Source organism: Cricetulus griseus, chromosome 2 (assembly GCF_003668045.3).
Source record: "Cricetulus griseus strain 17A/GY chromosome 2, alternate assembly CriGri-PICRH-1.0, whole genome shotgun sequence".
Classification (NCBI taxonomy): domain Eukaryota; kingdom Metazoa; phylum Chordata; class Mammalia; order Rodentia; family Cricetidae; genus Cricetulus; species Cricetulus griseus.
In genome coordinates, this window is record NC_048595.1 from 439,955,497 (window position 1) to 440,027,585 (window position 72,089).

At 45.5% G+C, this 72,089-nt stretch overlaps 2 protein-coding genes across 2 annotated transcripts in view; both read left to right on the top strand.

Moving 5' to 3' along the window:
- The window catches only part of Trpm8 (transient receptor potential cation channel subfamily M member 8), a 69,606-nt gene extending 65,500 nt beyond the window's left edge, over nucleotides 1-4,106 (top strand). The window contains exon 24 of the mRNA XM_027395990.1: nucleotides 1,843-4,106. The gene's annotated coding sequence lies outside the window, so the exon portion shown is untranslated. The remainder of the gene's footprint in view (nucleotides 1-1,842) is intronic.
- A 15,914-nt stretch (nucleotides 4,107-20,020) lies between these two features.
- On the top strand, nucleotides 20,021-31,653 carry Spp2 (secreted phosphoprotein 2). Its single transcript, XM_035439265.1, has 7 exons — nucleotides 20,021-20,221; nucleotides 20,314-20,438; nucleotides 24,099-24,218; nucleotides 25,327-25,434; nucleotides 27,619-27,673; nucleotides 29,226-29,276; nucleotides 31,558-31,653. Exons 1-7 carry the CDS (start codon nucleotides 20,155-20,157, stop codon nucleotides 31,641-31,643), a joined length of 612 nt encoding a protein of 203 aa, XP_035295156.1. The 5' UTR covers nucleotides 20,021-20,154; the 3' UTR covers nucleotides 31,644-31,653.
- The last annotated feature ends 40,436 nt before the right edge of the window (nucleotides 31,654-72,089 follow it).

The window sequence follows — 72,089 nt, forward strand, 5'->3', positions numbered from 1 at the left end:
AAATAATCACATAAGATTAAAACCCACACTAGCATACCCACCCAGAAAGCTCTGATCTCCTCTCCCTTTCAGCTATTTGACTGTGAGATGGGCAAACAGACTGGCCTCTGACCCACCTGCCCTTCGCTTAGCTTTCACCTTTGCTAATATGCTCAGAGTTAATGGAAGGGTGAATAAAACTACTTCCAAGGGTGTGGCATTTACTCTTGTATGTGTGCCCCGTCTGCTTGCATGAGCACACAGTGTGTGTGTGCATATGAGAAAGAAAGACAGAATGGAAAGAGAATCTAAGAAAACAAGTGTCAAAGCCAGGTGTGGCAGTGGCACTTGTCATCCCATCATTGGGGATGAATCAGAAATGGCTGAATCTCTGTGTTTGCTGGCCAATCAAATCAGAGAGCTGTAGGGTGTGAGAGACATTGTCTCAAAAAAAAAAAAAAAAGGTGGACAGCATCTGAGGAACAACACCTGAGGCTGTCCTCTAACTTCCACATTCATAGGCCCCCCACACTAACACACAAATATACACACTGACACGCACCAACATACACTAACACATATACTGATACACCAACACACACTAATACAGTAACACCCACTGATACACACGCTAACACACTGATACACATATTGAGACATACCAACATACATGAACACACACACTAACACATACACTGATACACTGACATACTAAAACACACAATAACACCCCTAACATGCACTGACAAACATGATAGCACGCGAACACACATACTAACATGATACGCATGTTTACACGGAATAACAAATACTATCAAACACACTGACACACATAAGCATATACACATACACATACACTGACATACACACACAAAAGAAAATATATGTTCTATGAGTTCATGAGTTCCAGTGACATCTTTAGAAACAAGTTTGTCAAATGGCATTTTTGCATACATTTTACATCTGGGTGAGTTCTTTCTTGATATTCATACCCTTAAGAAAAAGTTTTACTGGTTGCCAATTCTGAACATCTCAGACTCTAGTCCTTAAGTGTCTCTAGGTGCTTCTTTCTCAGAGGGCTCAGGGTCATTACCTTTCCCTGGGACGGCATGACAGGGCAGAGAAAGTCAACCTCGGGAGAGTGAGAGCTGGTACAGGCTGGGGTTGGGCAAGCAGACAGGTGTTGAGCACTTCTCCCATCCTCACCCCATGTCAGGACTGGTCCAATCCCTTGTGCCTGTTTTTTCTTTCTCCTACACTATGGCTGGAAGTAAGACTCCCAAGCAAGACTCCTGCCATTTTCTTTCTCTACTTTTCTACCTCAGGAGTAGGCAGCCTCTCTCAGCACCTCGGGGAGGTGAGAGGGGGAGGCCTGGGCTTGGAGATGGCCTGTTTTCTGGAGAGCAGGCTCCTGGCTGCATTGTTCCACTTTCTTTTTGAAAAAGAAAGCTTTTGACGATCCTTTTCAGTCATTTGAAAATTGCATTTTGATTAATGTTCTGGTTTTCAACTTGATTATTCTGAATTTTTGATTTTATGGCACAATTGCTGAGCAAATAAAATCCTTATTGGTTCTGGGAGACTTAACTCAGATGGGATACGTTGGGTCTTGTTCAGTGAACCTCACACAGCTTATTCTGTCTGACTCCCACACAAGCACAGCTAGTGTCACAAACTAGCCCCACACAAGCACAGCTAGTGTCACAAACTAGCCCCACACAAGCACAGCTAGGGTCCCAAGCTAACCTCTTGGTTGTGGTGGGCGTGCTCACACCTCTTCCCAGCCTACTTTGAAGCAAGCCTCTGCCGTCAGAGAGTGGAGATGAGAAACTTTATTCTGAGTTCACATCTTTGTTTTCGCAGGTAAAATCAGCCATCTGCATTGGGAGGCTCATGGGACACTGATGGACGGTACTGCCATTGACCTCTGAAGGAGACTTTTCCAGGTTCCCAAGCACGTAGCTGATGATCACCCTCAAGGGCAGACGTCAGGGAGCAAAGTGTGCGGAGGACTTTGCACATGAAGAGAACTATGAGGGATCACGTGTTCCTCTGTGAGGGTGCCTGCACTTTCTGAATCTCAGAGCCTTGTCCTGATGTCTAGTGTTTGTGACCTTCTTTGTCCCTTGAACTTTCCCACCTTTCCCATGTATCTCCCATGACATGATCCCGGCCCTGAGTTTATACCTAACTGTTGTTATTTCCCACTTTCTTCTTTTCTGCGCTGTATGATGAATTCATTGACATATTGTTAAAAAGTCCTACTCCTGCCCCCAATCAGGCCAGATTCTAAAATACCCTAGGGCAACTTCTCCTTTCTCACAGTCAAAGGAGGGTCACCGAGGCAGTGGCTTTCTCTCGGGTTCACCATGACTCCTGCTGAAGGGGTCACCCGCTGTTACCAGTGTGACAAGTTACCCAGAAGAAGCCCTTGAGAGGCGTTCTTGCTCCTTTTGTTTCACTGGCTGTTCCCCTCCCCTACTCTCTATTTCCCCATTGAAAATAGCAAATGGATATTACAGGGAAGTGGAAGGCATAAACGTATGGAAACAATCTCCCACTCCCTCGAGTAACATGCTTTTCTGTGTTTGCTCAAGTCTGGCTTTTTCCATGCATGGTACACTCCACTTTTAAAAAAATCTTACAAAATGTCATCATCGGCATATACAGTTTTGTATAGGGCTTTTCATCAACTATTTCATCAAAGATGTTGTCTTCACAGTCTTCACAAGCATTATCAGTAATTCATTAATATTCAAACCTCTAGCAATTTCCATAATGTAGGTCATTGGTAGCTGACCCCACCTGGCCATCAAAATGGACATCTCTGAGTCTTCTTTCTGCATTAAGAACATCAAGAAATCTCCTATCCATGCACTAGATTCTTTGGAGTATCTGTTGCTTACCAAACCACTTACAAGGCTTTTTCTCACCAGTGTATAGCAAAATAGGAATTACTGACTTACACATAAAGCATAAGATACGTGGATCTCTCTGTATTAAGACATGATATTATATTTAACCCTTACTTTAGGAGAAGCCAGTGTTCTTGTTTAGGCATTGTGGAGTATTCGGGCACCGGTACAGACTTCCGGTGGTTATCTCGGTGAGCACTCCACTCCTAGCTGTCTTGAACTGGTGGTATCTGTGCTAAACGATGTGCTAGGGTAACATAAGGCGCTTTAGCACTTGTAATTAGCTTTTCAGCTTTTTCATAGACTGTTCACTCAGCCACTGAAGGAGGGACCCTCAGCAGGAAGCCATTAAATGGATATTTAGATAGACTGAAGCATTAACCCAGATAGATGTATTTATTTTTATTTTGGTCTGGCTGGCTATTCATGCCCTGCATAATGCTAGCAGAGACTGGAGGAATAAAGGATGCCTGTTACTTAAACCCACCCTGGCCTCACAGAGCTCTATCACTCATCAGAATTTCAGAAGCAGAGAGTAGATGGGACAAATTTGCATAATGAGAATGGCCAATGGATGGAGGGAGAGCATTCCACTTCCATTTCGCCCTGATGATCAAGTGCTTGCTGTGGCTGACAGCATCGGGAGGAAGGTTCATCTTCCCCTTAGGGATTTTTCAAAAACTAAAATCTGTGACAGCACACAGACTGTGTGGACAGAAGTCCCAGGCCCTTGCCTTCAACTCAAGTAAGGAACCTGAATAAAAGAAGTAATGAAATTTAAAATTCCATGTAAGACCAAGTTAGCCTAGTCTACCTGCTCATCCCCACTTAATGAACGTGTCCATGTGTTCATAGTTCATGCTGTGTCTCAACTGGCTTAAGAAAACAGTCTTTGCACACACTATGCTCCTGTTGGCCCTAAAGAGGAATTAGACAATGCTCAGAGTTTTTTCTCATTCAGTGTGGAACAATTGAGCTTTCCAAGGGGTCTCTCCACATGGTTACTCTGCAGGTTACTCTCATGTGGCATCATTGTTCCTACTGTATCTCATGGATATCACATGTGTTGGCTATTTGTCAAATCAAAGGTGCTAGCTACATCCTTCGGTCTGGTACTAACCATCTGTAGACTTGTGCACAAACTCCAGAGAATCCTGCAATGTGGCTTCAACCTGTGTGTGAGAGCATTAAACCATGTTGGAATTCTCCTGACTATGTGTGTGTCATTCTAGTGAGAGTAAAAAATAAAAGTCATTCACCGGGTTATGGTCATTCCTAGGGGGATTTGGTTCGGAGTTTCCTGGTGGATAACTGGACTACTCTGGTTGCAAGCAGAAGGAAGTGTGCTGTGGCTGTACTCTGCATATCACATTTAGATTCTGTGGTCCACTGTTCAGTAAGCGTATTAACTACTTTTCTGTGATAAGCCACCATGATCAAAAGCAACTTGTAGACGAGTTTATTTGGGTCTATAGTTTTAGAGGAATAAGAATCCATCTTGGTGGCAGGCAGTGGGCAGCAGGCATGGTGACAAGAGCAGAAAGCAGAGAGCTCACATCTCGAACCATGCACACAAATCAGAGAGAGCTGGCTAGAAGTGGCAAGGAAATTTTAATGCCAAGACTGGCCTGTACTTTCTCCATAAGAACCACACCTCCTGAACCAAGCCAAACAGCATCACCAGCTGGGGATCAACTTTCAAAACCACCACAGTAGATTTGCTTAGGCACCTGAAAACGGGGTATTAATGAGTTCACTAGACCCAAGATAAATCATAAATGGGTGTGTTATTGAGGAACAACTTACAAAGAAAAATAGTAAAGAACGGCTGCGGCATTCCTGCTCCAGAAGATGCGGTCTCTGCCCTTCTGATGCAATCCGAGACCCAAGAGAGAGACAGAGCCCATATGAAGCCACGCCCAAGGGGGTGTGGCCACTAACGAAAATTTACTGGCAAGGCAAGATGCTACTCCAGGCACCCATCTGTATCCTAAGGGTCTCCAGCTTCATCGACCCAGAGGTACCTCATTGTGTTAACCATGTTTTATGAGGATACAGGAGTTTAAATGTAGGCTTGTCAGTAGGCTGGCAGATTACCCAGGGCTAACATGGAGTCTTTCATCCACAATAGAGCCACCTGTGCCCAGTATGGGACTAGCGTTGCTTGATATAGTTGTGTCCCTGTTCCTGAGTCTTTCTGCTCCAAAGGCACAGATTTTTTTCCAGGAAGAATCAAGGAAATGCGTCTTTGCCCACCTGCTTCTTTGTGGTCCACAGGAGACTGAGCATGTGGTTGTCATGGAGATGGTTGCTACCTACAGCCTCTCTTAAAAACAAGCTGCTCAGAAGTCAGGCCCTTGGTCTGTGCTGGAACTGGGCATCCTTCTTTACTCTCTGCTCCGAGCATGGGGACATGGCCCTTTATTCTCTTGAAGACAAAAATTTCAGTGATTGGTGGCCTACCCCATTTTTCTGAGAAGACACCTCTGAAGTTCAGCTTGGCCCAGCTGGACTGTGCACAGAACATAGTGCATTTGATTAGTTTGCATTTTTCCCCACAGTAGTCTTGTTTATCAAGTTCCCCCCACTCCTCATACATGGATGTGTTGTTAAATGTCTCCTGTGAACACTTCATTGGGAAGAAAGTGACTTAAAATAATTGGGAGAAATTATTGGCAGGCTCTGCATTCTACCATTTTATAATCTTCTCAGGTGGAAGGAGTGAATCTAAGAGAGTCAACACCACCAAAAGATGGAATACTAACTTAATGTAGGGGTGGGTTCGAACCCAGAGGAACCCAGAATGAGGGTGGGAGGATGGAGAGCTCTCTCAGGGTGTACCCTGGCTGTAGCAATGAGATTGGCTTCCTCTGAACTCCCCTCAAGAAGAGCATCTGGTGTTTTCCGTGTAGAAATGCCTCAAGAAACAGAAGGGGGTGGGGACAGGGTGTGTGGTGGATGCTGGGTAGTGACTTCTAGGCACTAGACAGTGGGGAGCATTTGGCGTCACTGTGGAATATTGTGAATGCAGGGAGAGGAGAGAGCAGCTGGAAAGGAATAAGAGGAAGGAGTTGAGGGGAGTATGTTTAGGACTCCTCAAATTTGTGTGGCAGTGCAAATATTTTTTAAAGATGTATTCAGATCTGGGTTGACTGAAAACTCAGGTTAGAACACTTGTCCAATATCCTTAAGGTCCCGGGTTTGACCCCTAGCACTGCAGTCATATATTCATACACTCAGGACACACATAATATAAAATAATCAGATCAGGAGGTCACACAGAAACTTCTAGAACATGGGACACATTATGCCAGGCTTCGAGGGTCTGTGTCTCCATCATGTTGAGAGACATATTCCTGGGATTCGGGGTGGAACCTCCCTTCTCCTTTCTCCAGCCCTCAGTGGCTCCTCACTGTCCTGCCCTGTGTCCTCATACAGAGTGTTGGGGGACTCAGTAGCCCTGCCTTATCTTTGTAGGCTCGTTGTGTGACAACTCATGGCTATCTCATGCCAAGGCAGCTGTCTGAGTATAAATGTCATGTAGTGGCCCAAGAGCCCTCTCCCCCTGTGCTTAGCAGCATGTCTTCCCAGCAGGAACTGACCACTGGCTGCCCAAGCACCCCATCCCCCAGGGAGAAGATCAAACTACTAGTGTTGAGCTTATTGCTCTTCGATATTTTTCACGTCCTATGTTTCACACCTTGGTGGATCTTGTGGAAGAAACTGTAGACATTCTCTTAGTGATGATGGGACAAGTTGCCTTCACTGTGAGCTTCTGTGCTTGAGGAGACCGTGAAAATGTTATGTCTTGATTCGCTTGTCTGTAGAATGGCCTCCTTCCCTCAGAGGGATGAGAGCATTTGATGGGTTACTAGGAGGTTCTGGGGTCTTGGCATGGCACTTTGTCATTGCTCCTGTCAGCAGTCCTTACTGCCACCTTCTCTGATATTCCTCTTACCTAAAGTCTCTTCACTCTTTTTCCCTGTGGTAAACTCTCATGCTTCTGTCAGAGCCCAACTTGAAAGTCACTGCCTCCGGACAGCCTACCTTGAGAACCTCTGCTCCCTGAGCAGCCTCTGGCATTTCTGTCCTGTGGAGCCTCCGTGACTCCTTCACTCAGGTATACCTGTGGGTCACTCATGTTAGATGAAAACTTCAGCGCCTCTGACAGACCTATAACCTATTCCTTATCTGCCATCCTCTGTTCAGAATGGCCCCTGGTGGGGCTGTGGAGTTCTTGAGGGAGATACATTCCAGCTGGTTTATTTCATTCATTCTGTATGGACACTGCAGGTGCCCACTGAGGGCTGTGTGGTTGAATGGCACCATTCTTCACCATGTCCTGAAGTGCCCTCCAGGTTCTTGTTCTTTCTCTTTTCTTGCCTGGTTGAAACATTTCTCAGCCCTAGTTAAGCATACCTATTTCCTCATGTTCCTACCCCACCAATTTTTCCTCACACAAGGATGGAAGCCCGTCTATGGATTTGATGATAACCTTGGCAACCTGTCTGTAAGGTACTGCGGTCACTGTGGAGAAGCTGTGGCAGGATTCTCTAGAGCCAGGGAAAGGTGTCTGTAGAATGGTATTTATGAGGAGGCTAGGAAGTCCCACAATCCACTATATTTGGTGATTTGTAGTTTCACTCCAAGTCTTGTCTTATAAACCAGGGCTGAGAGAGCTCAAGTCCCAGTCCAGGGGCCAGGAAAGGTCTATAGTGCAGCTCACTAGTCAAAGAGGGGGTGCAACCTTTCTCCCCATTCCTGGTATGAATGAGTCTTCTGAGGATAGACAAAACCTTCCACCCTAGGAAAGGAAATGTCTCTACTGATTACAGAAATGTGTATACTAATCCTATCCTGCAATACACTCCCAGACACTCAGAAACAGCACCCAGTCAACTGGAAACAGAAAAATCACCATTGCAGGTCTCTTTCCCATCTGGATCAAGAGTTTTTACAAGATAAACACCTGGGCTTTTTCATTTATATATTAATCCATATGTTTGACACATAAGTTGTATACATCACTGTGGTTGGATACAGTAAAGAGCTGTCTACCATAGCTGCCATCCAGTCACGAGAGAGGATGAAGATTTAGTAAAAAGGGATGTGGGAGGCTCCCAGCTAGCCCTGAGGAAGAAGGCAGGGAGACATCCAGGACCCATGACGGGCAGAATGGAATTTATTGACAAGGAAGGGTTAAAGAACAGAGAATGCAGGGTGGGCAGTGGTTGAGTTGACTAAGCTCCCAATGTTTCTCTTGGGTTCAAATGCCACCTCTGGAATGCTATGTAGTCCACCCTTGTGCTATGTCAGCTATTAGAGCTTACAGGTCACTGGCAGACTTTGCACTTTCTATGTTCTGGGTAAATGTTTCATGATGAGAGCCTGTGCAATCAGCCTTTACCTGTCATGGGTTGTTTTTCCAGGGGAAACAAAAGCAACTGCTCAAAAAACTGTATAGGGTGTGAGGGTCCTACGGGGCACAAAGGACTGTCCAAGTGTGAAGGTATTGAAGCCCATCGCCTAACCCTCAGCCTGGAGTGCATTTTTCATGCAGCAGAAGGCTTCATTAGCATTTTAAAAATAACACAACTTCAGACCTCTACATTAAGAAAGAGTCCAGTAGCACTTTTAACTTAGGAGACCAGGAGTAGTGTGTGTAATAATTTTATGTAAATAAAAGTAAAATTCCACATGCTCTGGGTTTGCCCTAGGTCCTCTGCATATGGTTGTTTAGCTTGGGGTTTTGTGGGAACTCTAACAGTGGGAGTGGGGGGCGTGTCTCTGACTCTTTTGCCTGTTCTTGAGACCCTTTTCCTCCCACTGGGTTCCTATTCCAGCCTTGATATGAGGGTTTGTGTCTAGGTTTATTACATCTTGTTATCATGTTCAGCTGATATTACTGGGAGGCCTGCACCTTTCTCAAGGATAATGGAGGCGCAGTGGATCTGGCATAGAGAGAAGGTGTGGGGGAGGAAGCAGGGAGGGGTGGATGGAGGGGAGGCTGCAGTCGTAATGTACCATGTGAGAGAAGAATAAGGAGAAAAAATTCCACATGCTCATTTGGCCTATTGCTTTCACGTAAAATGTACGACGACTAATAACCACAACAATAACACTAACCGATGTTTCCCAATCTCTTGGACCTCAGTGGTGAGATGTTCCTGTCTCTGTTGGCTGCGGTCCTCTCCCAGCCTCCACTTATTCTCATCTCCTTTTGCTCCAATGCTGGCACATGCCTGCAACGCCTCATTCATGTTTCTCACACGAGTGAAGAATAAAAGAGCAATCATCTTTCTAGATGGATAGAGAGGGCTCCTGTGTTCAGCCTACTGCTTTCAGCCCCTTATATGTCTCCTTATAGAGGCAAAACCCACTGCCAAGTGCAATATCCCTGGGGCTTTCTTGATTTTGCTCTGTGTGATGGCTATTCTTGGTTGTCAAGTTGACTACATCTGGAATGAACTAAAACCCAACAATGGCTGGGCACACCTGTGAGAAATTTTTGCTTAATCATTTCAAGTGAGAAGATGCACTTCCAATGCAGATCGTTGAGGTGGGAAGACACACACTGACGTCAGATTTCTGAGCTGGGAAAACCCACCTCTAATCTGAGCCACCCCTCCTGCTGGCAGCCTATATAAGGACATGGGAGAAGGAAGCTTGATCTCTTTGCCTGCTTGCTCTTGGCTTTGCTGGCAAGTTCATTCCCTTCTCTGGCATCAGAGTCTACTTCTTCAGGATTCCAGTGTATATTGAGACATCCAGCCTTGGGGTCTGAACAGCTACTGGACTCTTGACCCTCCCATTCACAGGCAGCCATTGTTGAATTAGCAGGACCACAGCCTGTAAGTCATTCTAATAAATCATATATTTTTGATAAGTTGCTACTCTAGAGAACCCTGACTAACACACTTTGAGATGGCAGCAGCTCCCCAGTTTCCTTTTGGAAATGGGAAGTGGGCATCCTAGGCTTCCAGCTGTCAATTTTTAGATGCATTAGGCAATGTCTATGTGCTTTATTCTGAGCTGAGCACCCCTTACTGACCTGGAAATGATGAGACTCTAGAGTTTGTGGCATGGGGCCAGGAGAGGAATGGGACTTCAGTGTCCCCAGAAGCTTACCTTAAGGAAGAACCCCAGGGCAAGAGTACACAACAGCAGCCTGTGTTCTCTGCAGAGTCCATGCCCTTCACGACCCCCCTCCCCCAGGTCAAAGCCCAGCTGAGCTCCTGGCTCTGACCCTTGCTGTGTTCTGGCAGCTCTTGAGGTTGCAAAGCTCTCACTCCAAGTGTGGACCATTTCTAGGTCAGGGAACAATTTCTCTCCTGCCCCTGAGAGCCTCTGCCTTTCAGCTCTGAATTCTGGATTCATTTTTTTTTTTAAGGTTTGCTCGTCTGATCCTTCTGTAATTAAGTGGCACAGTTCCTCAGCCTATTAGAAGCCAGGAGGCTTTCATTACCAGAGCTGAAGTGCACCTGGCTTGAACTTGGAGAGGGAGGTGAGTTCATTTCCATCAATTTGATCCAGCACCCACTGTGTGCCTGAGGCTTAGATGAGTCCAGATTAAGTCCCTGATATTTCATGGTCTCCAGGATGCAAGGTCCCTTCTGGTGGGTTGGATTGTGACACCTCCTGGGGTTTGAGCTGCCTCATTAGAAAAAGGGGGCCTTGAAGGAAATAATTACTCAGGCTGTCCCCTCTCTGGGACACTGGTGTTTCATCTCTGAATGGAGGGAAAGGAGGAAAGCCTTAGATGAGAACATCCGTGCTTTCTTTCTCCTTGGTCACTGAGTTTCTCTGAGGTATTTCTGTAAACGAGGCAGATGTTAGATGAGAGAGACTGGGAAACCTTCTCCTCCCACCTGTCCCCCTTCAGTCAGAGAGCAGCGACGCTTGCTCTGATATTCAACCATTTTTGAGGGTGGGGATGAAGTTGCTGCTGGTGGAAAAATGATGGTATATGTAGCTGTTTGAGGCCAGGTGGGCAGAAGGGAAGGAGGCCAGACAGCTGGATCTGGAGTTCAATATTTGGGTCCGAGAGGAGGAGCTATGGAAGGACTTGCGGGGCCCCCCCCCCCGCCCACCCCTGTGTGTGTTCTCAGATCCTTAACTCCAGCCTAGATTTCCACATGAACTCTGGGTGAGCTCACCCAGATGGTTATCTGAACTATGTTTAGATTGTCATGCTTTGACCAGCTGGCTGGCTATTTGGAGACATTGCCACTGTGTTCTCTCGTTCTCTCTCTCTCTCTCTCTCTCTCTCTCTCTCTCTCTCTCTCTCTCTCTGTCTGTCTCTCTCTCTCTCTCCTCCAGGCTGTACCTGATGATGCTTTTAAAATCCAAGTGCCTCTCTTTTTCCTCCTCTGCTACTGCTCTTGTCTACCCTGGACTATTATCTTAGCTTGAACTGAGCAGTAACAACTTCATCCCTAGTAACAGAACAAGAACCCCTGCTCAGACAGCAGGGGAAAAGGTAGGAGGGGAAGGATTCCCAGTCTCTTTCATCTAATGCCACCTCGTTTACAAAAATAACACCCAGTCTCAGGTAGGAGCCTCTGAAATGTCTCTGGTGCTTATTCCCTCTCCATCTAACATCTCTATAGTTGAGGCCAATCAAAATATGATCAAATAGTGTTCATGTTTAGGACCCTTTAATAGCTTCCTGTTACCATGGGATGCACAACCAGGGATGCTGTCAAAAGTGGTTGTGGTTTGGCTTGGCATGTTCCTGCTCGCTTCCCCAGCCTTATCTGATGCAGGACTCTGTGTTTCACCCTGAACTCTGAGTCTCTCAGTTTCTCACAAGACACTGGAATTCAAAGGGCTTGGAACGCTATTAATGATTACTGTAGAGAAGCAGACATACGTGGAAACTACCTTAGGCAAACTGCATGACTTTACCTAGGGCCCAGGATGCAATTAATGATTAGTCAAGCAATAGAGAGGAATTACTCTGGGCAAACTGTGTGGCTCTATCTCTAGGGTGACATATTTGTTCCTGCCCCAGAATTCCTTCTTCCTCTAGTCTGTCTGTCTGGGGCTCTTTCCCCTGCTTATTTCTCTCATTCATTCTGAATCATCCTTTAGCTGGCATATCAATATTTGCTTCTCCAAAGAGCTTTGCCTGACTACCTCAAGTCCACCCATGGTATACCTTTCTAAAATCTTTTATGAAGCATCCCTCTAGTGTGACTGGTTGTTCTTGGAGGGCCTCCATTGCTGATGTTGTTTTCCCTGAACTTATGAAACCTGCTGATTGACATCCACTCCCCTCGGTTAAAGGTGTTCAGCAGTCAGGAACTATGTTGGGCCTTGCTCATAGGTGTCCCCAGCACAAAGTCGGTGCCTGAGTCAATGAGAATATCAGAAAATCTCTGGGGAATTATTATTCATTGGTTCCTCATGTGAGAAACTCACAGGCCACAATGTTTCTAACTAATCAGGGCTTGTTGCGTAATGAATATAGCTTTGGAAGACAGAAATGATATATCCTCAGAACAAAGGAATAACACAGGAGTTTTCCCATTTAATAATGATAACAACTTTTGGAGAAAGAAAGGCCAGTGTGCTGGATAAATGCTCTGTGAGATCAGTGTTCTGTAACACAATTGGCTGCAGACATGGACATGATGAGGAACTTTGCATGTTATTCATGTTCAGTGCAAAACCTGCAGAATCTCCAGCTGTGAGGCTAACCTGTCCTTCATCTTGGAGTGTGTATCTTCCAGCATCTGTGCTACAGGCATGAGCGGCCTCAAACCGGTCTCAGGTCTTAACACGAATTACTTGGGTTTGATTATTCTGTATGCTTGGAGTTCAGTAGCAAGGTGCACAGAGCTGAACCGTGTAGGCACTTTGAGTGCAGGCCCCTGATGCTCTTCATGCCAGACAAGAGTTCCATTCCTGGACCACCTTTCTCAGATAATCTGAAGCAAGCAGCAGTCTCCCCATCCCCTCCCCTCCCTTTCTCCCTCTCTCTTATTTCAGGTAGGTCAGGCTGGCCTCACATACACTATGTATGACTTTGAATCCTAGTCCTTCTGCCTCCACCTCCTGAGTCCTGAGATCACTGGAGTGCACTGTCATGACTGGTTAATGTGGTGCTGGGAATTGGACACAAGGTTTTCTGCATGCACACTGGGACCATCTGTCTTTAGTCTCTCTCTCTCTCTCTCTCTCTCTCTCTCTCTCTCTCTCTCTCTCTCTCTCTCTGTGTGTGTGTGTGTATGTGTGTGTGTGTGTGTGTGTGTGTCCCTCTCTGTGTACATGTGTGTGTTCTCTTTTTTCCATTTCTAGTGTTATCATTTTTTCCCTCTGAATTTATATTCTATTCCTTTTAAGATGTCTACACTAATTTCTCCCATGATGTTAGCTGACTTTTACAGGGGACACATTTAAAAGTGGAAATACCCCAAGGCTTAGAAAAGTAAGGTAGAAAAAGGGACATAATGTTGAGATGTGTACCACTGTATCTCATATGATACTGAGCAGGTTAGGAGACTCCAGTTTCATTATCTAAAGTCATTCATTCATTCATTCATTCATTCATTCAAAATCCATTTACTTAATTACTCTAATAAATCATGTTGTTGCTGCCTCCAAAGGGCTTGTAGTCTGAGGAGGATGACAAATTCAAGATTCCAACAGAGAGACCAAATCACGACAACAAAGGTGGCTACTGTGGCCTTGTCAGGTCTGTGGGGCAGGCAGAGGAGCAGGGAAGGGTCAGACCAGCTGTGCATCAGATCTGGAGTCCGAGATGAGCAGAGTGAGAGGCAGTGGCCTGGCCTGAAGAAGGCAAGGTAAATTTTCATGAACATGAGGAGAAAGTCCTTTATGGCTCCTGTTGAGGTTTTCCTCACCTTTGCCCATGTAACAGGCTCTGCTTCTGTGCTCAGGTCTCCCACATCGGGAATGGAGGACCTAGGGAAGAGTCTCTACTGCTACTACTCACACTAGGGGCAGACGATGTCACGGTTGCCAAGAGGAGCAGGGCACTTGCCTCTCTAAGAAGCCTCCTTCTTGGCCCCAAGGACCCCACATCAGGACCACCCTGTAGGGTAATTGGGAAGATGGGAGTGGTCAGTACAGTCCTTGGCCCATAGGAGCCATGTGGCTATGTTTAGACTAAAGGAATAAGGCTGGGTCCAACGATAACACCAGTATTTGGGAAGCTGAGGCAGGAGGACTGTGAGTCTGAGGCTAGCATTTGTTATATGTTAAGTTCCATAATGAGTGCCCTGATTGGCTATTCAATGCAAAAATGGACTCATCAGGTTGCACTTATATGTTTGTGCACACATGTACGTAATGTAACAATAACTATCAAAGAAAAAGGCTATCAGTTTGAGAGGGCATGGGATATGGGAGGATCTTGAGGTAGAAAGAGAAGAAGGAAATTGATGTAATTATATTTTCAATAGAATGTAAATGAAACGGCTTAAACTAAAAAAAAAAATGTAGGTTTCTGGAACCTCATTACCCACATTTGGTCTCTGATGGGGTGGTTCAACAACATGAATTTGACAAAAACTCCAAAATAAAATGATGTATCTTTGAGGCTGCCAGCCATTGAAGACTGAATACCATCGCTGTAGAGAGCTGGACTGTTGCAGATCAAAGCCCATTTGTCTTGGGCTATCTTTAGCCTCTGAACAGTCATTGCTTGCCTAACTTCTGTGTCCCACCGAACATCCCTGTGACTGCCAGGTAAGTCATTTTACGATGTTAACAGATGATGACGACGACGAGCTCCCACCAACCCAAGAACTAAGCATCTCTTCAAATAGCGTCTGAAGCCCAGATGCACATTCCTCTGTTTCACTAGAACCTTGTCAACCTGATGTCTCCACTCAGGTATTTTTAAAACTCCTCTGACTTAGGTCTTTCTTTTGTTCTGTAACTATAAAAACTTCATGACATGGTTCTGCATCTGGAATGTGTTACTTGGGCAACTTGCATCCGTGTTCCTGGGAAATAGCCATTTGTGTTTGTCTCCAGTATAAACTGTCCCTTATTCCCTTTAAGATGAGAGCTGTGTTTTGCATTGAGACATGTGACCTTATGGTGCACTGAGGGGTTGACCCATTACCAGAAAGGGTTACTGAAAGTGTCAAGGCTGCAGAGCATCTTCAGACGGAAGTCATGTGGTCCCTCACATCCCTTGCCCTGACAGAGTGTGCTGGCATGCTTGCTGACAGTGAAGATGGAACAGATTCAGGACTTACTTTAGGCCTTCAGTCTGACGCTTCACAAAAGGTCACAGACTGGAAGGGTTGGGAAGCCATCTTACCACATCCTTTCCCTTTCTCCCCTAGAATATTGATAGTGGATGGAGGGATGGATAGATTCCTTATTGGAGGCTGGAGTCAGCATAGACAGCTCAGCACCAACACTGTTAATGGTGAATTTGTTTTGATTTAACCCACCTGCATCCCAGATACCCCTAGTGTACATTAACTAGACTCAGCAATTTAGGAAGTGCCCGAGCCCACACATCCAGAGAATGGGGAGGAGTGAAAGCCAGACAGCCAGTGATCACAAGTCTCAGAGACATAACTTGATCAGAAGGCCAAGAATGAACTCCAGGATGCCTATCTGCCTTTTTCTCTAGCCTCCCGATTTCTCCCTATGTAATCTGCTGGGTGATGAGCTGGAAAACAGAATTTTTTAGGGTGTTAATCCACTGCCTTCTCAGATTGCCAGGTCTCAAAATAAATCACAGTCGAAGGATTGCATTTCTGTCTCTGTTCATTGGCATTTGTGATAGCAGAGCTACCAGATTCCGCATGCCAGTTGCAGGGTGACATGTGGCACTATTGGGCATTTTTAAAAAGAAAGAGATTGTCTATGTTAAATATCTGGGGTATTTTTCATGGTCTTGAAGCATTCAGCATAATTCTTTTCTTTTTCACAGCTGTATTTGAGGCAGACTCACGAGAAGCCAGAGATCACTGTCACGTGTTTATGACTGTCTTTCTTGTACATGTCTCTCATCCTGTCTTAATGCTCATGCTTAAATTCTATATTTAAGCCAAACTGTTGTTTCATAAAAAATCATGTTTGACCTGTTTTTAGAAAACCAACAATATGGAGCTATTTTTTGTTTGGTTGGTTTGTTTGTTTGAGACAGGGTTTCTCTGTATAGCTCTGGCTGTCCTGGAACTTGCTCTGTAGACCAGGCTGGCCTCAAACTCAGAGATTCACCAGCCTAAATTCCATGTTCCAATGTGGAAGCAGTTTCATGAAGCTTTTATAGTTTTACAGAACAAAGAAAGTCATAAATCAAGGTGAGTTTAAAATGCATTGGTGGGTACATCAGAAAGGTGGTGACAGCAAGATGGGGGAAGCTTTTCTATGGACTACAGATGCTATCCAATGACATTCTTAGCTTCTGGGTTGGTGGAAGCTATGTCAAGAGATTTCAAAAGGTTTCTATTTATTAGTCACAAGATGTTAGTTCAGACACAGCAGTGGGCAAAGAATGGCCATTCCAAGGCCTAAAGTTAGACTAAGATACGGTCATTAGCTTTGAAACCTATTATATTCTAATATCTCCACAGAACTGAACTCCTAATTGGTCAATCTGCCTCTGCAGACATAGCTCCTTTTTAGTTTTCATTCCTAGTGAGTCCCTTGCACAAAAATGTCAAGAGCTAGAGAAGAGGAAGTTGTAGGAAACCATCTTTCCTAGTCCCATCCCCTACATAGCACTGAACAAATGGATTGGAGGAGAGACCCACCTGCCAGCTTCTACCTGGGGATTCAGAGTTGGAAAGAACAGCACATGCCATGGTTGCTTGAGTGGCTGACTGGGGGATTAATTGGGTTTCACTCACCTTGGGGTGCAGATGGAGCCAATCCCTCTCTAAATGCTTAAATTTAGAGTTCAAGGAACTAGAAAAAAAGACCATGTCCCAAATCAGTTGAAGGAATGAAGTGATAAAGAACAGGGCAGACCTAAACAAAACTAGAGACTAGGAAAACAATAGAAGAGAACTAGCCACATTGCAAGATACCCCTGGAAAACATCAAACCCACAAGCCTTCAGCTAGCCAATCCAAAAGATTTAAATCCATCAAGTCTGGGGATGTGTAGATGATTGGCAGGAATGTGAAAAGATGCCCAACCACCAATCACAAGGAAAATGCAAATTGAAGGTAGAGTGAAGCTTCATTTGACGTATATAGATGGCCATTATCTAAAGAAGAGAAAATAGGTCCTAGGCATGCGCCCGAACCTCAGAGCCCTCATCAAGTGGCTGATGGAAGCAGAGGCAGATACCCACAGCTATACACTGAACTTACTCACTGAACTATACTCTGGAACTTAGTTGCAGAGAGGGAGGAATGAAGATCGAAGGGGTCGGTACCAGGGTGGTGAAACCCACACAAACAGCTGGCCTGAACAAGGGGGAGCACATCGACCCCAGACTGCTGTCGGGGAGGCCAGTACAGGACTGATCCAGACCCCTGAACATGGATGTCAATGAGGAGGCCTCTGCACTCTAGGGGGGCCCTGGTTAAAGGAGGAAATTACCAATACGGAGCCAAGTAGAAATATAAGGGTATTTAATAGGGAAAAGCCTTACTTACAGAGCGACCTAGCTAGCTGGCATGGCAGCAGTCTGTACAGCAAGCCAAAAGTGAAACCAAAAGCGAAACCCAGCCACCTAAAACTCTCACTCTACGTTACCCTGACCACGCCCTGGCAGGTCAGGCACACCCCTAAGCGGGCAGCTTTCCCTACACCTGGTAGTGGATTAGTATTTTTCCCTGGTGTAGGAAGGGACTTTGAGAGCCCATCCCACGGGAAGGAATGCACTCTTGGCGTGAACACATGGGGAAGGGCCTAGGCCCGACCCAGGATGATGTGGTGGACTTTGCGGAGCCCCTATGGAGGGCCCTACCCTGCCTGGGGAGTGGAGGGTGGATGCCGTGGGGGAGGAGGGGTAGGGGTGAGGGGAGGGAGAGGGAGAAGGGATTGATATGTGAAACAAGCTTGTTCCTAATTTGAACTAATAAATAAATAAATAATAAAAAGAAGAGAAAATAACAAGTGTTGGTTAAGATTAGAGGACACTGGACCCTTGGACACGGTTAACAGGGAGGTACAAATGCTGCAGCTGCTGTGTAAGCAAACAGCAGGAAGTTTTCTCAAATTCTTAATTTTCTTAAGAACTAAAATGCCTAAGGTCCATCAGAACACAGTGGCAGGGAGTCGCAGAGGCACCAAGCTGCCCCTGTCAAGGGGGCCAGAAGCCAAGAAAGACAAGAAAAAGAGGAAGGAAGTGTTTCTTGGGGCCCACCTCCTGTGAGGTACTTCCGTGTGTGTGTGTGTGTGTGTGTGTGTGTGTGTGTGTGTGTGTGTGTGTGTGTGTGTTCATATTCAAGCCATACACTCACATGGGCAAAATCCCCTGGCTGAGAATCTTTGTTCTATATTAGCATTTCTCAGACATAGGTGTGGACCTGAATCACACAGGGGGAGGCAGGTTGGGGGGTCTGTCAAATAAATGGGGGCTTGTTCTATATCTGGAGTTTCTGTTGGCTGCTTCTGGGTGGGTTTGAAAGATGTGTATTTTCAGCAAGATCCTTGGTGGTTCTGAGGCTGTGGGTTTTGCTGCTGCAGCATGAACACCATCCAGACTGCACCATTGACATTTCCAGAACACAGAAACGCTGAGATGAGGCCAGCAAGCAGACTCTTGGCCGTGGAGCTCAGTTTAGAAATCATGATGCCATAAGAAATTAGGAGGCAGCTGTGAAGTTCATGGTTTGGGGATCAGTTGAAGATTCCAGTTTTACATTTGTTCTAAATATAGTGATCCACCCCCCCCACCATGCAAATAATATGACAGTAGAGATGAGAAAACGAAAATGACCTTGGGAAAAAAGGGAAAGTAACGAATCTTCGTTTACGGTGCAGCCACACGCCCACTGGTCCTTGCTCAGTGTGTTCCAGGTGCTCCTGTTAAATGGTCTGTGATGCACTTTATATGATCTTCCAGGAAGTGTGTGCAAAAAGCTATGCAATGCTTCACTTACTGCCACCCAATTCGGAATACTTTGGACCAAGCATTTGGGGTTGGAATGGCAGAAAATTGCAGGGATGAATGTGGCACACATTTCTGCAGATTGGAGGAAGAACAAGAAATCACCATAGCATGATCGAGTCTGGATGGCTTATAGTTAATCTTCTGGGTTTACAAGACATGATGGAATTCTGCAGGGGCATTTTAAAATCGTCGCTTTTTAGCTCTCATCGGAGCCCACCCTGCACGCCTGATGCTAACACTTAATTATAGCCAAGAGAATCCGAGAAGCCCAGTGCTCCCTCCTCACCCCAGCAAGCGTCAAGCAAAATCAATAGCCCTGTGCTGGCAGCACGATGCTATTGTTGCCTCCTTCATCTCCTTCGCTCATCTGCAATTGCTTTTATTACTGCAGTTCATTTAATGAGACCAGAGTGTTTGGAGCCAGATGGTGACGTTAGTTCAATCTGGAAGACTCTAATGGAATTGAGTTCAAACCAGGTTAAAAGTAATGGAATTACAAATTTTCGTGGCCATTGTCTCACAGTAGCATGCTCTGGGTACTTGTTAGACACCAGAAGTTAGTGCTAGCTTCAAATGAAAGACCCGAAATACAGTTCAGTGAGGCCTGGTATATTCACATGCTCACTCATTCAACACGTATTTCGTTATGCTCTGTGTCACCAACATGGCCACTGTGGTTTCTGAATCATGACCCCAGTCATGTACAGAAGGTGGCAGGCAGAAATAAGCAGGCAGGCAAAATCATTCTGCATGTGTATGGTCTCTAGGAAAGGGGAGACTGGCACTGAAAGATGAGGGTGTAGGATTTGAGGACCAGGTAAGGAATAAATACACAATGGCTTTAAATCCTCCTTTTTGTTGAGTCTACAGTTATATCCCCTCCCCCAAAATAATGAAATGCAAAGACAGAAAATAAACACCATGCAGGGAAATCCAACCCTGCTGTGGACTAAAGTCCCTTGGAACAGTCCAAACTTCAAAAGTAGCCTCAACCTGGAACTTTTCCATAGGACAAGTCAGCAGTAAATATTGACACCAGAGGCAGTCATCTCTCTTGAATTCCGGACTGCTCCAGTCAGCCGGGGCAGCCAGGTCGCAGGTGACAAGGATAAGACAGCTGCCCTCAGAAAGAATTGTCATCTTGAAGAGAGAAGCAGTAGACAGGCCATCTCCTGCCTCTGGGTCACAGTTCTCAAGATGGAGCAGGCAATGCTGCAGACTCTTGTTCTGTTGGCACTGGGAATGCACTACCCATGTGTCTCAGGTAAAGGACACACTCAGCCACCTGCTCTAGGTGACTGCAGCCCCCTCAATGTTTTATCGCCTCTTACTGCGTCCTGTGTTCTTGCTGTCCAGGTTTCCCGGTGTACGACTTCGACCCTTCCTCCTTGCAGGAAGCCCTCAAGGCCTCGGTGGCAAAGGTGAACTCCCAATCCCTGAGTCCTTACCTGTTTCAGGCCACCCGGAACTCCTTAAAGAGAGTGAGTCAATGGGGACACCCCCCACCCCTGTGCCTTCTTTACTATATCTTGTCTTTGCTTATTTTGTTGAATAGATCATTTTTTAAATTCTTTTTACAAAGATCTCAGCCCATTCTTTTTCATGCTGACTGTTTCAGAGAAGAGATTTTAATTATAGTTTGTGCCCTGAGGTTCTCAAAGCTTCTTGGGACATCTGATTCTTCCTTATGTGTTTTCCCTGTGATCTTGGCTTCTCTGTGTGTGTGTGTGTGTGTCCTGGTTTGGGGTAAAGAGCCCTGAAGCCTCCTGGCTCCTAGGATGCTCTCTTCCCACTCAGCATTGGGCCCCCAGTGTTTATAGGGAAGAAGCCCTGGCTTTGGAGCCAAAGAAACCCACCCACCTTTCTCAACTTCATAGTGCTGTTTCCTGATCACCCGAGAACTGGGGGAGGTGACATTAATTTGGGCTTGCTGTGATTCGGTGTAGCAAAAATGAGGGGGAAATGGAGAATATCCTAGAGGAACCTCTCTGCTTCCTGACCGCCCACCAGGATTCCACTGTCTTATCAGCTTAATGAGGTTCAGGGGGAGGTAGGGACAGGAAACTGATGTTTATGCTAAAGATGAGGAAGAAACAGGGCAGCCAGGCTCATGGGGACAAGGGTGGAGTCACATGGCCACATGTCCAGGCAGCCACCACCACCATGTAGAGACTGCCACCACAGTCTGTATGGCTTTCTTGCTTCTCCATCCTATTCACGACCTCTCACACTTAGCTGCTCCTCTGCTACTCATCGGAGTCCACATTCACTTTCCCGGCTTGCCTTCCTGTAGACCAAGCCCCTTTGCCTGCCCCTTTCAGACACTGGCTCCATGTTTTCTTTTCCAAATACACAGCAAATTCATCCATCAGCTTCTGTTGCCTTTTCTAGCTGGGCATGGTCATGAGGACGTGGGCTCAGCCATAGTGAGGCACCAGTCCCAGGACGCGGCTGTCAAGGTTGGCACCGAGCACTGTTGTGGGGAGGAACTTGGAGGTGGGTGTAGGCAGCTGCCAGCCAAACTGCTTCTGGAAGCAAGCTACATCAAATTGAAACTGCTGCGTTTGCTGGCATCCAGGCCATGCATGCTCCATTGGCACGGGATGCCATTCTCTTAGAGTGTTGTCGAACCCACATCCTCTTGCCAAACTTGGAGACCAACAGTTTAAATTCACTTGTAATTTAGCTACTGCTCACTACAGAACAAAGCAATTCATTAAAGAGGAGCACAGGGCTGACATATAGCCATCTTGGTATAGCCATGTAGGCCTGACCCCAGACCCATGTATCTAGAGATAAGCCATTTGCAGGTGACTTTCGAGCTCCTAACAGAACTTAATGTGACACTTGCTGTCTCGGTGTGTTGCTCTCCCACCTCGAGCTCACCTGCCTGTTCTTGCTACTCCTTTGCTCTCCCCATCATATTGGTCCAGCGGCATTCTCCATGCTCTCTCCTTGGGCGCTGCATTCCACGATGTTGCAGGAAATGCACCTGGGACCACTGAAGTTCCTGCAAAACTATGGAACACAAGTGGCCTTTACACTGCTCCTCAGTATCAGTATCGTGTTTCTCGTCTGTGAGGAAGACCTCCTCAGGCTTCCTCTCTAGTCAGATTGCCTATTCTCACTACACCCCTTACAACCCCATCAGGAAACTAAGATGTCTGACTGAAGGAACAGGATGCAGCCAAGTGCTGAAGGCTTCCTTTCAGCCACTTGCAGTCAAATGGGAGGAGAGCTAGTCAGTATAAAGACAGAGTAAGTAATTCCAAGAGAAGCTGAATAAAAGGTCCTGGAAACCCAGCCCTCTAGCCTGGTTGTGGGAAGAATTAAAAGTGTGTTTGAGATAGAATCCTAAGGGTATGACCAAGTGGATGCTGGCAACAGAAATTACTGTGGGTAGACAGAAGAGCCTGGGTCGCCTCTTTACTCTGTAAAAGGCTTCCCAAGGCTGACAGACTACAGTTTGTCTGACATTCCCCATCTCCCAACCTTGCAGTAAATGACTCTACCCTGAAGCAAGGGTCAGACTTTGTCCAGGGAGACTGGACTCTGGGCTTTCCTCAGACAACAATCCTTATCCGTAGAGTCTCCGCTTGTATCTTCTCTCTTCTGGAAGGTTCTTCTGGGTCTTTTTTTAATACCACAGCTACTTTCTCTCTTCTCTCCCATTATCATGGGCTTGCTGTCATTCTTCAGCACAAACTTCCCAAATGGTCTTGTTTAATTTTTTTTTAAAACATTGTGGAGTGGTACCCACTCTGGAATCACATCTGGCTGACATTTTTACTGTCCTGCCTCAGGTGCCCAGTGCACAGGGAGGAGCTTGCTATAGCACAAGCTCCTGTCCTAAGACCACACAGGTTCTTCAGGAAGTTTGACAGGTTCCCTGGTATGCCACCATTGCAGAAAATGTTTCAGATTTAGTCATAGGTCAAAAGTGTTCAACCAGGAGACATCCTGTGGCTCATTTACTCATTTTAGGAACTGGTGAATGTGTATGGTGCCTTCATTAAGAAAATGTCAATTCAAGTCCATGCAATCTATTCTTGCTGTTTTCCAGACTGAACTGGCAGAGACCAGATCATGGCTCCTAGGACAGATTCAGAATGAGGTTCCCAAGAGTTTTGGGGCACAATATTTTCATTGACACTTTCACTATATACCCTTATTTTGTGAGGTTTGTTTTTTTAAGCTCATTGGTACCTAATATAATATACATTGTACACTCATTAACAATAAACTTACTGCCCAGAAACATGGGATTCCCACCCAAAGAAGTCTTACTGAATGTGTGTGTCTTCTACATAAGGCACATCATGGTCTCTTATCCTTGATGCCTGGCAGCCCTTAGCACTAGCCTGGGGACACAAAGAAAGCGCCAAATGACAATTACAAGTTTTCCAACAGAACACAAGCAGCGTGTTCACAGTGCACAGGCTGGACGAAGGCAGAGCACCCCCACCTCTTCCTTCCCTTTAGTTGGGGACATGCACACTGGGTGACCCAAAGCTTTGCTACTTTGCATGTGTTCATGAGCAATGGAAAAATCTAGGTGACTAATTTAGGAGTTGCAAATAATATTTGGTGACTAGGTGAGTTCACATGGACTCTATGTAGAAGGAATTGCCAATGTAAATCTTTAGAAGCAACGTTGGCCTTGGTGTGAAGGCATACATTGTGTACCCTCCCTCCCTCCCTCTCACCCTTCCTCCCTCCTACCCTCCCAACCTCCCTCCCTCCCTCCCTCTATCCTTCCTCCCTCCCTCCCTCCCTTCCTCCTTTTCTCTTTCCTTTCTTCCCTCCATTCCATTTACTACTGTTCTGGGATAAGATCTCTCTATATATAGACTAGGTTGGCCTCCTGCCTCAGCCCTTCTGAGTGCTGGGATTCAAGGGGTGCCCACCCACACTCAGCTTCTTTGGTTTCATGGTTGGCGACTTTGCATGGCTTTTCTCTATGGGCTTCCGTGTGAGTGCCGTCTGCATGCCGGCTGCATGGATGCTGCTATGACAACACATAGCTTTCCCAGTGAGTAGGTGATTCTACCAACGTTTTCTCATTGGGCAGCAAGAATCATGCCAGCACCATGAATCTCAGCAACATGTCTATTGCAAACCCATGCTTTGATTTTGTGAAGGTCAATGTCCTGGATGAAGACACCTTGGTCATGAACTTGGAGTTCAGTGTTCAGGAAACCACATGTCTAAGAGATTCTGGTGATACCTCCTCTTGTACATTCCAAAGGGGCTACTATGTGGTAAGTGACCCAGGAAGTAATACAAGGAAGACCCTCACTAATTCCATGACGGGAGTGGATCAGGGGTCACCAAAGGAGCTTGACCACTACCTCTCTGGCACTCAGCCACACACTGGGTCACCACAGCCTTTCCTGCCATGGACTGTGTGCTCTGTGCCCAAGGGATGGCTCTTGAGCTTGGAGTCTGCGGTGTTTGGTGTTATTGGTCAGTTATTTAACCCTTACTGCCCCAGTGTCCTGTTCTCTAAAGTACAGATGAAATATCCAGTAGGTATCATATCAGTCTCACCTGGTGGGGACAGTTCTATCAGGCAGAGTGGGTGCAAAGAGGCCTAGAGCGAAGAGAAGTCCCAGCACACTTGAAACTCTGCTCAACCTGAGTGTGAAACTGTGAGCCTCACCTTGGCGCACTGCCCATGACAGTGTTGCCCACAGCGTGCCTCCCCTTCTCATTGAGGTCATATGGCCTATTTAGTTCTCCTTTCCCTGTGACCGGAATAGTCAGCTGTTGTGGTATGGAACCCTCTCTAACCAGTATGGAACCATCAGTCCAGACCCAAAATGTTTTCAGCCAAATGAGTGACTTCCTGAGACCTCATTACAGAGGTCATTATTTTGTTATTTATCTCATGAAACTTCAATGGGGTTGTGTCTTGCAGAGGACTGTCACATGCATGCACTTCTAATTAAATCTTAGGGCCAAGTGACTTATACACACACACACACACACACACACACACACACACACACACACACACACACACACGGCATATACATACACACAGAGACATATACATCCATGTATGTATGTATATGCCATATAGTCAAATGTATGGCATCTCTACCACTTGTTTCTGTTAAAGCAAGAATAAATTTCAGACAGTCCTTTGTATTCACGAGGGATGGCAGACTTTTCTTGGAGACTAGTATTAAAACTGTGGAGATATTTAAACATTCCTTTTTATCCCTGTTGAGTTCCGTTGAGTGTTAACTTTGGAAAACGGAATGGCCTCTGTGAGTACCCTGCAGTATTTCCCAGTTTATTGTCCAGAGGCTAACTCCTCCCACAGGGTGCTGAAGAAGCAACTCACGACTCTGTCTTTGCCAGCCAACAGCTGCTTGCAGGAGCACCGTGCAGATGTCCAAGGGACAGGTACAGGATGTATGGGCTCACTGCCGCTGGGCCTCCACATCTGAGTCCAACAGCAGTGAAGAGGTATGAGGGAGGGCTGTTTCCTTACAGCTGGGCCTGGGGATGGTCTGTGAAAGCTCAGTTATTTGATGGGATAGCGGGGTCATCATCCAGATGCCAGTAGACAGAATTCTGCTCATGCAGAGGGATTCTCCCATGAACAACTACTGACTCATTCTCCATAATCCTACTTCCTACTCCCTACTCCCTTGACACAAAATACAGCAACACAGCTCTTACCTCAAAGGAAATAAAATATAGTTTGTTTGGGAGCTAAATATGAGCGACCATGGCCTGGGAGCACAGATTCAATGGACCCCAAATGTTATGTCCCAGCGTGATAGTTCGCTTTTTAGTTAATGTTTTTATAGGAGCAGAACAAATAAAGTATCCAATCAAGGGATTTTGATAAGATTGTGGAAATTTCATGTAGGTCACATCAAAGAGGGGCAACTGCTAGAGGCCTCAGATGTGTTGGATGTCACTTTTAGCTTTGGGGTTGCTAGGACCTAGGGATCTGTACGCTCCCAAAAGGATTTGACTTGATGATCTCAAGAATGTTAGGCTATTCAGATAGAGGGGCAATAAAAGGCTACTGGGGGCTAAGAGAGCCCAAGAGAATTTGGTTGAAACCTGAAACTTTTGAGCTCCACACAATCACCAAAATTAACCAGCCAGTCAGTCTGAGTCAGAATTCTCCAGATCTCTCTCTCTCTCTCTCTCTCTCTCTCTCTCTCTCTCTCTCTCTCTCTTTCCCTCTTCCCCCCTCTCTCTCCCTCTCTTTCTCTCTTTTTCTTTTTTATTGAGATAGGCTCTTGCTATGTAGCCCAGGATGGCTTTAGTATGTAGCCAAGGTTGTCCTTGAACTCACAGCGATCCACCTGTCTCAGCCTCCCAAGTGTTGGGATTGCAGTCAAGCACCACCCTAGCTGGCTGAAAGCATCTGTTTCTACGCCTTCTCACCAACATTGGTTCCTGCCTGTCTCTATTTTAGCCATTTATAATGTACAAAGACCTACTTTGTTATGGTTTCATTTGCATTTTCTCATGACTGCCATTTGCAATGTCAATTCCTGTTTTCTAGTTATCTTTTTATTATGGACTCTTGGTGACTATTTCCTCTCACTTTTCATGCCACCCCCACCCTGTGAAGCCTTTTGCTCCATCCAATTTCTTTCTCTTTTATTGTTTGTGAACACTTACACACACTTAGGTCTTCCACTGATGATCTACTCTGATTTAGTTTTTATACATAGTATGGAGGAATGGTCCAATACTGTTCTTCTTTATGTGGTTTCTGCTTGTCCTAACATTGCTCACTGCATTGAATTGTTAAGTCCTCACCCCTTAATCTGTTCCCATGATGGGAGCCAGAGCCTCATGGTGGCTATTGAGGATGGAGAAGTATCTGGCAGGCAGAAAGGCGGGAGACTTCCCTTCTTGACTATTTGTGGATTTTGGCATTTTATACAAACTACTTGGGGCCCTTTTGATCTCATGAATGTCAATTAGAATTCTCATAGAGACATTTCCTCTAAATCTTTTGACCTAAACTTGGTCTAATAATAAAGTTCCATTTCTGCTCCACAGTGTTTAGAAGCAAATCCTGGGTCAGTGAAAGCTTTGGCTTCAACTTAAATTTCATATAACTTACTCTTCTCCATGTGATTTCCTGCCCCTCCCTCCCTTTCTCTTGCCTTCTTTCCTTCCTTGCTTCTGTCATTTCTTTTCTTTGTGGGTAGGGCAAGGTCTCACTTTACAGCCCAGGGTTGTCTTGAACTCACAACCTCCCTGTCTCTGCCATTTGATTGCTTGGATCCAGGCATGCATCATCCTAAACTATTTTAATTAATTAATTTGTTTATTTATTTCATGTAAGTGGGTATTTTGTCTGCATGTATGTCTGTGTACAACATGTGTGCCTGGAGCTTGAGGAAGTCAGAAGAGGGCATCAGATCTTCTGGGATTGGAGTTCCAGATGGTTTTAAGCTGCCATGTGGATGCTGGGAATTGAACCCAGGTCCTCTGGAAGAGCAGTGGTGCTCTTAACCACTGAGCCATCTTCCCAGCTTCTTACTGTGTTCTCTTGAATACACACATTAGGTACCACAGAGAGCTGTCTTTATTTTACTGGATGCATTACATATCTGAGTCCTCTATGTAGCATTTACAGCTTTCTCTTTCATCCTGATATTTAAACATCTTTAGATGATTTTTGGGGACATGCCAAGATCCTATAGACGGAGAAACGATTATCTGCTTGGTAAGTTGAAATCTATGACCTTTAATATTATTTGTTTTTCCTTCATAAACTTCAAACTCCAGTTCTCTGGGAATCATTTAAAGTTAGACGTCTAGTTTTTCTACAGATAACCTTTGAACAATTAAACTCATTACAAAAAGCAAACGCTTGGTTTTACGTTTGCTCCTTTCTTATCTCACTGGGTGATGCAACCATTTGTTTAAGCATTTTTACAGAGTTCTCCATATAGAATTTGCATTCAGTGGTTCCAACTGCCAGCCGGCAGGGCCAATGTCAGTTTCCCCTTGCTCTAGTCTGTTTCTGTTGCTGGAATAAAATACCACAACCAAAATCAGCTTGTGGGAGGAAAGGGCTTATTTGACTTACACATCTTAATAATGGTTGATCATGAAGGGAACTCGAGGCAGGAACCTGGAGACAGGAACTGAAGCAGAGCCCATGGAAGAATACTGCTCACTGGCTTGCTCAGCCTGCTTTCTAATACAACCCAGGACCACCTCCCCAGGGGTTAGCACTCCTCACAGTGGGTTGAGCCTTCTCATATCATGTAAGAAAATGCCCTCTACACACTCGAATACAGGCCAATCTGGCAGGGGCATTCTCTAAGTCAAGGTTTTCTCTTCTCAGGTGACTTAGTTACATCAAGTTGACAAAACACTAACCAGCACATGCATTATGAGGACCTCACACTTGGACATGCTTGTTCCCCCTCCATGCGCCATCCACATCGTAGGGTGTGTGTGTGGTTCTGTGTCTCATCAGGGTAGACTTAGCCATCTCCAGTAATGTGACTGGCATCCATGTCACTGTCACTTAAGGGGACTTGGTTGGGGGATAGAAGGGTCTTCATTTCTCTGCCCTGTACCATGTTTAATTGCAAATGGCATCAGGTTCATGCTCTACCATTTAGAAGCCATTGTTTTATGTTTCTGATGAGTTTTCCTATTGGTGTTAATGCCAGTAAAATGCTCTGCTGTCACACGCTGCTCCTCTGTTTAAGAGCATATTTGCAGGTTCAGCTCTACAATTACAGCTGTCTCTGGAAGTGGGTGGGGAGGTCTGGCCTGATGGCTCTTTTCTCTCCTCTTTTTTTTAAATTTAAATTAGAAACAATCTTGTTTTACATGTCAATCCCAGTTCCCTTTCCCTCCCCTCCTCCCCTTCCCCCCACTAACTCGCTATCCAACCCCCTTTCTGCTTCCCAGGGAGGTTGAGGTCTTCCATGGGGGGGGGAACTCTTCAAAGTCTGTCATATCATTGGAGCAGGGCCTAGGCCCTCCCCCATGTGTGTAGGCTGAGAGAGTATCCCTCTATGTGGGGTGGGCTCCCAAAGTCCATTTGTATACTAGGGATAAATACTGATTCACTGCCAGAGGCCCCCATAGATTGCCCAGGCCTCCTAACTGATACCCATGTTCAGGGGGTCTGGGTTGGTCCTATGCTGGTTTCCCAGCTATCAGTCTGTGGTCCATGAATTCCTGCTTGTTCAGGACAGCTATTTCCATGGGTTTCTCCAGCCTGGTCTTGACTGATGGTTCTCAATGTGTTACAGGTTTTCTTTCTGATGAATCTAGAAGAGAACGATTCCAGGAGCGCTCACTTGGTAAGTGGTCTGTTTCCTTCTGTGGGATGCCACTAGAAACTTTGCTCATCAGCCAGACCCACACTGAAGCCATTGCACCAAGGACAGACCATGAAATAGGAAATCATTTCCACAAACAAGAACACTAATCTATAAACTTGCTTTGTAAAGCAGGAGAAGGTAACTTGGAGGCATTAGCACACATAAAAGTTACCAAAAATCAAATGTTAAGTCAACTTGGGAAGTCATTACTGGCCTTTCTTCTTGTCCCACCCTGAGAATTTTCTGGACCACCTTCCCTCTGATTATCTCCTTTCTTTGCCAGACTTAACCAGACTTCTCAGTGAACAGAAGAGACTGGACCCATAGTCCTTTCCTGTACAGTCAGTTTCCTTATTCAGTCTTCTGGGTGGCTCTGTCAGCCCTGTGTTCTCCACTTCAACCCAGAAGAGCTGAGTATTGAAAACACTTGGTGTTAATTGGCAAACACAGTACATACCCCACACTTACTGCTTACCAGGACTTCCCCCTTTGTCTCTCACAAGCAGGCTGTGGCTGCACTGTGTTCTCACCCTTTCTGGGGGCTTTGGGAAGGTACTTTGCTCTATGTCTGTACATCTTTTTCCATTCAGTGGTCCCAACATCTCTACAGGCAGGAGGGGTAAAGTTTCCTTGTAAGAGGGTTCCGTATTTATACACACTTATCCCCCCTGCATATATTATCTGAGTTATAGGGTCCGGTGTGTGACAGTGTTCCCCTTGAAGAGTCAACCTCATCTATGTAGTTGGGTTTGTTGTCCCCAGCCATGTGACATGCACAGAAGCCAGGACTTTGAACCAACCTATCTATCTTCCAGGCCTGTGCATTTTCCACACTTCTTTCTAGCACTGTGAAATTCATGCTGTCCAGAGCCCTGTTACAGTAAATGGCATTGATATTCACACATTAGGGAGCTCTATTTCTCATCTTCATGCTCCAATTGATCCTGAGTGCTAGAAATTAAACTGGAAACTTAAGTTTTTAACCCACCCCTAAGGTTTGTCTCTGGGAGAACATACACAGAGAGAGAGAGGGGGAGGGAGAGAGAGAGAGAGAGAGAGAGAGAGAGAGAGAGAGAGAGAGAGAGAGAGAAGGCATAGTCAATAGTCATGACTACCGCTTAAGTGTTCTTTTGGACATTTCCTGCAGAATTGCCTTCAGAATCCACAGCCTAGTCCTTGAATGTCTGCCACAGTAGGAACTGATAGTTCTTGGGATTTAATTCTGGAAATGGTGGAAAGCAGGAAATAAATCTGATGAATCAGATGGATAATCTATGTGGGGGTTTTACTACCAATTGCTACTGCTACATATCAACAAATTCCCAAATCATGCATCTCTGCCAGAAACTGTGATTATCTTGTAGTTTCTGGGGTTAAGAACACGGGAGCAGCTTAGTTGGGTGTCTCTGCATCAGGTAGATAGGCTGTTGATGGGCGTTCTCCAGCTGCTGTTGACTGGTTGACTGGGGCCAAAAGATTGGTATCCAAGGTCCTGACTCGGTTGTTGAAAGGTCTCCGGGTCCCCATGGGCTTTGAACTGAAAACTAGTTTCTTTCTACCTGGGTATCTCGATAGGGATGTGTGAGTGTCCCTAAAACATTTCAGATTTCCCCGGTGATGAGAAAGAGGAAGAGAGAGATAGGGAGATGGAGATAGAGAACATTGGAGGACCAAAAAGAGACAGAGACTGAGAGACCCAGAGACAGAAAGAGATAGAAACTTAGACACACACACACACACACACACACACACACACACACACACACACACACACACGAAGGGGGTTGATGCAGAGAGAGAACAAGAGATGAAAAATATAGTAGAGATGTAAATTCATGTGACCAGTCCTCTTGTGTGTGTCAGAAGGCATCTCCAAGCCAACACTTAAACACATTTGGGCCTTGGAGCATCATTAATGCAGATGTACAGCTGTCTCAAAGATGCCTTTGAACATAATGATTTAATTTAATTCCACAAATGTGTGTGACAAGCATGGGGCAGCTTCCATGGAGGACTTAAAGAGAAATGTGACAGTTCCTGCCCTTGAGGGCTTGCAGTTGAGGCTGAAGGTGCCACGTGGGCTAAAGAGTGAGAAGTCAGCTCTGGGTGCAGCTGTGACATGAGAGAGCCTGAGGCCTGATGAGGAAGACAAGAGATGGTGCCTTGGGTGTTCTGTGGGCAGTGAGGGCTCTGGTTATGCTTGGCTTGTTCTCAATAATTTATGCCTGACCGAGCCTCTGCTTCTCCCATCCATCTTTAGAGACAGTGAGAAGGGGGCATCCTCCTGCACATAGAAGGTTCCAGAACCTTCAACACAGAGCAAGAATAAATTCTGGCTTTGAGTGACATCCTGGAGGTAAGGGACAACACTTACATTATGATCCTTTAGAAGCAGAAGGAACTTGGAATAAATGCTATGGTTTTGCAGGGGTCCAGCTCTCCTACCCGTGCTCTTTAGTGCCCACTCTGGCTTTCTGTTGCCTCCTGCCTCTCCAGCCACTGTGCTCCCATCTCGTGGACCCCCATCTTTCCCCCATGGCATCTGCTGTTACTGACATGATCCAGTCTCTCCACTTTACAAACCACAAAGAGAATAGCCCCACTTTCCCCAGCCTTCCTCCCAACCCTTCCTTCCTTCTTTCCTTCCTTCCTTCCTTCCTTCCTTCCTTCCTTCCTTCCTTCCTTCCTTCCATTCTTCCTTCCTGGGAGGCTCCATAACATTTTTATGGAATCCTCTTTGGCTTCCCTTTCTTTGTCGTTTCAACACTGCTGGCCACTTGTGCTCTCTCAGCCCAGTTCTTTCTCTCTTCTATAGATTACCCGGTTATCTCTTCCTCTTACTTGTCCATCACTGTCATTGATGTATAGGCTATTCTTCAAATGTATCACCCTCTCCAAGATCTGGTTCCTTATGTCAACTGCCTGCTGGAGGCATTGGCCATGGGTACACTGTGAGGTCCAGAGTTCTGCTAGCCTTTCTTGTGATGCCATTGCTACCCACCTAATTTTCCCAACTTAAAGATCTGGGGAGCATCACTGAACATTCTCTTCTGTCCTTCCTCATCTCCTGCTATCTGTGAGATGCAAGGTTGCTTGTTGTATGGACACATTTGCCTGACTTCAGCCTGCCCTTTCCTCCCTTCACTACTGATGAACTGATTGCATTCCAGCCCCAGGGCTTCATCTCACACTGCCTGTCTTGCCTGCTGTCCTTGGGTTTATTCTGAAAGTTAAGGAGACCTTGATCTTCCACAGTTGTCCTCTGATGCTGGCTTCACTTACAGGCTAAAGCAAAGATGTGAAAAATCCAGACACTGAGAAAAACAGAACAATGGCTTTTATATTCTCCCTGGTGCTTTGGGGGAACTGCAGACTGAGCCCTGGTCTACCAACCTGTCACCCAGCCTGGTGGAGTCTTCTCACCAATATTCACATTCTCAATCAGCAGGCATGAGAGCAAGAGGAATAAGTATTCTGAAAACTCACAAGTATCACAGGGGACTCCAAGAAGGATGCAGTGAAAAGAAAACTTAAGCTACAATTGCAATGGCCAGACAGATGGCTCAGTGGTTAAGAGTGCTTGCTGCTCTTTGCAGAGAACATGGTTTCCAGAACCTACATTGTGGTTTACAACCATGTGTAACTCCAGTTCCAGGGGATCCAGCCCCCTGTTCTGACTTCTGTGGACACCAAGGATGCATGCAGTACATATACATGCAGGCAGGTATTCATACATATAAAATAAATAAGTCTTAAAAAGTTAAAAATAGGGGGCTGGAGAGATGGCTCAGAGGTTAAGAGCACTGACTGCTCTTCCAGAGGTCCTGAGTTCAATTCCCAGCAACCACTTGGTGGCTCACAACCATCCATTATGAGATCTTGTGCCCTCTTCAGACCTGCAGGCATACATGCAGGCAGAACATTGTATACATAATAAATAAAAATTCATTAAAAATTCTTAAAAAAATTAAAAATAATAAAAAGTTGGAATTACAGGCATAGATTCCAGGGCAGCCATGTTTATAGGAGCACGCATAAATTACTAACAAAGTCTTAGCATTGGTGCACTTTAAATTTTGAAGGAAATTATTTATCTAATTTATGTGGATGAACGCTTGCCTGCATGTGTGCATATGCACCATGTGTGTGTCTGGTGCCCTCAAGTGCCAGGAACTGACCCTGGGTTTCCTGCAAGAGCAGCAAACGCTCTTAACTGCTGGGCCATCTCTGCAGTTCTCTGCTCACCTTATAGTGTGTACAACACTGCATACTTTCAGTCATGATCTGAATGCCCCAATGGTTCACAACAGCCTTGCTGCTTCGGCTCTACACACACCACTGGCTTTGTCCTGCCCACACCCACCATGCCCCTGAGCTCCCATGGTGTCTAGGTTCAGTTCCCAGCCCTGGAACGGTAGTTCACAATCATCTGTAACTCTAGTTCCAGGGGATCCAATACCCTCTTCTGGACTCTGAGGACACGAGGCATGCACATGGTGCACATACATACATGCAGGCAAACACTCTCAAGCTTGCTGTCCCAGGGCCCTGTGCTCAGTCCATGACACTGGGCACGTCCATGCTCAGTCAGTGTCTTTTGAGCTGGTGCTGGGATCTTTGACATTGGGTTCTTGAGAGACTGTTGCCTAAAAGGCAGCTAAGTGTGGCACAATTAATTTTAACAACTTACAGTTTGAAAGAAGTCAACTGACATTTTACTAAAATAGAGAGAAAATTCACTGTGTATGAAAGATGCAAGAGGCAGATTTTCTTTTTAATCTAAAAATAGAAGCCGTCTTCTTACTGAGATCAAGAAACTATTCATTATGAAGAAAGAGACTCATGGTATTTTTTACATATATGCAAAAACTGCCCCGGTAGAACATCTGGAGCCAGGGCAGGGGTGTGAGGGTAGAGTTGTCAGTGGGTCGGCTGTGCTTTGTTAACGATATGATTACCTCGAGTGTGCATGCATGAGTGTTTCGCAATATAGTTGCATCATCTAACATCTGCAGAGACATGAATCACCCCCAAACACATGTCTTTAAATGCAGCCCAGACCGAAGACCACATGCAGCAGCCTTGGCCTGTACATTGATTCTTGCTGGTGTCCCAGTTAAATCTATGCCCTCGTGTGACCTTTAGCAGGGCAGGTTTTGAAACAGCCCACCACGTTGCCTTGAGTCATAAAATGAAGTTAGTAATGGTCACAGAATAGGTCTAGTGAGGAGGCAGCCCCAGTGTGCTCTGGGATCAGCTGGCCTCTTTCTAACTCTGCACCATGGTCTCCGATAGGCATCCATCCCTGAGAGCAGGACTCAGCACCTCCAAGCTCCGCCTCAGCACCACTTCTCAGGCTTCGTTTCTTCCCATTAGACGGTGGACTCTTGGCAGGTGCCTTACCTGGCAATCCTTATTGTTTCAGTTCAGTGACTAGTGAAGACATCCCTAATGTCTACATAAAATTATTTATAAAAATATCGCTTATTAACTTCATTGGAAAACCCGGATAGGATGAGTGGATGGCTGACCATTAGTGAGAGTACTATTTTAAAATTGTGAATCACACTTTTCCCACTTTATCACAAGCCTGCCCCAGTCCCTGGATTAAAATAGAAGCTGTGAAAATGTGTCTATAGCTTAGTAAATACTGTTCTGGCTTCTTTAAGGTTGCCAGAAATGATTTAATCCATGAGTGGAGAGTGAAACGTACTATCTAATATAAGAGCCATGACGTTGTTTGTTAGTGGGACTCTACAATTAGGAAGTTTAGAAAACCAGGCCCCAACTCTCATGTTGAAAAGGGTCTGCTTGAGAGTCCTACACTTTCTTAATCTTTGTATCAGGACAGTTCTGTCTTGTCAACTGTGGAGTGGCCAGAAGGATCAGATCTGGGGCATTTTTCTTTATGCTGTCCATAGGATTGTTGATTTGTACCCAAGAGCAGAGGCAGAGGTAGGTCTGATGGGTTTTTCATAAGCCAATAGTGAAAAGATCAATCCCATGGTTTTCCCACTCATTCCTACGGCCACTGTTATCAAAGTCTCCCCTCTGCATCCAGCCACTGCGCCCAGGAAGACCACCACTCTCAATGTGTTTACTCCCTTCACACATTGCCTATGCCAATTATATGGCGATCATCCGTTTCTTAGAGAAGGGGGCAAGGTGTTCAGAGAGGCCCTGCTTGCACAGATGTTGTAGGGATTGGGGGTTATCTTCTCATGTCTGCTTCCTACACCTCTGTTTTTTTCTTGTGATGCATCTCTACATGAAACTTCAGTGGTTGAGATCCGTTTATCAAGTGCTGAGAGGCCCTGTATGTGTTCTTGCCAACTAGCCATAACTTTGCAAGTGTGAGCAGCGTACCTACCACCAACAACCAGGTGGGGGCACTGTCCCCTAACACCTGAGGCACCCTGGGCTCTTGGGGAGTGATTTCATTGTTCAGGTTTCAGACTCCTTAGTGAGAATTTCTTGTTATGATATCCAGAACATATTCACCCACCGAAGGGAGCCAGAACCCACAAGAAGCTGTATTTTGGGGGGACCCACTGGGGCCCAAGAAGCAATAACCTGACCACTCTCCACTTTCCCCTGACTTTTATTCCTGCACACTGAATCTCTTAATAATTGCCTTACCAGGTATAGTGAGCTCCCCCCATCTGCATTAGTTACACAAGTGGGAAGAAACATAAGGTTATGTGCCTTGGAGGTGTGTTCCTGACATGCAACATTGTTTCGTGTGTGTTTTGGATTAGAGATCTTATTGAATGTATTTTGTTGATTCTTCATTTTTTTAAAACATTAAATGCATACCCAATGTGTTAGGCTAGAGAAGAGCACATCCAATCCGAGCCTGGTGGTGCAGGGCAGTGATCCCAGCTACACAAGAGGCTGAGGCAGGAGGATCACAAGTTCAAGACCTTCTGAGTTTACAGGGTGTATTAAAGTCACCATGCGCAACTTACTGGGTCCTTTTCTCAGAATAAAAAAAAATAACCATCAGAAAGGCTATGGCTGACTTATGATTGTGGCCAAGTGGTTAAGATGATGGACTCTGGACCATTAGGGTCTTCTAATGGCAAGTTCATGTCCTGCACAGAAAGGCTATGACTGTAGCTTAGTGGTAGAATTTTTGCATAGCATCTGAGAGAGACCAGGATTCAGGCACCAACATGTAACACATCACACACAAAAAAAACTGTAGAACATATAGGCTTGCCCATAAAGTCTGCCCCAGCCTTCTTGGACTTAATACTAGTACACCACACTGCACTGGCAAGACATTTTAAACAGTAACTTATCAACACAAAGCTAAAACATGAGGGGAAATCCACAATAGCAAATAAATGTTTAAAAAAAGATACTTTGTTTAGAACATGAAATGGAGACAAAAGACAGGATGTTTCCTTGTTGGACCTCAGCGGGGAACACATGGACAGGATGCCCATGTTTGGGTCACTCTAAGCTTGTACAGGAATGAACAAGAAGCCATGAGAATTGACTTGGGGGTACAAGCAAATACTAGTGAGCAAGTGAACCCGCGAATGAAATCTGAGGCTGAGGACTGACTCTCCAATGGTCCCTGTAGCTAGCGTATCCTAGCTTCCTCTTGAACATCTCTTGCTCTCTGCCTCATCCTGTCCTCTTAAAACTACAGTCCATACTGTTGTCCATGGACTTCATCCATTCTCTCCTCACTCTGGCATCCCCCTCCTCACTCTGGGCATCCATCTCTTTCCTCACTGAACGAACCCCATGACTGGTTTGGATAATGGTGACCTCTCCTGTCCTGAGACCCCTCACTGCTGAGACTTTCCCCTTTTCCTGGCTCCCCTCTCTGTCCAGATCGCCCTGTCCATCGTAAAGCACTCTTCTTTCCACTCCTCAAATGATCACATTCCCTAGGGTCTGAACCTCAGCCCTTCCTCCCCTTACTGCCCCCTGTCCTGGTGGCTCCAGGCACCCTTGGTGCTTTGATGTGCTTGTCTGGGGTTGATCCATTCTTCTGGGTTGAACTCTGGGCTTAATGAGCAACAGCACGTGGCCCACTTCTGTTGATTATTCCACTGCAAATTTAAGCCAAAATTCTTCCTTAGAGACCTGCTCTTCTCCCTCCTCGCTGTGGCTAGCACACTAGAGACATGAAGTTCAGGCTGCCTCCCTTCCTCACCCAAGGTGTGGTGAGTTCGGCCAGCCCTTCCTCTGCAGCCCTGCATGGCTCTGCCTCTCTCCTACTTCTTTGCTTCTCTTCTTTTTTAGCCAAATGTGTACCAAATCTTCCTGAAAGTTTTATCCTGTTGCTCTCGAAGACTCAGTTACCAAGGCCGCTTAAATCAAGTTCTACTAACATAAGGATAAGGTCTGAACTCCTGAGTACTGTGGTATACGGACAATGCCTCTAGTAGTGTGTTCCCTGTCGGCATTCTTGTTGGCATCCTGGCTTCCTTTGCCTTCTACCTCACACGGAAGTCTCACATGGTGGGCAATTCTCACTAGACCCTGGGTTTCACCTCCATCTCCAGGCCCTGTCCAGCTTACCCGAAGGCACCTCACTCCCTGCGCTCTTCAGGAGCTGATTGCCTTGGGTCTCTGTAGTCAGGTGTCTGAAACCTTAGTGACAGCCATCTTCTCTACTAGTCTATGACTTTAAATACACTAGGATGTCAATACTGTCCTTTTTGTCTTCACAGTATTCAATATATGCTGCATGTATTCTTGCTTACCAAACAGATTAACTGATGGATGAATGAGTGGGTGGGTTTGTGAAAATTTAGTCACCAGCCTTATCTCCTCAGATTACTACCACCTCTGGCTGGCCACTGCTTTGCTTGACTCCTTCATCCACCAATCACAGGCCAGTGCCTAGCTTGAGCCTCTGCAAGGAGTCTATCTGGTCCTTCCTGTTGAGAAATGAGCTCCCTTTCTGAGGCTGTGTCTCTGTCCTCTGACCAGGCTACCTCATCTTCCTGTGGCGTCTCTCACCCTGTCTTTGGGCCTAAGCAGGCTGCTTTGTGTAGCTGTTCAGGTCTCCTGTGGCATTTGGATCACTTTCTGAGCAATTCCCAGAAATCCCGGGGGCCAGGCCTCCAATGCAGAGATGCTGATGCACACCGTGGTGGTCTAACCTGCCCCTCCTCCTCTCTTGAATAGAACCCGTGAAGAAGCAGAAGTGGCAGTGAAGAAAGACGTGTGTCGGATTGTGTCATTTTCTCCTTGATAAGCTCCACTATGCAATAAACATCTTTCGCTTCCCATAAGACTCTCGTTGTCTGGTTCGGAGAACAGCACCATTTACTATCCAATTTTAGATGTGAAACTAATGTCACAGGGAGAATGTTAGGGACGGAGACTCACAAAGGAGCTGTGTTTCACATGCTTTTGGCCAATACACAACAGCTGTAAACGCCTTATTATTCAAAGCAAGGGGGCTCAAGCAGCCTGCTGACTCTCCTTTTAAGACAACAGGGCAACTTTTAGGGCAGGAAAACTATCCCACATAACTATTCCCAAGGTGGCACATGGCACCATTTGCTCTTTCAATCCCAGAGACCGCATGAGGCAGCAAATACCCATTCGGTGGGGTGCTGTCGACAATAACAAATGCTGACAGTAATACAAGCTTCTAGTAACAGAGAGCATCCTTTGGTGTGAGAACAGGTCACCTCATGCTTTGTGTCCTGTGTTTCTGAAGGCCTAAAACTGCTCCAAGAATGAAGTTCAGTGGACTATGCAGATGGTTCAGTGGGTGAGATCGCCCAATGCATAGGACCTGAGTTTGAATCCCCAGATTCCATCTACACAAAACCAAAACAAACAAACAAAAAAACCAAACCAAAACAACAACAAAACAAGGCCTGCTGTGGTCTTGCATGCCTGTAACTGTGTTGATGGGCAGGGACAGACACACCCTTGACACTCATTGGTCAGCCACACTTGAGGAAATGGAGAGCTTTGGGTTCAATGAGAGATGTTGTCTCAAGGAAATGAGGCAGAAAGTGAGGGGGCCAGACACCTGCCTGGCATCCTTCTGTGGCTTCTTCACACACGTTTTACTAATAAAAAGTCCGTCCAGCGACTAAGGAGTAACAAGTATTGTAGGCATCCACTATCCCTACAGGAAGGTGCCCCTCCTGCCGCCACTACTGCGTTTCCTTTGGATTTCTTATCTAATTAATCAGCTGCAGAATGAAATATCTTTCAAAGCAGGCATTCCCAAGAACATCCCAAGATGTTCCCCTCCATCCCTGGAACAGGGCTTTATGCTCAAATCCACCTGGTGTGTGTGTGGTGGTGGTGGTGTGGTGGTGGTGGTGTGGTGGTGGTGGTGTGTGTGTGTGTGTGTGTGTGTGTGTGTGTGTGTGTGTGTGTAATCATGAGATGGCATCCATTCCACCATTAAGAGTTTAGCATGCTGGGCACAGTAATGCTTTCCTGTGGTGGTTTCTTTTTTTTCAACTTTTTTTAATTTGAATTAGAAACAGGATTGTTTTACATGACAATCCCAGTTTCCTTCTCCCTCCTGTCCTCCCCTACCACCCCCCACCACCACCAACTAAAACCCTATCTATCACACATCCTTTCTGCTCCCCCTGGATGGTGAGGCCTTCCATAGGGTGCCATCAGAGTCTATTGTATCCTTTGGGATAGGGCTAAGGCCCACCCCCATGTGTCTTGGCTCAGGGATTATTCATCTATATGGAATGGGCTCCCAAAGTCCACACCTATGCTAGGGATAAATACTGAACAGGAGGTCCCGTAGATTTCTGAGGTTTCCTCACAGAAACTCATGTTCCTGGGGTCTGGATCAGTCCCATGCTGGTATTCCAGTTATCAGTCTGGGGAGAAGAGTTCCCTGATGTTCAGGTCAGCTGTTTCTGTGGGTTTCACCAGCCTGGTCTTCACTCCTTTGCTCTTCACTCGTCTTTCTCTGCATCTGGGTTCCAGTTCAGTTCAGTGATTAGTTGTGGGTATCTGCTTCTACTTCCATCAGCTGCTGGATGAAGGCTATAGGATGGCATATAAGCCAGTCATCAATCTCATTATCAGGGGAGGACATTTAAGGTAGCCTTTCTTCTGTTGCTTAGATTGTTAGTTGGTGTCATCTTTGTAGATCTCCAGACATTTCCCTAGTGCCTGATTTCTCTGTAAACCAAAAATGTCTCCCTCTATTATGGTATCTCCATTCTTGTTTTCTTCTATTCTTCCCCCAACTCAACCTTTCTGCTCCCTCATGTCCTCTGCACCCCTCCTCTTCTCCCCTTCTCATTCTCCTAGCTCCCTCCCCCCTCTTCCCATGCTCCCTTTTTTGCTCAGGCAATCTTGACCCTTTCCCCTTCTCCAGGGGGCCATGTATGTCTCTCTTAGGGTCCTCCTTGTTTATTAGCTTCTTTGGCAGTGTGGAGTGTAGGCTGGTAATCCTTTACTCCTGTGGTGTTTAAGAAGCTGAAACAAGAAAATTGTAAGTTTGAAACCAGCCTAGGCTTCACAGTGAGACCTTGTCTCAAACAAAGATGGAGTTGTTTGTGCCAGACTTCCAATAACAACTAAAAGTCAAGACACTATAAAGGAACGGTTCTTATGTACAGCTACCTGGCACAAACTGAATGCGCTTTAACCTTGGCCCCTACTTGTATTCTGTTCATGGTATTTGTTCAGACACAGACATATTGTATTTCAAGACAGAAGAATTAAAATAAGGTGTTGGGGAATGGAACTGGTCTGGCAAGGATGAAGGTATTCTAAAGAGACATGCATGTCCCTCCCTTTGGCTAACACACTGTGAAACAAGGCTCTCCAGGGAACTGGAGTTTCTTCTAGGAATGTCACACTGGGAAATGGAAAAGGCTGAAGCCGGGGACCAACCAAAAGGAAGTTACTTTCTGGAAAGAGATTTCACACCTTTGCATTCTTGGAGCACCTCTATCAGTTGACTATATTTTGTGTTATTTGTTTAGGTTTCACCATCTCCCCAATAAGGAAAACTGGACTTACCCCTTTTATTAATTAAAACATGGTTTTGGAAATTTTCCTGCATTCTTATTGTATTCACATCTTTTCCTCCTTCCTTTATCCTCTCTTTAACTCTTCCCAGGTCCGCCCTACTCCCTCTCAAGTTCATGGCCTCTTCCTCTTTAATTATTATTGTTATATAAACCATTTAGTATTGCTTCAATGTATGTGTGCTTAGGGCTGACCAGTTGGTACTGAATAACCTCTCAGGGGGGCTCACCCCAAGAGAAAACTAATTCTCTGTCTGTCTGTCTGTCTGTCTGTCTGTCTGTCTGTCTGTCTGTCTGTCTGTCTGTCTCTTTCTGCAACCATCAACTGCCTATAGTTCTTCATAGGGATGCCCTATTAGGTTTCCCCTATCCACACTGACACATCAGCTGATACTGTCATTGTGCAGGTCTTGCTCAGGTGATCACATCGTTAAGATTTCCTGAGTGCAGCTTCTCTGTCCCATAGAGAAGACATCCTGGTCCTCTGGCTTTTACAATTGCCCCACTCCTCATCAGCAATGCTCCTGAGCCATAGGTGTAGGGGTCGGGGTTGGGCACTCCACAGTCTGTTGTTCTTGGCATTTGATCATTTATGGCTTTCTGTGATAGCCCCCATCTGCTGCGAAATGCTATTTCTCTCATGAAGGGAGGGAACCACACTTAACCTGTGTGTGTGTGTGTGTGTGTGTGTGTGTGTGTGTGGTGTGGTGTGTGTTTAGAATGCAGGCAGAGATTATAAACATGCTCCTACTTCAATTAGAATGTCTACCCCAACATTCATAAACCAAGTCTGCACACAGGTGTAGAGGACCCCTTTAAAAGACAGATCCCTGCCCATTTACTCTCTCTTCTCTGCTCTTCACTTATGCTTTCTTCTCCTCTCCTCTCCTCTCCTCTCCTCTCCTCTCCTCTCCTCTCCTCTCCTCTCCTCTCCTCTCCTCTCCTCTCCTCTTCTCTTCTCTTCTCTTCTCTTTCACTCTCTCTTACTCTCTGCCTCTCTTACTCTCTGCCCTGCTCTGTTCTTCCATTTCTTTCCCTTTAGCTCACCCACCTAGAATAAACTGGTTAATGTACCCTCCATGGTTCATGTTCCATAGAGCACGTCTTTAAGCAAAAATCTAACAATTGGTCCTGGAGAAAGCTGGGGGTAGGAGTGAGGAATATCTGTAGGCAGAACTGTTTGACCCATTTGAGCCTGTGCCTTGGGAGAATGAGAGCTGACATCCCCACTGATCACGCCTAAATGCACAGCCCAGTATTTCAGGCCTTCTTAAAGGGGAGCTTTCTCAGCGAGCGTTCGCCATCAAGCTAAAATATGGACACAGTGGAGAAAGTGGCTTCGGCAGCTGCTGCCAACAACGGAGACATCAGGAAGAGGACCTGAGCAGGTGGGATCCATAGACTCAGAATGCTCAGCCTGGGCTGTTTCTAAGAGCTAACTCATGTGATTCATTCCCTGCCCCCAGACCAGCAGGGTGGGAGGCATTTTCAACTAAACACACCAGCCTTTAGCTGCTCTCTGGGGAAGGGTTGAGGAATGTGGTCAGTGCCAGGATTCTCTCTTGGCTCTGACCTCAGTCGAAACCACAGTCAAGACAAACAGTGACAGCCCTCTCCACAAAAATGTCATTGTGCCACCATGAGGCTTTCAGCAGAGAATTCTGGCTTCAAGTGTGATAAGAGTCACCTGCCAAAAGTGACATTTTTTTTTTTTTTAAATCACAGAGTCAACAGTCACATCAGGCGTGACACTTTGCCTTCTTCGGAGGCCCTGGGAATATGCACACCTGTTTGTAGATAGCGTTTACTCTCTTGTCATTTCTCAGCTGGGAATTAAGTCGCCCAGGGTTCAGATGTTTAGTGCTTTCCTTGTGTTCCATCCCTGGAATGTATGGCCTGTTGACAACACGTCATGCTCCATATTGCTACTCCATGACCTGGGTTCCTCCTGGGGGAAAAGCTGGCTGGTTGTTCCCCATCTTTTTGAGGGTTTCTTGGCCTGGATATCAGTCAAGGTCCTCCGACTTTTTGTTGTATGTTGTTTGCTTTCCAGATTTGCAATAAGTGATGGAATTCTGATCATGAAGATAATTTGTGCATGTCGTATAATCAGGGGGCCTCCTTTCTTCAGTGACTATAGTCTGTTGGTAGCTGTAGAAAATACATATAAGAGAAATATGAAAGTCTTAAGGTAAGAATTACTTTTGCAGGGTGTTCCCTACTACAGATGGGGCCTCGTTCTAATCTAGCCCTTCAAAGTGAAGGGCTAGATTAAAAGATTTAAATCTGAAAAGAGTGATTGATTCTGGGTTTTTCAGACTACTTCTGCCCTTCCCTCCCCTCCCTTCCCCTTCCCTCCCTTCCCCTGTTTTTCCCAACATGCCTGTTCTATTCGATGCTTTAGAGGAGGGAGGTGAAATGGAGTGAGGAAGTGGTGTTTGAGCAGAGCCCACTGACCTTTGAAGTCTAAGCACAGCCTGTAAGAGGTGCAGTGTGGTCAACGGCCCAGCTGTGGTTGCTATGGTAACAGCTGCAGCCACCAGTCCAAGTAGCACATGACCTCTTGTTGGCGTGCATCCCAGGGGCTTATAGAATGACTTAGGAATCGGGGAGAACCAGAAATATCTTCGTCTGGGTTGCTGTAACCAGATACTACAGACTGAGAGGCTTAAGAAACAGAAATTTATTTTTTGTGGGTCTCGGTCTGGGAAGTCCAAGATCACAATGCCATCAGTTCCTGGTGTGTGCTGTCATTAGGGCTTGCAGATGGTTGCACACAATGGGGAGCAAGCCCTGCTTCCACTTCTCCTTCTTAGAAGGACACCAGTCTGGCCTTCATGACATCATTCAAGACTACTCATCTTCCAAATACCATTATACTGGAAATCAGTGTGTGCATGGGAAGAACACAAATATTCATTTCAAAAGAGAGAATCATGGGGCTAGAGAGATGGCTCGGTGGCTAAGAGCACTGGCTGTTCTTTAAGAAGACTCAGGTTCAATTCCCAGCACCTGCTGGCTGGTGGTTCATTACCTTTTGTAATTGCAGTTTCAAGAAATCCAGTGCCTTCTTCTGGCCCCTGTGGCACAAGGCACATTGTGGTGCACAGCCATACATGTGGGCAAAACATTCATACTCACAATATAAAAAAATAAAACAAGATTGAAAAACAAAAACCAGACCAACATGAGGCATTAGACTATTCAGACCCCAGGAGCTTTGAGAGCAGTCGCCACCTACTTCACCCCAGTCCCTGCCCTGTGCTATCTCATCCCCACAACAGAGGACACAAGTCAGTTACACTTTTGGGTTCACAGTGTCTACAGCCTTGACTCTACTCTTCAGCTCACTCTGCAAAGGAATGAGTCCCTCCTGTCCTCCTGGAGATGTCACAACACAATAGAAGAGAAACCATCCAAACCGACTCATTCTGGCTGGCTTGCCTATTACCTGCACAGAACAGTGGGACAGTGAAATAAGCCGCCATTCTGGGATCCCCAGATTTCTCAAACGCACATACCTGAGTTGCCTATTCACTGCAAACCCATGTCTGTCCTAGTCCCTTCTTCTAACTCCACTTTCATCTCCTCCCTCCACATCTGGCTGCTCCAAGCCACCCTGCATGGGCCCCTAACGGCCAGCTTAGTTTGTTTTTCTCTGTCCTGTTTTCACGCCCTTCTAGCATGCCATGTTGTGTGGGCCCTGATGTCTGTTTGGGTTTCCATGCTTTACTTCCGTGATAGCATTGTCCTCTCGTGAGTCAAACCCTGCCAAGCACCAGAGAGTCGCTTCTGTTCTCCCTTAAGTCAGGGTTGATACACCAGGCTTTCTCTTCACTGTTCTGTCCTGTTGGTTGTGTTGGTCTACCTCATGCCCCTCATTTCTTAAATAGCATTTGAGTGTGGACATCCCAGCACAGATACTGGTCAGTTATGCAACCGAGGTCTGCTCTGCACTGGCCAGGAAGAAATGCCTTGTTTTAAAAGGAGTTTTTGTTTTTCTGGTCAAGCATGTAGGGGTCTTAGAAAACCTAATCCTGTCCTTAAAAAACAATGAAAAGCTCAACAGACCCCAAATCAACAACTAACTCCCTTTGGATTTGTGTCAGAAGAGCACATGGAACAAATGGATCCCTCCAAAGTTGGAGAGACAAACAGACAAATTAGCCAGATAGAAATCCAGGAAGAAACCATTTCAAGGTAGAAAAACCTGAACTATAATCAGCAAATTTCTAGGGGATTGCAGTAGTCAAGTCTGGGAATCCAAAACTCCACAAAACTCCATGGGAACCCACCATAGGCAAATACCTCCCTGTAGACCTTCTGCAAGGTCCAACAATGAACACACCTCTACCAGTATTTGTGGTCTAACTCACAACACAATTTATTAAGTATACAAAAGAGACCAGAGAGACAGAGACAAACACAGTGAGAAAGAGACAGAGACATACAGAGAGAGACAGAGACACAGAGAGTCAGGGAGATAGTCACACACACACACACACACACACACACACACACACACACACACACACACAGAGTTTGAAGAGACCAAACAAGCATCTAAGCTACAGTTAAATATGGCAGGAAGGAATGTATAAATTGTCACATTCATGTTTGGGTGTTTTAGTTTTCTGTCTCCTTAACAAAATATCCCAGACTGGATAAAGTATGAGCGACAGAATTTGCATTGACTTGTGTTTCTGGAAGCCCAGCAGTGTAAGACTACAAAGCTCCTCTGGTAAGGGTCCTCTCTCTACATTATAACACAATAGATGGTATCCCATGGCAAGGATGCACATGAAAGAGACAAAGAGCTCATAACAACTAACTCCCATACTAAGTGATTTGTTCCCACAGCTGTGGTCTTATTCTACACATGAGTGGTGTGTTTCTATGATCTGATCGTGGACACCATCAAAATGACAATTAAGTTTTGATCTGAGTTTGGAGAGGGCATTCAAACTACAACCACCACAGATTTCAAATCTTGACATATCATTAATATATCAAAGCCTTTAGTAAAAAAATTAGGAAATGTAGATGGCATGACTGGACCAGAGAATTTGTGAATTTATAATTATGTCAGTTTTCTGTTGCTGCTAAATAATGCACATAATGTATTGAGATAACACAAGCTTTTCCCCTTACTGCTCTGGATAAGAGTGGTCTGCAATGGAACTGGCTGTGTGAAAATCTCAGTGCTGAATGTTCCAGGGGAGACTCCAAGGGTGCCTTGCCCTTTCAGTGTCTCCCCGACACCTGCATTCAAGATGCTATGGAACTTCTGCCACCTACACAACACCAACTCCAGCCTCTTCTCTGTCCCCCACACCCTCCTCTCACTCACTAACCATCTCCTCTCCCTGTTAGGATAACCTCAATATTCCATCAGGCCACCTGAATAATCTAGAATAATTCTGCCTTGAGATCTTTAATGACACCATGAATCCCAGTTATCATATAAGACAACCATCATGGGCTGGGTTCTATCCAGCTAAAACTCCTACATGGAAATCTTAATTTATCAACTATGACTGGACTTGATGTGGTCTTTGAAGGAAGAGTGATGTCAAAATTACATCATGCAGGTAGGTCCTCAATGTATGGGCACACATAGAGGACCTTGTGAAGACACAAGGAAAGGGCAGCTGCCTGCATGCCTAGAGAAGGTTCTAGAAAAAAACCCCAGCCTACTAATATTCTGGCCCTGGACTCCTAGTCTCGGCTCTATACTAAAATGGGTGGCTATTGTTTAAGTCACACAGTCTGTGGTGTTCTGCTATGACAGCCCTAAAGAATGAATGTGGTAATGTGTTTGTGGTGTCAGGGCTGGGCACATGGACATCTTGGAGGGTTGGGAGACGATTATTTAGCCTACCACAACAACTACAGTGAACCCACCCAGACTGCTCAGTTTATTAAAAGTAGCAGGCCACAGGAGAACTTTACAGCTATTATAGCAACCAGTCTTTCTTTTTCCTTTGTGAGACAGGGTTTCATATAGCCTAGGCTGGCCTCTGACTCACTATGATGTTGAACATGGCCTTGGATTCCTGACCCCCTCGCCTCACTCCTGCGTGTGGAGTTTTGAGCATGTACCACCAGGCACGGTTTATGCAATGCTAGGGAATCACGATTGCTAGGTTTCATAGTTGTGTTTCTATTGCTGTGAAGAGACACCATGAACAAGACAATTTAGCAGAAAACATTTAATAGGGGACTTTTTTTTAACAGTTTTGGAGGGTAAATATATGACCACTGTGGCAGCGAGCATGCCAGCAGGCAAGTAGGCAGGGTGCTGGAACAGAAGAAGCTAAGAACTTACATCCTGATCCACAAGTTGGAGGCAGAGAGAGGGAAACTGGGCCTAGCATGGTCTTTTGAAATGCAAATTGAGTCCCCAATGACATACCTCCTCCAACATGGCCACACCTCCACATTCTTCCCAAACAAGGCCACACCTCCTAATTCTTCCCCAAAAGTCCACATCTGGGGACCAAACAGTCATACATATGAGCCTTGGAGACCACTCTCATTCAAACCATCACACTGGGCAATCAGCCACTCTACCCACTAATCTATGTCCTCAGCCAAATCATCTCATTATTGAAATAGCCATACGGGACAGCAAGCATCACCAATGAGGATGCCTTAGAGAAGCACTCATCTTTCATTATAGTAAGAGGGGACATCAGGGACAATGCCTCAGGAATCTACATTATGTCTTCCTTTTTCTCAAAAAAAAAAAAAAAAGGTGTGGGGGCTGGCGGTGGGTAGGATCCATAGCTTAGTGGTTAAGGGCATATACTATTCAGGCAGAGTCTGGTTCACAGGACCCCTGTTGGGTGGCTCACAACTTGCTTTAATTCCAGCTCTAGGGGTTGTCACCTTCTCTTGGCCTCTGCAGGTACTATACTCCAATTTATGCATTCCCATACAGACACACAGATATATACACATAATTAAAACCCAAAGCAAATGTTTCAAATAAGAATACTGTGGCAATGGGGTTGCTGCCCTCTGATAAACATGAAGAAAAGGAGACGAGCCTCTCTGAGGTCTGGACAGGCCTCTCTGGCCACCAGGTTCCTGTGTCTACTATTTCAAATCCCTTGCAAACTCTTTTGGCATCCTGAACACCCCTCCAGTGAAAGTGCACTGAGAAGCTTCCTCAGCCAACCCTGCCACCTTGGCTCTCTGGGATCACCATAGGGACATCCTGCAGGAAGAGTGGGGACATGTGCCCCCAAAGACCCTGTTAAACCTCGCAGCTTTGTGTGCTTCCTTCTAGTGGGAAGGCCTGTGGTTTTCAGCCTCTAACATGAGACACAGAGTCCGGAGGCCTCCAGGTTTTCTTCTGCCCATGACCCTGGCATTCTTTCTCTTGCTCTCCAAACAGACACTCCCTTGGCTCCCACTCAACAAAGAACTGGCACCCCAGAGGCCAAATAGTCTTGTCTCTGAAAGGCAAACAAAACTAAGACAGGTAGGAAACCTGAGCCTTGTTTGTCTCTGAACAGGGTGCTATGGAGGTAATAGCCCTGTGAGTCACCTGGAAAGGGGGGACACAAGGCTGATGCCTAAGGGCTGCTCCCTGGCCACCCTGGGACCTGCTGAGCCTAAGGCTCTATGTGGCAGGATTTGCTGCCTGGGCCCTGGCTGTGAGGCAATGAACAGTAGGACTTGGTGTTTACAGTGGATTCTGTTAACTAGGCCTCTGTTAAACTGGAGTGTGTGTGGTTCCATAGGCAAACACAAAGGGGCTGACACTACCTCTAAGCACAATTCTACCAGAGAGTCGCACTCCCAGATCCATTCTGACTTTTGTGCCATTCAGGTCAGGGTGATTTGTTACAACAGGAGGCTAATAACTCTAATTATGTCATAACTATTTTCCCTCACAACAGCATATTACTCTGTGCTATAAAGAAGCCAGCCAGCCTTCTCCCATAAACTATTTAATGTTTGCAAATGGAACTAGGATAAATATGAATTAAATACACTTAGGCACACATTTTTGAGAGTCTGTTCTGAGAGTGGAATTCAGGAACAAAGGCCACACCCTTCACTTCAGCACAGTGCATACCTCTCTTGCTTGAAGCCTAGCACTCAAAAGCCTGTAATTTCTGTAAATATTATTTTATACTAGTTGGTACAAGACATAACTCTGTGACTCATTCATGTAATAGTGATGACAAGAGCCGTCCTTGTGAGTATAAAAGTCGGCCTTCCAAAGCCAGGCACAACCTGGTACTTTGGCCGTCTGGGTTCCCCTTCCAATGTTTGTCAGTCATCATGAGCTCACATCTGTCACATCTGGTTTGGGTACCCAGTGTGAATTTAAAATGTGTTTCTTTGTGATTTTTCTTTTATTGTCCTGAGCTCTAAAAGCAATATTGAAACACAGAAAATGACTCCTAAACACTTGGGACAGGGATGCTACAGTGACCTCACCCTCAGCTTTTTTATGAATGGTAAAGCAGTGGTTCTCAACCTTGGGTGGTGACCCCTGGAGTCAAATGACCCTTATGCGTGGGTTACATATCAGATATGTGCACATCCAAATTTACATTGCAGTTCACAACAGTAGCAACATTACAGTTATGAAGTAGCAAAACAAAATCAGTTTTATAGTTGGTGGTTGCCACAGTATGAGGAACTGTATTAAAGGGTAGCAGTATTAGGAAGGTTCAGAATCACTGTGGTAAGGTAAAGGGATCTCTGCTGGCCACTCGGAAAGTCTACACGGACTTCCAGCATCTCCATCCTGAAGAAATCATCAGGAAAGACCAGGAAACTATCTGTACTAGCTAGTTTTGTGTGTAAACTTGACACAAACTAGAGTCATCAGATAGGAAGGATCCTCATTTAAGGGAATGTCTCCATGAGATCCAGCTGTAAGGCATTTTCTTAATTAGTGATTGATAGGAGAGGGCCCAGCCCATGGCGGGTGGTACCATCCCTGGTCTGTTCTCAAACTGGTTAACTTTTGAGCAAAATGATTTTGCTCATTGCTGTGGCATGCCTAGAAAGGATTTCTGGTTCACGAGGATCCCTTACACTCATTCATTCCTGCTCTATCTGTGCCTCTCAGGGAGAGTCAAGGAGCAGGGCACGCTAGACCTCTCCTGTAGACCTGAACCGCTTTTGGATACCATAACCCACTTTTTGTTTCCATCCTTCCTCTGACCCTCTCCCCTAAGTTCTAGTTTTATCTTCATTATTCTAATAAATACTTTGATCAAAAGCAACTTAGGTGGGGAAAGGAATTATGTGGGTTACACTTCCAGGTCATAGCGCATCATTGAAGGAAATCATGACAAAAACTCACACAGAAACCAGGAAGAACATGGCTCACTAGCTCATCCACAGGCTCACTCATACTCAGTTAGCTTCCTTATGTAGCCCAAGACCACCTGCCCAGGGGATGGGGCCTCCCACAGTGGGCTGGTCCCTCCTATGCCATTTAATAATCAAGACAATCTCCCAGAGACATGCCCACAGGCCAGTCTGATCTGGGCAATATGTCAACTGAGACTCCCTTCTAAGGTGCCAAAAATCACAGTTAAAGCTGAATAGGACCATCCAGTAACACAATCTTATTGTTGCGTTTTCTGGGTAGTAATAAAAAAGGCACATGACATTAGATCATAAACTCATTTTAACACCTAGAAGTGGCCTTGAACAGAACAATGGGATGTTGTCAGGTTCTGCTCATTTACATGAACCTGAAGCTCATTCCCCCTCCCAATGACTTCCTTGCTAGAGCTGCTCTGCACCCCAAAATTGTTCTGCAGTAAGGTTCTCCCGCACAGATTGTGTGCCCTCCATGTAAAAGGCCTGTTACTAGGGAGGAAATATAAATGTAAGATCCCATTAGCATCATTAAAACACTCATGCAAAAAACCACAGAAGAGTTCTATTTCTTCCTAGACTCCTCGACAGCTTTCACACCCATAAAATCCCAAGATCTTCTATTATCACATTAGCAATAGAGACAAAATGTCATCTCTCTCATGATCTGCCACTCCCCCTCCCTCTGCCACTGAGCAATAACCATGCCAACCAGAAATGTCACCGAGGTTGTCTGGGTGCAGCTTTTTCTCTACAGTTGTACACCGTTGGGTTGGGAAGGTACCAGCTAGGTGGGACAGTGACAGACATCTCTGCCACTTCTCAGTTCTCATTTCCTACTTAATTAGTCACACACAGAGCAGGAAGAACACAAACCTGGAAACTTCCCCTGAAAACATTATGATAAAAACATATAAAGCTTGGACTGGGGAGATATTACGCTGTTGAGATTGAGTACTGTTCTTGCAGTGGATGGGAGTTCAGTTCCTAAGACTGATGGTCAGACAGCTCACAACCGACTCTAACTCCACTCCAGGGATCTGACACCCCTTCTGGCCGGCCTCCTTGGGCACCAATCACATTCATCATACATTCACATCAACACACACACATACACATAGTAAAAACATCTTTGGTTTATGTTATAGGTTGAGATTTTAATTTTTTTATTTTATCATTCCTTCACAAACCACATAAAAAGGTCTAACCCCAAGTCAGAGGGTAGTTTTTTTCAAAGTAGGGCCACTATTAATGTGCTTAGTTAATTGACAATACCTCACATTGGTGCAGAAAAGGCCCCAGTTCTATAGGACTGTTGTCATATAAGATGATCTGTGAGGACAGACACACAGGGTGAACCAGAGTAACAGCAGAGGTAGAGATAAGAGTCACACAGCTGAAAGCCTAGCTCACCAAGGAACACAACTATGAATATGAAAATCAAGAGAAGGAAGGAAGGATTCTTTGTAAGTTTTCAAGAGAGCATGACCTGTCTTCAGTGACTTTGAACTTTCAGTCTTTAGAACTGTGATATAGTGTCATTTCGAAACCACCTGTGAACACTACAGTGTGACCCTGATGATCCTATACTACTGATGAGTGTTTTTTCCCATGGCACAGCAGAGGCTAGCTAGCATCTGTGTGGTCTGTGGGCAGAACCTGGGGACTGGGTGGTAAGAGATGGAGAGACTGAGGGAAGAAGTCAAGCAAATAAGGGAAAGAGAGATAGGGTGGGCTCTTGCCTGAGATGTTTCCCATTTACCTTCTGGTGATGGAGAGGCTTGGAGAAAGCAAATGACTCTTGTAGCCTTGGCTTGGTTGATCTGTGGGGACATATCTTAGCCTATCCTTGGCCATATACTGGGAGACCCTGAGTTAAATATGACTGCTATCTAAGAGTCTTGTGGTGGTTTGGATATGAAATGTCCCCATGGGTTCTTGTGTTTGAAGATTAGGTCCCCAGTGGTAGCACCATTTGGGGAGGTCAAGGCTTGATGGAGGAAGTTGTCACAGGAGGTGTGTGTGTGTGCACACATGTGTGGAGACCAGAGGTCAGCCTTGGATGTTGTTCCTCAGGTACTACCCAACTTGCTTTTTAACCCTTATTTTTTATTGAAATTTTTTATTAGACGTGTTTATATGTGTGTGGGTATATGCGTGTGTGCATAAGCATGTCACAGTGTGTGTGTAATTTAGAGGACACCTTGTAGGAGTCCATTCTCTCCTTTTCTTTCTTTCTGCTGTGTGGGTCCTGTGTGGGTCCACAGGTTGTAGGACTTGAACACAAGTAATTTTAAAAAGCAGTGTGCAAGAGAAAGACGCCATGCAATGGAGCTTGGGTGAAGGTTTTTTTTTTTTTTTTTTTTTTTTAACTGGAGGAAGGTGACTAGGAAAAACGGGGGGGGGGAGGGGAGACGAGCCTCTGGGGATAGGAGCAGCAGAAGAGAAGAAAGAGGCAAAGAGAGAGGGAGAGACAGGCAGAGAAGCAGAGAGTTAGAAAGAGAGAAAATGGGAGGTGGGCAGGGCACTTTTAAAAGGGTGAAAGACCCCCGAAGAGGTACTTTCGTAGAAGGAGACCCGCACCCAGGAATCAGCGAGGCCACGAACTTGGATGCAAAAGCAAGAGGCTTTATTGGAGACGCGAGTACCCGGGGCGACTTCGCTTCTGTGTGGCTAAGCGCCCCGAGCCAAGGGAGAGGGGTCCTTATATAGGGAAAAAGGCGCAAGCTAGAAGCAGGGATTCTATTGGATAATTCTAATGAGGCATCGTACAGAGCTATTCCCATTGGTCAATGTAAATGAGGCGCTATGCAGGGTTATTCAAATGAGGCGAAGTATAGAGTTATTCAAATGAGGCGAAATACAGAATCATTTCTATTGGATGGTTCAAATGAGACACAGAGCCATTCCAGATCAGCATATTCTTAAGGTCTGGTGTCTGGTACAACAGACTCAATTCCCCCCCTCCGCGTCCTGATGGACGACCTTGGGGGCAGAGACCTTGGGATGGAGTGTTTCTCATCGGGCGGGGGCTAGGCCGGCTCACTTGGTGTTCGCTCTCGTGCCGGCCCACCTGGTGCTCGCCCTCGTGCCGGCCCACCTGGTGCTCGTTGCTCGGCCCCAGCCCCGAGGCGAGGTGCCAGGCGGGGCGGGCCGGGGGCGCGAGCCCTGCCGGGGTGAAGGCTTGGGAGGCCCCGGCAGCTTCGGGGCAGGGGGCTCAGGGGCATTCCGAGCGGGTCTTTCAAGGGAACACAGTGAATGTGCACAGGTGGTGCTCTTAGTGGCTGCAGCTGAGGGTGTGTCCTGTCAGAACCCCAGGACAGGCCAGTGCAGATGTCAGGATACTAACATTCCTCCCTTTTTCTTTCTTATAAAAGGTGAGGCATCAGAAAGGGATGGCAGGTGAAGTAGGGATGGGGACGCTGTGTTCTCAAGACTACTCCCTGCTGGCTTAGGGGTGCTGTTCATCTCTGGGGGACCTGGGAAAGCTGGAGTGCTGACCACATCCTGGAGTAGCTGGTCACTTCACTGTCCAGGCTCTGTGGGACCGTCAGGCACCGCCTGGACCTGGCAAAATGCTGTTCTTGGTGGATCCTAGGGCTTAAAGCACCTGGTCCTTTCCCCTCCCCACGGCACCACCCGGGCATGTTTGACAGTCTTGCACCTCCAGCTCTGCGGCCAACAGCTGGTAGTCCTGCAAATAGCTGATTCTCCAAAAACATCCCAATAGGAGCAGGGAGGTATAGACAATGACACAGCTCCCAGGAGTGAGGCAGAGAAGTAAGACCCAAGTGTCTGCAATTCCTAGTATCCCAGGAATTCAGAGAGGGTGAATTTCAAGACAGGCACAGGCTGCTCAGTGATTCACCAAACACAGAGCAGGGGCCAAGGTCTCTGAGCCATCTTGCTTGTCCCATCTTTTTTTAGAGACAAGTTCCTTAATTGGGACCTGGGGTTCACAGATTCAGCTACACTGACTAGAAAGTAGTCCCAGGACTCTCTCTAGTCTCCCCAGAGTTGGGATTACAGGTGTGTTCCACCATGTCCAACTTTTTAACATGGGTACTGTGACTCAAACTCAGGTCCTCGTGATTGTATAGTAATCAGGATACTGGCTGAGCTGTGTTTCCAGGCCCACATATTGCATTTGCATGGATTCTGTATTGTTTCTTTCTTGCTCAATACTTCTTTGTTGAAACATTATTGTCTTGGGAAAACTACATCAAGGGATTTGGAGGTCCATGCCCAATGATGGGGGAGGTCCTTCTGTGTATATGCTTGTCCTATTGGATGATAAATAAAGTACTGTCTGGCCAATGAGGCAGCAAGTTAGGTGGGACTGGGAGTCAAGGAGGATTCTGGGAAATGTAGTAAAGAAGTGTTGTGACATAGCAGGGAGACTCATATATAAGCAAGAGCAAGAAGAAAGTCTTTCCTTTTCTCTCTTCCTCCTGGTCTCTGCTCTGGAGTTGCCATGTGATCTGCTGGCAAGAGAGGGTGCCAGCAGAAGGCGTCCAATAAGATAAATCTTACAAAATATATAGACTTATGATAATTAAGACTGAGCTAGCAGATGAGAAATCCTAGTCATTGGCCAAGCAGCATTTGTACCTAATATAAGTCTCTGTGTGTTACTTGGGACCTTAATGTGGTGGCGGGTGGAACTTGGGCAGGTGACCTGGTGGAAAGCGCCCATGTGGCGACAGAGCTTGGGTGGCTTTGGAGTAAAGACTTATTGTTACAGCCCAAGAATGTGTCTCGAAGTTTTCTTCAGTACCCTGAGGTGCTTTGGGTGGCTCCTGCTGGCACAGCTTGTTGTAGGAGGCTTTTGCTTTGTTTATGTTTCATGTTGCCCATACCCATGGTTAGCAGCAACTACAGAGGTGCCCTCAGTCTCAAGTACTCCTTGTCCTCTCACAGGCCAAGTTCAACACGCATGCCCGTCCATGTGGACTGATTCAGTGACTGGCCATAACACTGGGTTTGGAGGTCAGTTTGTCACTCTGCATATTAGTGTTCACAGTTTTAAACAGAAGCCTGTGGTCTTGCCTTTTACTAACTGAAAGAAAGTGCAGACACAGTGTAGAGAGTAAGTCTCATCCCTCAGTGGGGACAGAGTGGGGAGAGGAAGATTAACACGCATACATGAGCTCAAGTGTGCACAACACACACACACACACACACACACACACTATGTAAACAAACAGGAAATTGATAAAGCAGATGAGGACAACCCATGCACAATATTGCTCTCAATCTCACAATTTTATGATGTAGCCTATTGCTAAAAATTTAAAAAGAAGGAACGGAGGGCTTTGTAAAAATTAAGTTATTTATAAAAGCAGAACTGGCTGATAAGTGCCCAAGGATGACAAGGGAAGATAAAAGAATGAGACAAAGCATGAGCTGGGAGATGTCTTGAAAGGCGTGGATGAGAAACAAGCCATTACAGACAAGAGGATGGAGCCAGAAGCAGCACACGGGGCAGAGCTGCCGTGAAATCTCCATCACCAATACTGTAGGCAGCAGGACTGAGAATGACCAGGGAAATGAAATGAGCAGGGCAAAGAAATGGAGAGAAACTGAGAAACAAGCAAGGCAGACAGCAGGCATCAGATGCATACAATAATTCCACTCAAGAAGTCAAAGAAAGAAGAAACCATCATTAACAGCAAAGATGATGTGGAGGCTGGGGAGGGGGGTCTGTGGGCAACAAACATAAAATTTCAATGGGATGAATAAGCTCAAGTGATCTTACGTAATGTGGTAGCAATGGTTAGCAATGCATTATGTTTGAGAATTGCAGTGAGCCTATGTAAAGGCTTCTTACCACAAGTGTGTTAACCCTATGATACAATGCATGCTAAATAGTAATCGTGTGATATATGTTCAATACATGTTTAAAATAACATATTGTGCATAGAAAATCCAAGCCGTACTGTCAGTTTTGAAAAATCAAACATTTTAGGATATGGAGGTGGCTCAGTTGGCAAAGTGCTTGCCCCATAAGCATGAAGCCCTAAGTTTAATCCCCAGAACCTGCATAAAAGGCATGAGTAAAACAGCACTTGTTTGTACCCCGATGGTGGGAAGGCAGAGACACGTGAACACCTGGGGCTCTCTGGCCAGCTAAACCAGCCTATATGGTGAGATCTATGCTACTGAGAGACCCTGCCTCAAAAAAAAAAAAAAAAAAAAAAAAAAAAAAAAAAAAAAAAAAAAGAAGGAAGGTGACTCCTGAGGATCAATACCTGAGGTGACCTCTGAACCCTACATATACATGCATGCATACTCCCTCTCACACACATTATCTCTCTCACACGTATGCAAACACACTCACACACTCTTACACAATCTTTCACACACACACTCAAACGTATAACTCCCACACATACTTGGACACACACTTTCTTACACAGACATACTCTCATAAACACTTTCTCATACCCATTCACACACTCTCTCAAATACCCTCTCTCTCACACACCCTTATTACCTTTGACACACACTCTCTCTCTCACACACACACCCACACCCTCATATACCTCTCTCTTACACACATACACTCTCTCTCATGTACCCTCCCACACACATACATGCGCTCTCACACACTCACACACTCTCACACACCCTTTCACACACTCTCACACACTCTCATACACACTCTTTTACACTCTCACACAATATTCTCTCTCACACACATACACGCATGAGAGAGAGAGAGAGAGAGAGAGAGAGAGAGAGAGAGAGAGAGAGAGAGCACATTCTTACAAAGCATAAGCAGAGTGTAAAGCTGTTTTGGAATTCTGTGTCCCAGAAGTATCCATCATGGGTATGCTTTCCCTGTCACATCCAGGCAACACTACTCAGCAGCAGGCAGCCTGGGCCCAAGCTCACTCCCTCAGGAACAGAGTTGATCTGCCCCTTCTAAGAACTGTGTGGAAGGTGAATACGATCAAGCTACATTGTCTGAAATTCTCAAAGAATACGTTAAAAATTATCTGAAATGAGGCAAAGACAAACCAGTTGGGAACTTCCCAGTGTCCTACTGTGGGGCCACCTGAGTGCCAGAGAAATCAGAGCCTGCCTGCAAGGAGCTGAAGTATCAGTCGGGGGCCACAGTACTTTAAGTGACTGTAAAGAGCAGTGGATTGTAAGACACAACAGTCCAGCTTGCTCTGGGCTAGCCTGCATTAAGGCAGGACTTCACAGACTGCCTTCCACAGAACATCAGCCCCTACAAACTTGCAACTTCCATTAGGGCTTGTTGTTTTATTGTTTTGATACATGGTCTCGTGTTGCCTTCACTGGCTTTGAACTCCCTGGTTGCTGAGAATGACTTTGAATTCCTCATCCTCTGGCCTTTGCTCCTGGAGTCCTGGCATTGTAGATCTGTAGGTAAAAAGGTTCCGTAGTCAAATATCTCTGGGAAACACTGCATTTTTAGAGCCTTATTTTTCCCTCTTTCTGTAGCCGCTGACCACCTGTAACTCTTCTTCTGGGGGTACAGCCTTGTGGAATCTACCCCGTCCACACTGGCATGTCACCTGGCATTACTACTAAGGAGGTCTCTTTCAGGCAACCATATTGTTGACAGTTCTGGGTACATTTTCCCTGACATGTCTTAGGGGGCGCTCTCTCCCAGAGGCATGTGGGCCTCTGGCTCTTAAAATCCTTCGGAACCCTTTTTGAGATTTTCTATACGCACTGAATGGACTCAGTAGGTTGTATATGTATATACATAAATTTACATATGTGACCATAATAAAGAGGAGGTCATGAATGTGTGCAGGGGAGATTGGAAGGAGGAGGGATGGATGGAGGATGTAGACGCAGTACACATGTATGACATTTTCTTTAAAAAATCATATGAATAAAGATGAGATGAATATGATAAAGAAATAAGCCTAGCATCTCCTCTACTGTAGCGTTTCTAAGAATTAATAAGCAATATGAACCAGAAATTACTAAGGTAGAGAGAGTTTGTAGTGATTCCTATTTTAACTTGATCAGAGACTCTCTCAGACCCCTTTTATGACAAGCTTTCTCGGGGTGACTTGGGACATGACTACTCACAGTTAGATTTTAGAAAGTAAGTTGGAGGACCACTCCAGCTGCCCCATCTGACTTCTGGATACAGGGACAATGTGTTCTAGGCACCTCACCTTAAAATTCAGACCATGTCATCTGCAGAACAAGGCAGACAGATGTGCTGGAAATCTGATCATTAGAGCCACCATTTGCATACATGTGGGTTAAGCAAGATATTGTAGGCTAGTCTGGAAACCAAAATATAAGAAATAGAGTTGACACTTTTAATGGCATCCTGCTGTCGTGCAGAACTCAATCTGGGCTTAGCTGATGGTCTGACTTGGTTAGAATTTCTGAAGCAAAGATCTCTCTCCCTTTCAGCCCCCAGCTGGGATAGGTCTTTACTTTTGAGCCAGTAAAGCTATCGTGAACAGGTTTTTTACCTGTTACCAACTTATATGCCTTAAGGTTCAGAGACAGCTTCTTCCATGTTGAACTTTTCTTCAGGATTAAAAAAAAAAAAGCCCCAAATAAATGTCTTACAATTATAATCGGCATCAATTTTGCGTTGCTATGGAGCCTTGCTTGGTTACAAATTCCTCATGTGTTGCTTCTTATCCTGCTCAAGTTTCAGCCACTCCAGGGCTGCTCTGACTCTAATGAGAGATAATACATCAATTTTTAAATAGTTTGAGTCTTACTGCCAGCAATAGTGATTCAAGGAGTGCCAAGAAAATACAACAAAACAGGAGGGAGTGATAATTCACAAGCATGCCAACACAAGCCTTAAAGAGGAAAGACTTGCATGTTTTCGTTTTCCAGGATGGAAGTTTTGTCGTAACAGCTTGAGGCAAGAAACTCACTTATTTCTTTATTTTTATGTCAAAAGATTCCTCTTAAGGCTCAAGCTGTTCACTGGGAAGCAGGCTTCTCCTGAAAAATTTTATGCTCGTTGAGATTTTTTTTTTCCCTGAAGGGGAAAGCAAAGAGACTTTAGTATTTGTCAGAATGCTTCTGAGGATCTCAGTCTACATTTGAGGGGAAAAGCAGAAACTGATGCCAGGTCAAGTCAGATGGATTGAACAAAACATATTAAAGAGGAAGAGAATGTATGCAGTGGGTGTGAATTGAGGTGTGGTGTTGTGTGACTTAAACTTACAGCCACACTCCATATGAAGACTGCAGCCCTGTTGCCCTAGGCTTCTTGTTGGATGGGTCTCTCCTTCAGAAAGGACTTGTGGGATTGCATCGGTTAGGTTTTTTGGAGTGTTTGTTGTTGTTGTCATTTTTTTTTTTAATCAAGTTGACACAAGCTAGAGTTAATCTGGGAAGAGGCGCCTCAATGAGAAAATGCCCCCATTAGATTGGCCTATAGGAGAGTCTTCATTGCATTTTCATGATTGGTGATTGATGTGGAAGGGCCCAGCTCTTGGTAGGCAGCACCATCCCTGGGCTGGTGATCCTCAGTTATGAGAAAGCAGGCTGAACCAGCCATGGGGAGCAAGCCACTGAGCAGTACTCCTTCTGGTCTCTGCTTCAGTTCCTGCCTCTGGATTCTTGCCTGAGTTCCTACCCCGCCTTCCCTTCATGATGGACTGTAAGCTGTAAGATGAAATAAGCCCTTTCCTCCCCTTCAGTCGTGGTGTTCCTTAGAGCAATAGCAAGTAAACACGGGAGGAGTGGACTTCTAGCGGTAAAGTGGTGGCCAAGTCTGTGTCTTTGAAATTTTCTTTGCTGGCACATATTAATAAATCTGTGGTATATGGTATTGCGCTTTATAAAGAAAATATCTTTCAAGTGCATCATATATTTTGATCGTATTCACCTGTCCATCTTCCTTTGCCTCCTCTGCTCCATTCTTTCTCCAAATGGTTCTTTCTCTCAGTGTCTTCCTTCCACACATGTAAACGCTGTGTGTATCTGTGAAAATAATCTAGGCCCACAAATTAGACAGAGTTTATTATCCTTCTGAGTTTGGCGTGTTAATGTGATGATCTCCAGTTGTGCCCATTTTCTAGCAAATGACATAATTCCATTCTTTTGAAGTGACAGATAGATGCCATATATATATATATATATATATATATGTGAATATATATATATATATATTCACATTTCCTTTTTCTATCTGTCCACTGATGGACACTTAGGCTGATCCTGTAACTTGGCTGTTGTAAATGGTGTTGTGTCTATGGTACAGTGACTTAGTTTCTCAAATAGTGACTATGTCAGTGTTTATTTTATTATTCTTCATAATCTCGGTCCAAACATCTGAAAGCCATGTTTCAGCAGAAGACATTTTGAAGTAAAAGTAGTCAATGCATTCACTCAATGCCCACTTAAATGTGTCATCCGTGTACTCACTATTAGATATAAACATGCAGACCTTATCTTCTTGTTTGAAGGTGTGTGTGTGTGTGTGTGTGTGTGTGTGTGTGTGTGTGTGTGTGTGTGTGTCCACACTCCGTGCCTGCAGAGGACAGAAGAATGGAGATGGCATTAGGCAGTTGCGATCCACCTGATGTGGCTGGGAACTGAATGTGACATTCTGTAAGATCAGTACACATTCTTAACTCCTGAGCCATCTTTTCAGCTTTGGGCTTCCTAGGAAACAGCATTTCATATTCTCAACAACAACCTTTGCTTATTGAAAGTGTGTAGGGTGCTGAGAGTCTGCCATGTGGGGTGCTTAGACTCACCACATGGGGTGCTGGGACCCCCCACATAAGATGCTGAGACTCTGCCATGGCTCATTATTACACAGGTACGTTATTACTATCTGACTTGGAAAGAACAGAACCTTGTCACCAAATCATCTTTTAATATTTGGGAATTTAATGTCACAGGAAGAAGAGATGCAATTGAAATGGAAAATATACCTACCTAGTCTTACTTTAACACGCAGAGATGGATGTGTAAAATTCCCCTGGGGTAATTATGTTAACAAGCCGTTAGTCTTGCATGGTTTTGGGGGCCACATTTTATGCACATCAGGTCCTGTGAACTTGGTTACGATTTCTGCTTCAGAGGAATCAGTGTCAGGCTGCTGATCCCTGGTCCTTTTCCTCCTTGGGATGCATAAGAATACTTTTAGGCAAATTGGAATAGAAAACAAGCCCCCTCCCCTTAAGGTAGTGAGTGGCCAGGTCAACCAAAAACCTAAGAGTGCTGGCCACCCAGTAACTTTCCTTTGAAGACTGTATAATGAGCAGTCAAAATTACTCAGTTACACAGTGACAGAAAAGTAATTGCAAGCCTGAAGTACATTCAATACCTGGAATTGAATTTTGCAATAAATCTTTAAAATTGTCACTTATGTTTGATTTCTTTATACTGTATATAATGGCTTCTCCACTGAAATACAGGCACTTTCAGTTTTTTCGTTTTTCTGAAATAGCTCTTTTAAAAATTAAAATCTTGTTTTGTGGTACCCACAGGTTGACACAGTGCACTGATTTTATACCCAGCTGCGTCACAGCTTGGGGTGGCTCTCTGTGCAGCCAGCCATTCACTGCTGTCCTTGTTTCTTCTCATCAATACCCTCACAGTGAGCCTGGCCAGCTCACCCCTTTGTTTTGGTTGTAGACTGTACAAAGGCATTGAGCCCGACACGTTCACATCTTCTGTTTACACTTGAAAGAAATACTGATGTATAGTCAACTACTTTAGGAGAGATTTTATTTATACAAAATTGGGAGTCCTAGCATTTTTTTTTTTTTTTTTAGTTTTTTTTTTCGGGGGTGGGGGGAAATGTATGGTGTGCGTATGTAGTGTTCATGCGTGTGATGCGTACGTTCGTGTGGACAGGTCAGTGTTTGATGTCTTCCTCAATTGCTTCTCCATCATAGTTCTTGACACAGGGCTTCACACTGACCCTGGAGCTCATGGATTTGATGAGGCTGCTGGACTAGGAAGATCCAGGGATCCTATTGTCCCTGTCTCTACAGAGCTGGGGTTATAGGCACATGCGGATACATCAGGCTTTTTAATGTGGGTCCTGGGGGTCTGAGCTCAGGTTCCCATGTTCATGCAGTGGACACTGACAGCCTGAGCCCTGTGCCCAGGATTGGACACTGCTTACCCTAAAGCAGTTGAGATAGACACTAGACAAATGCATTTATAGATAGAGACACGGGCTCAGGGAAAACAAGTACCAAATAACTTGATTGGCTCCACAGTCAAGACTATATTCTCTTGGTAGTATTCTGATTCCCCCACTGGGCCAGTTCTGTGTGCTGACCCTGACCTAGGATCTCACTCAGCTTGTGAGTCAGCCGGGGAGCAGGCTGTGAATTGAGGATGGAATGTTTAGGATAACACGGGGCCTGTTGAATGGGCTGCGTGGCAATGGATGGGCAAGTTTGCAGGGCCAGGATCAAGGGTGGGTGGCAGTAGGCTCAGTGATGGTATTTGGACTCCTGGACAGACACTAGACCCTTCAGGAGAGACTTGCTGAGTGCTCACACAGGAAGAAAGGCATTTATAGATCAACAAGGTAGGGACAACAGCAGTTCTTGGTGGTTGGGGAAACTAGGGGATATGCTAATGAGGGCATATGGAGTGACAAGGAAAAGTCTTTGTCTTCATCAAAGAAAGTCATCACCAGGTAGCAATCAGTAGACTGCTGGATACGGTGTGCCGCATAAATAAATAAATAAATAAATAAATAAATAAATAAATAAATAAATAAATGCCTACGTACCGGGTCAGAAATGAGATGCTGATAGACTAGGTGGGAAGTAATTTGTGAACAATTTTTTTTTCTGCTGCTCAGTATGGAAATAGCATTTCTGGGAGAGGGCCTGGGTATCTCCCTCTCGTTTCCAATTACTAATGCTAATTATTCACTTCATTTGCATTCCATCAGTAGGCAGGAGCTGGTGAGGGCCCAGGCTGTGGAGTGTCTGTTGTTTGGGGGAATGGGGGTTCTGGTTCTTTTAAAAGTGAATCGTGTGCTGCGGAGGTTAAACATTTGCAGACACGCAGGAGAATACTGCAGCAGAGGTTGGCCCCTCTCTGTGTCCCTTGTGGACTGGCAGCTTCTAGATCTTTGTTCTAAACAGACCGTCTATAGGACAGGCTGAAAAATAGATTGATCCATAGACACACGGTGCATAAATGGATGAAGAAATGATAGACGATACATAGAGGGTAGCAAGACAGGTGGACAGGGGACAGATAATAGACACACAGATGCTAGATAGATGGCAAACAGATGAAGGACAGATAGATGATTCGTAGGTAGATTAACAATAGCAATTAATAGACTTTGGTCAGTTTGCAGAGGTTTTTAGTCAAGTTCTGACAAGCCACACAGCCCAGGGGTGGAAAAACAGGCCCTAGGACTTAGCCCTGACTATACAGTGGAAGGCACCCTGGAATGTTCCTTCCAAGGATGCATTCATGACCAGCACTACTGTAGGCCTGCAGTAAACACCAATGATAATGAATTCTCGTTACTGCAGAACGAACTTAGCTCCTATTCTGTTCCAGCAATCATTTGATTTTCTCTAACTAAGCTGGTTATCGGGTCAAAGGGTGGCTCTTTGACTAATGTAGAGCCGTCCTCTACAGGCAAGACTACGATCATTCAATTCCTTCTGCTCTTGGGTGGGGAGGCCCCAGACCCCAGACAACAGTGCCCAACCACTTCTCTGCCTACCTATGACCCACAGAGTGACCACCTGCAGCTAGAAGTACTCAGAGAGCAGCCATCGGGGGAGGTTGGCTGGGAGAGAAAGGGGCACAGACCTTGGAGAGAGAACAACTGGCAGGAAGGAATTGCAAAGAATCAAAATTATCTTTTTATTTCTTTTTGTACCTTTAAATGACACAGTGTTTTGTCTTAGCCCATCACACAGTTAAGACCATGCTAGGAATTTTATCTTCAAGCTAATCTCAGGTTTGCGCTATGCTCATCTGATTATCTTTATAGGTGTGGTGTGTGTGTGTGTGTGTGTGTGTGTGTGTGTGTGTGTGTGTGTGTGTTACTGGGGATTGAACCTAGGGCCTTGTGCTTGCCAGGGGAGCACTCTACCACTGACCTGTGCCATTTCTATGGATTTTTAAAGTGAGAAGTGAGATGAAGGTATTTAAAATGCAGCCAGCCTACCTTTGTTCTGTCTGGGAGCTTGCAATGCATTTCCTTTGAATGACAGACAGTATTCCAGTTGCTGTACATGGTGATGATGCTCTGACACTTGCCTGGGAGGCAGTGTCCCTGTTAGGGATTGCCTGTTCTTAAAGATGACACAGAGCACAGCTTTATGTACCTGGTCATCCAGAGTCACCTTCCCTGCCTGCCCATATGACCTGGGGACAATATTCCTCGGCCTGACCCAGCCCAGTGCCAGGAGCAGCTGGGGACCACTCCTCCAGTCCAAGGCTGGTACAGTGATCAAACCAGCCAGCCACACACTTTCCTGCTTGCCTTGCCTTCCTAATCTAGGGAAGTCAGAATACACATGGTGGTCATGCTTTCTTCTTACCTCCGTTCTCCTGTGGTAGCTTCTCCGTGTGGGTCTGTGTGGGGAATATCCCCTTCTGTCTCTAGAGTCCTGTGAGTACCAGAACTTTGGTTTTCTCCCAACCTCCACAGTCTTCTCCGTGGCTGCACCTCACCAACCATCTCATCAAAGGGCACCTATCACCAATCTAAAGGAAATGCTATGGGCCATTTCCTACCACTAAATACATGGCCAGCATAATTATGTTATAAATCAGTAGTGTGATCATTTGAGATGTGAAATGGATGAGTTTATTAACAAATTAGAGGACTAAAGTGTGGTTGCAGCTTGTTCTGATCTGATTGCCAGTGTCCACATCTGCTGGAAGTGGTGTGTGGGGAACCTTGTAAAGCATCCCAGAATGAAGTCGGCTGAAGTTAATTACATGTTATGCAGCAGACTCATTGTGCCACGCTAGACAATAGTTTTCTAATTCCTTTTCCTACAGGTATAATAATAGCCCTTGGATTTCTGGGATGTATTTAAGTGTACATAAATGTTCATTACGCCACGATTCACAGATCTGGCCCAGTGTTCGTCAGCCTATGTTAATTTTCCCTTGTGCCTGACAAACTTAACAGGCTTGGTAGATTAAAACGACATAGCCATCATCTGATGCTTTCTAAGGATGTGCAGGCAGGGTTTCATTGGGCTGTGATTAGGGGTTGAATGGGGAAGACTCTGCTCCCAAACTGTCTCCTTCAGCCTGGCAGTACTGACCTAGTTGACTGTAGGGGCGGAGGTTTCTGTTTACCGCTTCCTGCCAGCAGAGGGCGCTCTCCAAGAGCACGCTACGGCACCTCACCACAGGGCACCCTCTCCAGAGACCCTTTGCAACCAGGCTGGCTGTTGCTTCAAGGCCAGCAGAAGAATCACTTCTTTTCAGTTCACCATGATAGTCATAAATTATATTAGCCAGTCAAGAATGCCGCTTTCCATATTCATCACCTGGTCATGTTCTCAAGCCTCCAGATGGTCTCCAAAAGGTACTCTATTACGTAAGCCAGTATTTCTCAAACTCTGCTTCCATGAAATCCTGAGACACCAGCTTCATTTTTCTTTATTCTATTAGATATTTTTAGTGTGTGTGTGTGTGTGTGTGTGTGTGTGTGTGTGTGTGTGTGTGTGTTTGCCTGCATGAACGTCTGTGTACCCCATGTATGCAGTATTCCAGAGGCCACAAAAGAACATTGGATCCCCTGGAACTGGTGTTACAGATCATTCAGTTGCCATGTGGGTGCTGGAAACAAAACCCGGGTCCTCTGGAAGAGCAGCCAGTACTGTTAACCACTGAGCCATTCTCCAGCTCCAGCCTGCTTCCTCTCTAAAGAGTTGTAGTTACTCAGTGGTCACCTGCCCAGGTTTGGTACCAGGCAAGACCAAGTTTGTTTCCTGCCTTGACCACTGATTCGTGGTGTGTGCTTGTTACTTAACCTGCCCGAGCCTCAGTTTCTCTACTAGTGAAGCACATATGCCAAGGATTGGAAGGTTAAGAAGAGGGAGTATAGCTAAAATTTGTCAGCATACATGCCCGAGAAGGGGAACTTGCATTTTTTCCAAAGGACAGGGTAACTATATAGATATAAGTACTACATTTATGAGCACTTTGGATCCACGTGTTGCCTTCTCTTGCATCTGAAGTAACTGTAAGAGCCTTCCAGGCAGTGGCTTTGATTTTGTCTTTGGTACCTATGGGCTCCTATCAGAGTGATGCTTCTTTTAGGCATAGTTCCTAGGCCGTGGTCCCACTGTGACAACGCTGTTCATATTTACTGGGCAACTAAAGCCACAGGCCAGATTCCACTGCCTTGTGGGGAACGGGAGCCAGTCTCTGAATTCTTCAGCAACTTGTTAAGTCAGATGTTCCCAGATTCCACTTCCGGGGCCCCTCACAGCCCTGAGCAGTCACAACACTTATGTACTGATCTCAATTAGAATGCACACGAGTGTGCAGAGGGCAGCAGGTCGACTCACAGGGGAGGAGCAGTGTACACACCTAGTAGATTCTGTTTCATCCATGTTTCATTACGAATGACCTTATAATCCAGGATAAAGAACGTCACCCTAGGCAGTGAGGAGCCATTAAAATATTGTAAGCATGGAAATGAGGTGGTCAGATTAGCATATCAGAAATCCTTGGCTTCAGTGTGGAGAATGAATTATGGGAGGAGGGGGCTCCAGGGGGAGCAGTCACGAAGCTGTTGCAGTTATCTAGAAGGAAGATGGCAGGACTCTGGCTTAGGGCAGTGACTGTGGAGATGGACAGGAGGCCTGATGTAGTCACTTCTCTCATCACTGTTACCAGTTACATGACAAAAGTGACTTTAAGGGAGGAAGAATTCTGCTGTGGAATAATCCTTCTGTACATTATGTGAATATATATTGCTATGATTGGTTTAATAAACAAGCTGCCTAGCCAATAGCTAAACAGGATAAAGTTAGGTGGGAAAACCAAACTGAGAATGATGGGATCAAGAAGGGTTGAGTCTGGAGTCACCAGCCAGATGCAGAGGGAGCAGGACATGAATGTGCCTTGCTAATAAAGATAATGCCACAGGACAGAGCATAAATAAGGAAGATGGGTTAACTTAATATGTAAGCACTAATTAATAATAAGCCTGAGCTATTGACGGAGCATTTATAATTAATATAAGCCTCTGCGTAGGGTGATTTGGAAGCAGCTCCTGGAACGGGTAAATTCCACCTACAGAATTCATTTTGATGTCTGGTTTCTGGTGAGCTTCAGTCTTTCATGGTGGGGAATTCATGGTGGTAGGAGTTGTGGCGGGAACTCATGGATCAGTGAGAAGCCTGCAGCCAGAAAAGGTATGCCCTTTGGAAGTTAGCCCCTAGTGACTGACCTACCTCTCCCCATTAGCCTCCACAGCACCAGGCTTCTACAAACTCCTAAGCCAGCACCACCAGCTGGGGATGCAGAGTGTTCAGGTGTGTGAACCTGTGGGAGATAAATCAGAGTCAAACCATACTGCCTGGGGAAAAGAAATGCTAGGATTTGATGACTGATTACATATAGATGAAGAGTGGCAACAAGGATGGGGCAGTACCTCAGTTTCTGTGGTGGGGAGCACATGCAGAAGCAGGTTTGAGAGAGAGAACATAAGTCAAGGCTAGTCATGTGGACCTGAGAAGCTCATATAGCATCCAAGTGGAGGTGTCTGGTGGGCAGTGCCATGCAGAGGGATCTGTAGATATAACAGTGCAGAGAGAGAGAGGGGGAGAGAGAGAGAGAGAGAGTGAGAGAGAGAGAGAGAGAGAGAGAGAGAGAGGGAGGGAGGGAGGGGAGGGAGGAGGAGAGGGAGGGAGGGAGGGAGGGGGAGAGTAACAAGACCCTACTAGGAGACTCGGGAATACCACCCTACATATACCCAGACAGATGCATAGGGCAAGGATGGAAAAAGGAATGCATTGAGAAGCATTTAATGATGAGGATGATCTAGTAACTGCCACCCCCCCCCCACAGAAGACACAGAACTATACGGGTAACGGTAACAGAAGAGGAGAGGAAAGTTGAGATATAGGAAGAAGAATAAAGAATACAGGAAGGAAGGAAAGGAGAACTTGGAACACTGAGAGGTTAGGTGGTCTTTCTGTCAACACTGACCAAGAAGATCTGGGGTTAAGGATGGTGTGAAGAGGTGTAGCACAGTAACTAAAAGACCCACAGACAGGTATTGGGGTTCAAGCTTCTAGATGAAGATCAGAGAAACAGAGCAGCCAAGCCAGTAGATCTTACCTCTACCCAGCTGAAATGGCAATCCTGTCCCCAGGAATCCTCAGAGGCGAAAGGCTCTGAATTCCTGTCTCCTCCTCCTTATATTCCTTTCTTTGCCCAGCCATATCACTCCTGTCTCCACCTCATTAGTGCTGGGATTAAAGGTGTGTGATCCCAAGTGCAGAGATCACCTTTGTGTGAGCTGTTTCTTTTAGGACTGGATCAACTTCATGTGGACAGTGTGGCCTTGAACTAACAAGAGATCCATCTACCTCTTAACCCTGAGTCCTGGGATTAAGGGTGTGTACCACTTAACTCTATGGATGCTGAGATTAAAGGGGTGCACCCCCACTGCCTGATCTCTATGGCTTGAGGCTGGCTTTGCTTTCCGAATCCTCAGGCAAGCTTTAATAAATTATAAATCATACATCATCACAAGGAGGCACCGATTGGCACAGTGGCTCCTGAGCAGTGAGCTGAGCAATGTGTTTCCATGGGTTCTTTTTATTTCTGTTTTTAAGATCTTTCCAATGTCTTTGTCCAGTAGCTATAAAGTTGTTTGTTTCTATTTTGGCCTATCATGTTAGGAACTTAATTTTGTTTTCCAAATTCAGGTGTTGAATTATTTTTGTAAAGATGGATAAATCTCTCTCTCTCTCTCTCTCTCTCTCTCACACACACACACACACACACACACACACACACACACACACACACACCCCTCCAAGATGAATTAAACCAAGACTAGACTTTGTGTGTGGATCTATTCTTGGTGAGTTCCTTCCCTCCCTCTGCCCCACTCCTGCCCTCCCCTACCTCTTGCAGGTGAAATGTGAGCTCTCTGACTCTGTGGCCAGTTGCCTCTTGTATTGTGTTCTACTTTATGTAAGTTAATTCCTTAAGGTTAAAAATGCTTACCCGTTTAAAGTTTGTGGTTCAGTCAACTACTTAGTAAATTCATTCGACTGTGTGCCCATTTTCACAATCCGGGCTTAAAACCTTCATCCCACCTAAGATGCAGACGTTTCCTTCTCCTGACCTAGGCAAGTAATGGTCTGCTTTTGTTGTCATAGTAGTCTTGCCATCCTAGACATTCCATAGAAATGAAATCATATGTAGTCTTTCGTATCTGGCTACCTTCCTGTAGCACTGTTTTGTTTTTATTTGTTTGTGGGTTTTTTTTTTTTGAGTCTTGTTGTTGTTGGAAGGGGCTCCATGTTGTTGAATGTATGTTCCTTTTCAGTGGTAGGTAATTTTCCATGGTCTCCATTGTGTTTATCTGATTGTCACTTACAGCCTCTGAGTTGGTTCCACTTTTTGAACAGTGTTGGTGAGGCAATCTTCTTGGAGTGCATTTGTGGCTGAATGCTTTCATTTTTCTTGGGTAGATAAATAGGAACAGAAGTGCTGTATAATAGGATAAATGTGTGCTTCACTTGTTTGTTTGATTTTTTTTCAATCTTGTGTATTTCCTTTAAATTTTTTTAGAGATTAAAAGTGTTTCCATTGATTGGTTTTGTTTGTTGATAACGTATAGTGTATCCTTTTTACTCTTACCAATGCCTTATCTTGTCTCCCTCCTCTCTTCCAGGTCCCTTCCCACAAGCTTTTGTGTGTTGTTTTGTAATCCTGTAATTTTAACCACGATCCTGAGTGGCCATAGGTTTGGAACCATCCACTGGAGCCTGGTGGGCTCACCATTTTGGCAATCGAACGAAGGCAATGACTGATCATCCCCCAGAATCCATCAGTTACATCAAGGAAGGGTAGAGTCCCATGAGTCTTCATAATTCTTGATTGGCTGTTGACAGGCCCAGTCCGCACTTAACTTTTTAAGGAACTGCAAACTCTTTCCACAAAGAGTCTATCCAAAAGACTAGGGTTTTGCTTTTGGTTGTCATTTTTTGTTTGTTTTTGTTTGGTTTGGTTTTTCAAGACATGGCTGGCTGGAACTCACTTTGCAGACCAGGCTGGGCCTCCAACTCAGAGATCTGCTTGCCTCTGCTTCTGAGCACTGGGATTAAAGGCATGTGCCACCAATGCTTGGCTCAGACCAGGTCTTAATTCTTTTCAAATACCAAGTGTTCTATGGGTCTGATTTTTCAATGAGTCCCCAGCTGGGCACTCTTTTCCTACCTTTGAATATTTCCTGGGGCCAGGTGGGAAAGTAGCCAGAGCTCACCCTGTAGCCTGGCCAGATTAACAGCTTCTTAGAAGCTTGTTAGTTTTGTTTCTCAGGCTCTGCAAATGTGGTCTTGGAGGATTTTTGCTCTAAAGAATTCTTGTCTGAAGTTACTGATCCTGTAGTATGTCTGAATTACAAGTGCCCTCACCCAGACCCCATAGATCCCTCACACTAGAGGGCTGGGAGCACAAGGAAACCAGTATGTCTGGGAAGCTAATGCAGAGCTTATGCATTCCTTTGCTGTACTAGGGAGTAGGGGAGAGGAGGCGGGAGTGGGAGCAGGGGAGGAGGGTGGCAGTATTTGTGAGGCTATGTCTGTTGCTGCAATTACTAAGAACACGTGCTAAAGCATGGGCAGACTAGACTTAGAATAACTGTGAGGGGAATAGAGACACACAATAATTGGAAAAGACATGGGACTAGAGTGAAAGACATTGTGGGCATGAGGAAGGTATAGATAAAAAATGGGGGTGAGAAAAAAAAAAGAAAGCCAGGCGCATGCCTTTAATCCCAGCACCCAGGAGACAGAGGCAGGCAGATCTCTGTGAGCTCAAGGCCAGCCTGGTCAACAGAGCGAGTTCCGGGACAGGCTCCAAAGTTACACAGACACCCTGTCTTGGAAAAAATAAGTGAGTGGGGTGGGGTTGATAGATGATTACCTACTGAGCACACTGGGGCTCATGGCCATTCTGACTTATCAGCCTAACAGGGTTCCTACAGGAGTCCAGTGGTCTGACAGGTGAATGTCTTTTGGTGAATGTCTGTTAAACAGAGAGTGTGGTCAGCTATTGCTCACCCGACTCCCCAGGGTCAGGATGACACTGGATTTGACAAAGCAGTTCACAAACAGACCTTGGAGAAATTTCTGAGGGCAGGCTGAAGTTAGGGCAAATCTTAATCATCTCTGTGACTTTTAAACGTGGTAAGAGCTGGAATCTAAGGGCATAACCTGCCTGGTAGGAGTTGTTGGTTCAGAAC

Bases quoted from the DNA above. Each gene is read 5' to 3' on its own strand.
- Spp2 (XM_035439265.1), top strand. From the start codon at position 20,155: ATGGAGCAGGCAATGCTGCAGACTCTTGTTCTGTTGGCACTGGGAATG. The intron at 24,219-25,326 runs GTAAGTGACCCA...TGTCTTTGCCAG, and splicing joins TCCAAAGGGGCTACTATGTG to CCAACAGCTGCTTGCAGGAG. The intron at 25,435-27,618 runs GTATGAGGGAGG...AAACATCTTTAG, and splicing joins AGTCCAACAGCAGTGAAGAG to ATGATTTTTGGGGACATGCC.